Genomic DNA, 72,089 nt, shown 5'->3' with positions numbered 1-72,089 from the left:
ACTATGCTTAGATCAGATAATACCAATCATATATCTCAGGGGCCCAACTCTCCAATTAGATATTTACGGGCCTAGTCAACCCAACAGGAAATATGTTACTTGTCCTGGGCCTATCTCCCTATTAGTGGGACAAATGACTAGTGACCCATTAGGCTTTCTAGCCTATGAACAAACTTAGTAATGAATACTTCACGTGAGTTTGTTAGAAAGTCAAAGAGAGCATATCCTTGCACATGTACAGGATACTCCTCCCATACCTATGATAGAACTATTGGATACAATAAAAGCATAGTGATTAAACATACTATCTAGCAGTGATGTGATGCCTCATTAATGCGGGGATTATAGAGATATTATAAAAGGGGCCAATCTCTATTGGTGCAGGTATGCTAGTCCACGAACTCACTTCCCATTGCACTATTCTTCTTCCCTCCATGATACTGACTTGACCGTCGGAGTAAACGCGCTAAGGACCCCCTCCCCTGACCCACTTACTGATGATCTTTTTCCTCCTTTTGCTTATTCTTGCCGGCATTCTCAGCTCAAAGTCATCTTCCAATCAACTGCCAAGTCAACTCACTAGTAGTTCACCTTTTATCGCTTTTAGATGGGATCAAATTTGGCGTTGTCTATGGAAACACTACACTTGATCTGGAACGTGAAGATGGACAACGTAGAAAAATTTACCACCATCACTTTGTCACAAGAAGACCTTGACTTACTAGTGATGGTTAAGGAGCAAACACTGGCATGGAAGCAACAAGTAGCCAAACCTCCCCTCTCCAAAGCAATTGCAGTGTCGTGTGAGGTGCCACAAGCTACTAAAAGAAGGTCCAAGCCAAGGAAGCAAGCTGAGTTCCCCAAGGCTTTGGTTTGAACGCCTGCCAAGGACTCTGCCAGAGCTAAGCGGTCCCATGAATCCTCTGCTAGAGATTCACCTCCTCAAGATCCAAAGAAGAGCAAGGCCCCCACTTCTAGTGATTCATTCGAGCGGCCAAGGGTGCCCTTCTCCTAGAAGTTCCTCGAAGATAAGTTGCCCAAACATTTCCAACCCTTGTTGGTCAGAGAATATAGAGGCTCCACCAATATCTAAGATCACCTTCACATATTTGAAAATGTAGCTCTAGTGCACTAGTATATGGATGGTGTCAAATGTTGAGCATTTTTAATAACCTTTTAGGCTCGACACAAAGATGGTTTGATCATCTCTTTGCTAGTTCCATGATAGGCTTCAAATATTTCAAAAGGGTCTTCCTTCACCATTTTGCCAACAGCTGAAGATACCACAAGAGCAACTTGAGCTTATTTTCCCTCAAGCAGGGAGCAAAGGAGTTCTTAAGAACTTACATAAGGCAGTTCAATCAAATAACTATGGATGTTTCTTCTGTTACTTCTGAAATACCTGAGTGTCTTTTCATAAGAACTCGTTGATGGAGACTTCTTTCATTCCTTGGTGAGAAAGCCCCCCAAGGACTTCGACAGTCGATTGGGGTGAGCGATCAAATACATCAATGTTGAACAATCTTAAGTAGCTCAGATAAAAGAAGTAGCTACTCCAACTCCCTCCTCCCAAGCCGAGCGCAAGGCCTCTCTACATCGCATATGCCCTAAAGAGCACTAGTCAAATCCTCTCCCCTAGACTCGGGAAGGAAGGGTTGTGCAACACATGGAAGTGGTGCGGACTTCATTTGCCAAGCCTCAACATTGGATATCTAATTTTTGTACATACCACAATTCCAAAACTCACAATACCCAAGATTGTTATCAGTTCACTAGGGATAAAAGTCAAGCGGCTGAGCAAGGTCAGCTACCTCCCCAAATTACTCTGTAGCTAATCAACCTTCCATTGTTGAGCCCCAATACAACTGTAGGCCAACCAATACATGACACATACAAGGCAACCAAGCCTCCCCAATTGACGGCATGGAGCCCGCTCAAACTAGGCAGGAAGAAAATCTAAGCAATGTTGCTATGAGGAGGGTCAGTATAATCTCTAGAGGATCCACTGATGGTGACTCCAATGAAGCATGAAAAATTCATAGTCGCCTGCTTGAGATATGCACAGTCGCCTCTAGTAGAGAGCAAGTTGAAGGTCCCCAGATTAGCTTTGGGCCTCAATACCTTGAGGAGATAGAACTCCCCCATGATGATGCCTTGATCATCAAAGTCACCTCACTATTAGCCACTATCACCAATAGTAGGTGGCTAGAGTTTTTGTGGGCATGGGAAGATATGTTAATGTCATATTTAAGACCGCCTTCGACAAGATGCAAATTAAACAAGGCGAGCTTTAGCCTATAGCCACGACCTTATACATATTTATAGGAAACAAAGTACAGTTTGTTGGATTGAAAGCGCTAGAGGGGGGTGAATAGCGCTCGTGGATATTTCGTTCGTTTCGGAATCGTAAAACAATCGAGTAAATAAACGCAGCGGAAAAATAAAAGAGCACACGCATGTTAGGATGTATACTAAAAGCCTAGCTTTTAGTATAAACATTTATCTAGAAATAAGAATCACATTGATCAAATGTCTACATTTATGATAAATGTAGTTGTTCAATTAATTTATATTGTAGATAACATGGTGTGTGGAGTCACACACAGAGGATCATGTTATCAGTACCTTATAAATTATAAACAGTAGCTCACGACCAAGATGGAAAGGAACAAACCATTGGAAGGTCGTAGTGTAATTAGGTATTAGTTTATCTTAACTATATAATTACACTAGTACACTTAGAGTGTATTGAGTAGGACCATTAGAGGTCGTTTCCTTTTATACTGACTTTATAAAGGAACAAAGACCTCAGTTATTATGGAAGTGTGTGCTCTTAATCCTAATATAATAACAAGCACATATATTTGATATTCATTTCTTTAATTTATCAATGGGTGAGATTTAGTTTGATAAATCAATAAGCCCGATAAGTTGGAAAATGATGTTACTTATAGTGTGACTTGTTGATTATAGAAGGAAACTGTGTCCTAGTAATCTAGGTTGATAATGTCCCCAAGAGGAGCTCATAAAGATTGTCATGTTAAACCCTGCAGGTGGACTTAGTCCGACATGACGATAAGGTTGAGTGGTACTACTCTTGGACTAAGATATTAATTAAATGAATTGTCAGTAACTCACTTAATTAGTGGACATTCGACATCTTAAACACAGGGAGACTAACACACTCATAATAAGAATGAGCCCAAAAATGTAATTTGGGATTGGTGCGGTAGTTCAATAATAATTCTTTAATGGTATGAATTATTATTGATGAACTTAAGTTGTGTGTTCGGGGCGAATACGGGAAGCTTAATTTCATCGGGAGACCAAAACAAATTCCTCCTCTTGGTTCCTATCATAGCCTCTTGTATATAGAGATTTATACCCACCATATACCCACCTTCTTACCCACTTTTGGTGGCCGACCAAGCTAGCTTGGAACCCAAGCTAGGGCCGGCCAAGACCCAAAGGTTGAGCCAAGTTGGTGGCCGGCCAAAGCTTGGGTCCCAAGCTTAGGTGGCCGACCACTAGAAAATTAAAAGGAATTTTTATTAAAATTATTTCTTATGTGGATATCATGGTTTTAAAAGAGAGTTTAAAATTTAAATCTTTCCTTTTATAGCTTTCTAACAAAAGATTAAGAAAAGATTTGAAATCTTTCCTTATTTGTAGATTGAAAGGAGATTTTAATTTTGAAAAAACTTTCCTTTTTTAACCATGTTCATTTTTTAAAAGAGAGTTTAAAAATTAAATATTCTCTTTTATTAGTTTCTACAAAAGATTAAGAAAAGATTTGATATCTTTCCTTATTTGTAGATTGAAAAGAGTTTTTAATTTTTAGAGATAACTTTTCTTTTTGGAAATTATCCACATGTTTAAAAGAAAGATTTTAATTTATAAAATTTCCTTTTTACTAACGGATTAAAATTATTGGAGAAATTTTTATAAATTTCTGGAGACAAATTAGGAAGTTTTAATTAAATAAAACTCTCCTTATTTATAGCTTGTGGTGGCCGACCGTTATTATTAAGAGAAGAAAAATGTTTTAATTAAAATAATTTTTCTTTTTCATGGCAAAGAAATTAAGGAAGTTTTTATTTAAAATTTTCTTATTTGTCAAGACCAAGGAATATAAAAGAGGGGGTAGAGGTGTCTTCATGGCTAACGACTCTATTCTATCTTCCTCTCTTTTCCTCCTTGGTGGCCGGCCCTAGCTTTTCCCTCTTCTCTTCTTCTTATGGCCGGCGGCAACCCCTCTTGGAGCTCTTGATGGTGGCCGGTTCTAGCTAGGAGAAGAAGGAGAGAAAGGAGGTTTTGTTTCATGCATCCCTTGGAGCTTGGTGGTGGTGGCCGGACCTCTACTTCTCTTGGAGAATTGTGATGGCCGAAACCTAGAAGGAAGAAGAAGGTGCTTGGTGGTTCTCATCTTGGAAGATCGTTGCCCACACAACGTCCGAGGTTAGAAGAGGAATACGATAGAAGATCAAGAGGTTATTTTTACTTACAAAGAAAGGTATAACTAGTAATTGTTTTCCGCATCATACTAGTTTCTTTGTATAGTTATTTTTGGAAATACCAAACACAAGAGGTATATGATTCTAGAGTTTTCAAATTTATTTTTCGAGTTTGTGGTTTCTTTATTTTTCAAATTTGTGATTTGATTGTTCTTTTTGGTTAACCTAGAGTTATTTAAGGAAATAAATATTAGCTTTCCTTAAAAGGTTTTGTCCAGGCGGTGGTGGTTGCTCCCATATCCAGGAATGTCATATGCCTCGCCATGCAGTCCTGGAAGCCAATTTTGGAAATTAATATTTATGGAATTAATAACTTAGGTAGATTTGAATCAATAGTGTTAAGTTCTGCTTGCGATTCAAATCTAAACCATTAAGAACAGATAAGTTATATTTGGAATCAATGATGTTAAGTTCCGCTTGCGATTCCTAATTTAACTTCTAAAGAACACAATAGGTTATTTAAGGAAAGGTTCGACACTTGTACAAAAAAATTTTATACAGTGGAACCGGTACGTTTTCCTATGACTAACCAACAACGCAAACACAAGTTGGTTACTTGGTTCGGAGCCTGTGACGACTCCTACTCCAAGACCCGCGATCGTTAATCGCTTCCGGTGGGCAACAACTATAAGCTCGAAAGTTGTTATTACAAACTAAGTACAATGTAAAAGCAGTAAACAAACTTTATACCGACAACGAAATAGTGAAAGCTAAAGCTCCGGGTCGTCGGGATCTCGTTGCAGCACTTCGGGATCGTCTCGTAAGCAGCTTGTAGCAGAAAGATCGCTTGGAAAAAGTTGTTCTGAGCTGCTGTTCGAAGTCCCCTTATAAACAGTGCTGGAGGCGCCTCCAAGGCTGTCCGAGGAGCCTCCAACGAGCCGATTCAGCCGCGTAGATCAGCGCATACTCCTTCTGCGCTTATCCTCCTCAAGGCACCTTAAAGGCCAGTCCAAGGCGCCTTGAACCCCAGCTCCAAGGCGCCTTCAAGTCCATATAGGGTGCCTCCAGCGTTTCTGGACAGCTGGCTTCGGCTAGCACCCAAGGCGCCTCCAAGCCCCATGGAGGCGCCTCGGACAATGTTCATCCGAGGTCTGAGTTGCTCCTTTGTTCCTGCAAGTTGTGTTAGACCCAAACACAAACCCTGCAAAACAAAGTTAGCACAGAAATAATATGATAGATAAACTTGATAGTCGTCGAGCTGTCTGAGTCTGACTTCGAATTTCCTACCAGAAATCCTAGGTCGACCCGACGCCTACTGTTCCCTCTATGGGGAACACGTCCTCACCTACTCCACTCAGGAGATTTACTTCTTTGATGAGGACTCAAAGAATTACTTTTATAGTGGTGGATGCCCCATTGACCTATAATGTTATTTCGGAAAGATCCGCTTTACATGAATTCTGAGTTGCAGTCTCCACCTTCTACCAAAAGGTAAAATTCCTTATAGAAGGATAAGTGGGCAAGGTGAAGGGAGATCAATTAGTGGCACAAAAATGTTATGTGGATATAGTCAAAATGGAGGCACACAAAGCTAAGAAAACCTAGGTAGTAGGAGTGCACACCATACAAGAGGAGCTCATTTCTAAGCTGATTGAGGATCAGGAGGAGGTACAAATCCACCCTGATCGTTCATATGGAGTCACTCGAATTGCAGTTGATCCCCCTCTGGAAATGAATAAGAGCCTGGTGGTGTTCTTATCCTGAAATAGGGATGTTTTTGCTTGGTCACTGTAAGAAATCATGGGCATCACTCCAATTGTGATGGAGCACAAATTTCACATCCCTCTAGATGTATGGCCTGTCAAGCAGAAGAAAAGGGACTTTAGGACAGATTAGAACAAGATTATTCGAATGGAAGTCAATAAATTGATGGAAGATGGGCATATTCAAGAAGTTCAAATGCCAATCTAACTTGCCAATGCGGTACTAGTGGTCAAACTTGATAACAAGTGACGAGTTTGCCACCCTGATCTCAATAAGGCGAGTCTCAAAGATTGTCACCCTCTCCTCCACATAGATTAGATGGTTGATTCTACCTCTGGTAGTGAACTGATCTACATTTTAGATGGCTACCAAGGATACCACTAGATCTCTCTCACCCTGAAAGATCAAGAAAAAGTTAGCTTCATTACCTCCAACGGTATCTTCTGCTATAATATTATGTTGTTTGGACTAAAAAATGTAGGATTAATCTACCAAATGCTCATGGACAAAATCTTTCGGCAGCATATCAATAGAAATATTGAAGATTACGTGAATGATATCTTGATCAAATTTGCCTGATCAAAGCAACAAACTTAATTCCGATATTGAAGAAACTTATAGCACCCTGTGGAAATATAGGCTCAAGTTGAATCCAAGTAAGATATTGAAAGAAATATTGAAGTTTACGTGAATGATTTCCTAGTCAAATCTTCCTGAGCGACAAACTTAATTTCGGATATTAAAGAAACTTGTAACACCCTACGAAAATATATGCTCAAGTTAAATCCAAATAAGTGCTTATTCAGAGCAAATAAGGATGGTTTCTTGGATATACTATCACTGAGCGAGGAAATGAAGCCAACCTAGAAAAAGTCCAAGTACTTAGAAACATAAACACTCCACAAAATCTCAAAGAAACCCAGCAACTGGTGGGTCGAATCTGTTAGTGAGAGCCCTAGAGCTAATCATATGATAATTGTTGTATGGACTCGATGTATCATATTCCTATATATATATATATATATATATATATATATATATATATATATATATATATATATATATATATATATATATATATATATATATATAAAGACATTTTTTTATGGTTATTATACTTACTTGTATTAGTGTCAAATAACTGAGTATAATAGCGTCATTGAGTAGAAGGTTCTTATCTAGATCAATCGATTGGTTGAATTGATGATGAGATGATATAGAGAACACTACTCTTAATCATTCCTAGTCAAGTATTAACATTCAGGGACAATATTAATGTGATGAGACTAGCATGTAGGTCAACTCGATGACTTGATCTCACAAGTCATGGATATTATATGTCAAGTTGACACATGAGTATGCATTGGAGAATGTATACTGAATGACCCGTCATGAGAAAGTATCATGGATCGTTATATGAGTGTCATATACTTTCTCATGTGACTATTAGTATGACTATCAGTCCTTGGATCTGAAGTCACCATGGTTCCATACATAAATAGTTGCATACTTTGGCTTCGTCAAACGTCACCCGTAAATGGGTGGACTATAAAGGCGACTACTGGTATGTAACAAATTATGCGGAGGGATGTGAGTGATGTAGATGAGATCTATCCCTCCTATATAACGGGAGTGACATCATGATTCTTGATAGAGTGAAACCACTAAGTGTATGGACATGCCCAAATAGGTCAATATGAGATATTGAACTCATTTGATTAGAGTGAGTCCACTTGGAGTTCAAGACATAAATTGATTAGAGGATGACACGGTCTATGCCTCAATTGATCAATTTATATGTCAAGAATAGAAGGACATTGTCACATATTGTGAGAGTCACAATTAGTAGTCACAATGGTGATGTTGGATTTCAACATTCTTGTAACTTGGGTAGTAATGATGTGTTGCTAGATACCGCTCATTAGTTATGTTTCTAAATGGGTTTAGGAGCATTGCCAACGTTACAAGAACCTATAGGGTCACACACAAAGGGAAGTTAGATGGAGATTAGGTTCATATGATGGACCAAGAGGATTACGTTCATGTGATGAACCAAATTGGATTAAGAGTAATCCAAATTAGACTAATTGAGTTGGACTCAATTTGATTCATGTGTCGAATGAGTCTAGTTTAGACTATGATTCATTGAGTCAGTTTAAACCAATGAATAGAGATTCATTAAATTAAATTGGTTTGAATCAAAGGTTAGATTTGATCAACCATGGGAGATAAGAGGTCAAGTTTGACTTGACTTGAGAGGGAAGATGAGGGTTCAAGTTTGACTTGACTAAATGGCACCTCATTGTGACTTGGCATGGGCCGACCAATGATGATGTTTCACATCAACAAGGCTACATCATTATGTAACCTCATGAGGAAGACCAAGAGCCATGACTCTTGGTATTATATGGAGGTATAAGATGCTCCATTAAGTGGCCGGCCACATTAGATGTGCATTCAAGGCTTCTTCTTTTTCCTCCTCTCTTGATCTTTCTCTCCTTCTCCTCCATTGCTGAGACCTCTCAAGGGTGCTAGCACACTTTAAGTGGTTCTCTCCACCTTTTATCCAGGTGAATACGTGTAGAGGAGTGTACACTTGACACTCTACGAGATCCGGCAATCATTTGGATGAGCAGGATAAGCGAAGGGCATCGCTATAAGGGCAAAAACCTTTTTCATGTAGATCTAAGGTAGATCTAGTGTAGACAAACATGTACATGAATATTTTATTTATCTTCGCACGGATCCGTGGCTAGCTTCAAGGTTTCCGCAACACAAAAAATGGTTTTTGCGGCTCGAAAGTCTAACAGTGGTATCAGAGCCACGTGCGAAGCTTATATATATTTGTTTTTGTTATTACGAAAAGGTTTCAGATCTGTAAGTTTCTGTAATTTTTCTACTTTTATAGATTTTGTGAGTATTTTTCTTGTAGAGGTGAAGCAACAAGTGTTTGGACACTTGTTGGCTTCAAATACCAAGAAAAACCTTTCGAAACGGCAAGGTTTCACCCAAATAAAATTATTTTTTTTTTGGAACAATGGATTAAGGCGCTATTAGATTAGTTTGGGATAATTGCGATATTCATTTCGCGAGAAGGGGTACTGTCTCTAACCCCACAAGGGGCATTGTCTCGCGATCGCGCCCGAAAATCGCTAAACGGGACCGCCGAGAAGTTGTGACTCATAAAATTGATAAAACAGTAGTAAAATTATAGAAATTTATGTAAAATTACATAATTTAAAATTATGTATGATATTGTGATGTTCATGGCCCAAAAATCCCAATGTGATTGGTTAAAATTGTGTTGTAATTCATAATATGGCATGCGCACCATTTTTTTGTATTGTACGTGTTGTATACGATATGCGACCTGTGCGTCGTGCCTTCCTTATTATGTTCCTATTATAAATAGATTTTAGACTCGAATGTAACTCGAGTTTCATATTTGTAATGTACAAAATGAAGCGGTGGAAGATCCACTCAAGAAGGAGTTACGAGGAGGGTGCTGTCAACACATGGCGGTCAAAAGGAGGAGCTTGAAGAAGCCGTTGACCCTAGGTTGACCGTCCGATCTTTTCATTGGCTTGAGAAGATTGTAATAGGGTCATGACCTCATCAAAAATTGATTAATCGGTATTTATGTATATATATATATATATATATATATATATATATATATATATATATATATATATCATTGCTTATGTGCATGTGATTCATGCTAATGTAGGGTAATTAGTGCCTTAATGCGTATATGATACACATTCATGGTTAGATTAGATCTTAATCAAGTCAACTCGAAATGCCTACCAAGTTTTGATACCCATCACTCCCTTGATCATTTGTTGTTGTTGAATCTGCCAAAGCAGAGCAACGCATATTATCTTGGTAGGGTGCGGAGGGACAATCTTGGTCCCACCTATCAAAGCTTGGGTGAGAACAAGCTCAATTAGATTGAGTATAACTAGTTAACTCAATTGGATCGGGTAAAACTAAAGGTATTTTTCAACAATTGGGAAGATAGGATAAAGATCACATTTATCTTAATCCTATAAACAAGAGTTGCATAAAGATGTAATTGATAATTAGTTATCTACCGATCATACTAAGTCTTGGGTGATTTAGCCAAAGCTAACTCAAGGCGTAGTATGATGTGGATCTTGTCCCGCGAGAATTATAGCTAATTGGTATGATTCTAGTAGTGTGGTTTGACCACATCCATGACTTGATTCTACAAAAGCCCTATAATTCAGTGGGAGCATCATTTAGTTAAAGGCTTAATTAAATGATAAGTGGAATATGATATTTACTTTCTGCTTTATTTATGTTGTAGATTGCCATGTTGACGAACATGAACATTTTCTCCCTGCGTTCTGTCCTTGATAAGGACAAGCTCAATGGAGCTAATTTCCTGAACTGGTACAGGAATCTGAGAATCGTTCTCACACAAGAAAGAAAACTGTACGTCCTAGAGAAGCCCATTCCGGAGGCACCTCCTGCCACTGCCACGTGAGTCGACCGAGATGCTTATAAGAAGCATCAAGATGATGCATTAGATGTGTCATGCCTCATGCTCGCAACCATGAACTCTGAGCTTCAGAAGCAACACGAGTTGATGACTTCTTATGATATGGTTGAATATCTTCATCAACGATATCAAGGACAAGCAAGACATGAGAGATTCGAGATCTCTAAGGTACTATTTCAGTGCAAGATGCAAGATGAAACTCTCGTAGGTACATATGTACTCAAGATGATTGGGTACATAGAGAACCTACAGAAGTTGGGATTCCCACTTGGCCAAGAACTGACCACTGACTTGATCTTGCAATCCTTGCCAGAAAGTTACAGTTAATTTGTCATAAATTACAATATGAACGAAATTCATAAGTCACTGCCTGAGCTGCTAAGCATGTTGCGAACTGCTGAGCTCAACCTTAAGAAGGTAAAGCCCAACTTCATTTTGATGGTGCAAAAGCATAAAGGCAAGGGTAAGCCTAAAGGTAAGGTAAAGTCCCAAGCCAAGGGCAAAGGCAAGGTAATGAAACCTAAATGAGTGGTTGCCAAGGATGCTACCTGCTTCCACTGCCGTCAGACCGGGCATTGGAAGAGGAACTGCAAAAGATACCTAGAAGATCTTAAGAAGAAGAGAAATGAGATTTCTACTTCAGGTATATATGTTATAGAAGTCAATCTTTCTATTTCTTCATCGTGGGTATTAGATATCGGATGTGCTTCTCACATTTGTACTAATGTGCAGACGCTGAGAAATAGCAGGGCATTGACGAATGACGAGGTGGACGTACGAGTAGGCAATGGAGCACGAGTTGCTGCTATTGCTGTAGGAACTTACTTTCTATCTCTGCCCTCTGGGCTTGCAATAGAATTAGATGAATGTTGTTATGTGCCTGCTCTCACAAAGAACATCATTTTAGTTTCTTATTTAGACAAGAAAGGCTTTTCGTTTATAATAAAGAACAAATGTTGTTCCGTTTATTTAAACGATATGTTCTATTGTAGTACACCTCTGATGAACGGACTCTACATTCTAGACTTAGAGAACCCCATCTATAACATAAGTACCAAAAGGTTCAAGTCGAATGAAATGAACCGAAGCTATCTCTGGCATTTTCGCTTAGGTCATATAAATGAGAATCGCTTATCCCAGCTCCATAAAGATGGTTTGCTGGATTTATTTGATTTTGAATCGTATGAGACATGCGAATCATGCCTACTGGGCAAGATGACCAAGACTCCCTTTAATGGACACAATGAAAGAGCAACTGACTTGTTAGGACTTATACATAGTGATGTATGTGACCCTTTCAATGTCACTGCCAGAGGTGGTTATAGGTACTTCATTACATTTACTGATGACTTCAGTAGATATGGTTATATGTATCTGATGACACATAAGTCACAATCCTTTGAAAAGTTCAAAGAATTCAAAAATGAAGTACAAAACCAGTTAGGCAAGAGTATTAAAATACTTCGATCAGATCGAGGTGGTGAATACCTTAGCTATGAGTTTCGTGACTATCTAGCTGAGTGTGGGATTCTATCCCAACTCACTCCTCCTGGAACACCACAGTGGAATGGTGTATCTGAAAGGAGGAATCGTACCCTATTAGATATGGTACGATCTATGATGAGTCACACAGATCTTCCTATATCTTTTTAGGGATATGCTCTAGACACAGCACCTTCACACTTAACCGTGTTCCATCCAAAGCTGTGATAAAGACACTATATAGGATATGGACTGAGAGAGATGCACAGATATTTTTTATGAGGATTTAGGGTTGTGAGGCTTACATTTGATGTCAAGTCTCAGACAAACTGAGACCCAAATCCGATAAGTGCTATTTTATATGATATCCCAAAGAAACGAAGGGATATTATTTCTACATTCCCAGTCACCACAAAGTGTTTGTGGCTAAAACTGGGGTATTTCTAGAAAAGTACTTTATTTCTACAAAAACTAGTGGGAGTACGTTTGATCTTGAAGAAGTTCAAGATATGGACCATAGCACTGAAGCCTTGATGGAAGTTGAACTGGACAAAATGTTGTTGCACAAGGAGTTGAGGAACAACAACCAGTTCAAGTAGACCTATCTCTTCGCAGGTCTGATAGGATATGTCGTCAGCCTGAGAGATACTCATTTCTATTGTCTGACCATGATGACGTTATGCTCGTTGAGAATAAGCCTACCTCCTATCAGGAAGCTGAGATGAGACCAGATTCTGATAAATGGCTAGAGGCCATGAGATCCGAGTGTTGGTTGCTACTCGGAAAACCTAGAGGTTCCACTGTACAAAAATTTTGTACAAAGGTCTGAACCTTTTCCTAGCTACCATGTGTTCTTTTAAATTAAATTTTGGATCGCCTGCGGAACTTAACACGTTTGATCCAAAACTTAATCTATTTGTTCTTTTAGGTTTTGACTTGGATCTCCTGCGGGACTTAACACATTCGACCCAAATCGCCTTAAGTTATTAATTCCATTAAATATTAATTTCCATAATTGGTTCCCAGTACTGACGTGGCGAGGCACATGACCTTCTTGGATATGGGAGCAACCACCACCGACTAGACAAAACCTTTTATAGAAATCTAATATTTAATTTCCTAAAATAACTTTAGGTTAACCGAAAAGAACAATCAAATCACAAGGAAAAAATAAAACAAAAGAACACAACTTCGAAAAACATATTCGAAATACTAGAATCGTAAGCCTCTTGTATTTGGTATTATTTCCATAAATAACTAGCATGATGCGGAAAGAAAAATTACTAGTTTTACCTTCTAGAAAGACCTCTTGATCTTCTACCGTATTCCTCTTCTAACCTCGAACGTTGTGTGGGCAACGATCTTCCGAGATGAGAAACCACCAATCACCTTCTTCTTCTCCTAGCTAGGTTCGGCCAACACAAAGAAGCTTCACCAAGGACGAAGAACAAAACACCAACCAAGCTCTAAGGGATACAAGCTTTCTCTCCTTCTTCTTCTTCTTCTCCAAGTAGTATCCGGCCACCACAAGAACTCCAAGCAAGAGATAGGTTTCGGCCACCACAAAAGAGAAAGAAAGGAAGAGGATGGCCGGCCACAACAATTTTCTTCAAGGATGAAGAATTTCGGCCACCACCAATGCTCCAAGAGATACTAGAGATGAGACTTGCTTTCTCTCCTTCTTCTCCTTCCTTGATCCGGCCACAAACAAAAGCTCCACCAAGAAGATAGGTTTCGGCCAACAAGAGGAGAAGAGAGAAAGGGAAGGGCCGGCCACCACACCAAGGAAAAGAGGGAGAAAAATAATAGAGGTTGTCACCCATGAAGGCACCCTCACCCCTTCTTTTATATTCCTTGGCCTAGGCAAATTAGGAAATTTAATTACAATAAAATTTCCTTAATTTTCCTTGACATGAATTAATTTAAAGTATTAAATAAAACTTCCTTTTTATCCATGTATTGGCTGGCCACAATCAATAGAGAAAAATTAGGAGAATTTCAATCAACAAATTAAAACTTCCTAATTTATCTCCGGAAATTTTAAAATTAAAATTTCTCTTCAAAAATCTCTTCATGGTTGATAAAAGGAAATTTCTATAATTTTAATTTTACAACATGTGGATAATTTTTTTAGAGAGAAAATAAAATATCTCACCAATCTACAAATAAGGAAAGAGATCTAATCTCTTTCTTTAATCTTTTGTAGATCTTTTATAAGAGAGATATTTTAATTTAAATTCTCTTTAATAAATTATTTCTTCCACATAATAAAAATTAAAATTAAAATTCCTTTTTAATTTAATTTGGCCGGCCCCACTAGCTTGGGTTCAAGTTAGGGCCGGCCACCCAATTTTATACCTAGGCCGGCCCTAGCTTGGTTCCCAAGCTAGCTTGGCCGACCCCCTATTGGTGGGTATAGAAGGTGGGTATAGATGGGTATAGAACTCTATAAATAAGAGGCTATGATAGGGACCGAGAGGAGGAATTGGTTTTGGTCTCCCGATAAAATTAAGCATCCCGTGTTAGCCCCGAACACACAACTTAATTTTATCAATACTAATTCATTCCACTAGAGAACTATTATTGAACTACCGCACCAATCCCAAATTATATTTTTGGGCTCTTTCTTATTATGAGCGTGTTAGTCTCCCTGTGTTTAAGATATCGAATGTCCACTAATTAAGTGAGTTACTGACAACTCATTTAATTAATATCTAAGTCCAAGAGTAGTACCACTCAACCTTATTATCATGTCGGACTAAGTCCACCTGCAGGGTTTAACATGACAATCCTTATGAGCTCCTCTTGAGGACATTATCAACCTAGTATCTCTAGGACACAGTTTCCTTCTATAATCAACAACACACACTATAAGTGATACCATTTCCCAACTTATCGGGCTTATTGATTTATCGAACTAAATCTCACCCATTGATAAATTAAAGAAATAAATATCAAATATATGTGCTTGTTATTATATTAGGATTAAGAGCACACACTTCCATAATAACCGAGGTATTTGTTTCTTTATAAAGTCAGTATAAAAGAAATGACCTCAAATGGTCCTACTCAATACACTCTGAGTGTACTAGTGTAATTATATAGTCAAGATAAACTAATACCTAATTACACTACGACCTTCCAATGGTTTGTTCCTTTCCATCATGGTCGTGAGCTACTGTTTATAATTTATAAGGTACTGATAACATGATCTTCTGTGTGTGACACCACACACCATGTCATCTACAATATAAATTAATTGAACAACTACATTTATCATAAATGTAGACATTTGACCAATGTGATTCTTATTTCTAGATAAATGTTTATACCAAAAGCTAGACTTTTAGTATACACTCTAACAATCTCCCACTTATACTAAAAGACTAAGCTGCTATATCTGCTGCCATACATCTGATTCCTAATCCTTCAACATGCCCATCAAAAGCTCTTGCCTTAAGGACCTTAGTGGAAGGATCAATAGGTCATCACCTGATGCAATCTAGGCGGCAACAACTTCTCCTCATTTATACGATTTCTCGTATTGGGTGGTACATGCTTTCTATTGTGTTTACTTACCTTATAGACTTATGGTTTCTTCGAGTTTGCTACTGCACCAACATTATTACAATAAATTGTAATAATCTTTGGACAAACCAGAAATCATATCTAAGTCTATCTTGAGGTTATTGAGTCATACAGCTTTTAATGGCTACCTCAGAGGCTTGCCATATACTAAGCTTCTATGGTGGAGTCCAGAAAAACACCTATGCTTATCACTCTTTCATAGTTATGACTTTACCTCCTAAAATAAACACAAAACCCCGAGGTTGACTTATTATTGTCCCTATCCGATTGGAGGTCAAAATCCATACAACCCATAGGAACCAAATTAACTGCCTTGTAAGCTAGCATATAATCTTTAGTGCCTCTAAGGTACTTTAATATATGCTTTACTGCAGTCCAATGTCCTTGTCTAGGGTTACTTTGATATCTGCTAACTATGCCCTTGGCAAAACAGATTTCTGTGCATAGCATACATTAGGTTGTCTAACTGCCGAAGCATAAAGAACTGCCTACATGTCCTCAATCTCCTTTGATGTCATCGGAGACATCTCTTTAGATAAAGACACTCCATGCTTAAAAGGTAAGAAACCTTTCTAGGAATTTTGCATGCTTAAAACGAGCAAGGATTTTTCCGATGTATCAAGCTTGGGATAAATATATTTTTTCTTGCGATCCCTTATTACTTTGATCTCAAAAATATATACATTCTCCCAAGTCCTTTATATCGAATTATTTGGACAACCATACCCTTACTTCTGACAACATTTTGATATTATTTCCAACTACCAAAAATGTTATCTCCGTATAGTACAAGAAATACCACCACGTTTCCATCACATCTTTTGTATACACAAGACTTTATCCGTTTACTCAATAAATCCATAGGTTTGGATTACTTTGATAAACTGGATGTTCCAAGACCTTGAAGCTTTGTATCAGTCCATAGACTGATTGAGCTTGCACACAAGAGGCTCTTAACACTTTGCAATGAACCCTTCTGGTTGCTTTATATGGATGCTTTCTTCAAGACTTCCATTAAGGAATGCTGTCTTGATATCCACTTGCCAAATAGATAAAAGAATCCGGATAGACTTAAGCATGGCTACCAGTGAAAAAGGTTTCCTTTTTCATCAAGCCTTGCTTTGAAGGTTTCTACCTTCCTGTCTATCCCTCTTTTTCTATTATAGACCTTTTACACCCAAAGATTTTTACACCACTTGGTGGTTCTACAAGCTTCCAGATTTAATTAGAATACATATATTCTAATTCTATTATTCATTACTCTTTGCCAAGATGCTTCATATTTATCTTGGAGTGCTTCGTCATATGTCCGGAGATCAGGTTCATGTCCTTCATGGATCGAGTTCAAAAACTCTCCCAAAACATGAATCTTTTAAGGTTGCTTAACAACCCTCCCACTACGACAAGACATTTTCTGCAATTGTGTATCATTTGTGATACGTGTTGCAGTTTTCTTGTGGTATCTCATCTTGTACAGTTGTTACTAGATTAGACATGTCTTTTATTATTTCCTTAAGAACAAATTTACTTATGAGCATGTGGTTCATTATATAGTCCTTTTCTAAAAAACAGTCATTGATGCTATCAATGACCTTCTGATTTTTAAGACTATAAACCTACTTTTGTTTATCTAGGATAACTTACAAACAAGTGAACTCCTATCCAACTTATCATTATCTCTCTTTAACATATGTGCTGGATTACCCGAATCCGAATATGCTTCAAAATAGGCTTACGCCTATTCAGTAATTCTATATGAGTAGAGAGTTATGACTTGGAAGGCACTATGTTCACTTTCATTTTCAGAGTTTATCCTTAAAACAAATTTGGTAATTTTCTGAATAACTCATCATCTATCTAATTATTCCATAAGAGTTCTTTACCTTCTTTCTACTACACCATTCTGTTGGGGTGTACCAGATGTAGTTAGTTAGGATTGAAATCCAACTTCTGATAAGTGACTCCTAAAATCTCTCAAGAGGTACTTGCCACTACGATCTTCCATAGTGACTTTTTACTTTATTCCTCCACATCAACCTTGTACTCTTTGAACTAATCAAAGTACTTAGTCTTACAGTACATTAAGTAAATTTATTTGTATCTTGAATAGTTTTCTATAAATTAGACAAAATATTCAATACTACCTCTTGTCTGGATAGTCATAGGATCACACAAATCAGAATGAACCGATTTCAACATATCTTTGACTCCATACCCCTTGGACTTAAAAGCTTCTTGGTTATTTTTCTTCCAAGTAAGACTCGCAGGTTGGAAAGATTTCCACTACCAATGAACCCACAAGTTCATCAGCTACCAATGAATCCTACTCAAGTATAACCTAGCTTTAGATGCCAAAGATATAATTGGTTCATTTCCGAAGGTTGCTTCCTCTTAAAATTAGAAGATGTGTTACTAATTTCCATTTGTTGCATCGTGGGAGTTATTGGATTATAAATTGTCAACCATCATACCAGAATAGATAACTTTCCTATTTTTCTTGATAACAACTTTGTTATCAAAATAGACACTATATCTATAATAGTTTAAAAACTGAAATCAGGTTCTTTCTAAACTTGGTACGTAAAGACAATTACTTAAAATCCATATTATATTCTTATCAAAGGATAAACATCTCCCACTGTAACAACTACCACTTTTACAGTAGTGCCCATGTGGACGGTGATTTACCTTTCATTTAGTTGTCGGGTTTCCTGGAACCCTGCAATGAATTGCAGACATGATTAATGGCATCTTGTATCTACACTCTAGGTTCTGGTAGATAACACCACTAGACATGTTTCAACTAATGAATTAAATACACCTAAATTGTTCTTAGTTCTAAGAAGACAGTCTACCTTAATGTCCAAGTCCTATTTCTAATCATTACAATTGAGACTACTAAGTCTTTTTCTATAGTATGACTACTAGGGATTGACAAACATCCTAAGAATCACAAAAATATTTGGTCAAGATCAACTCCTTAAAATCTCCATGAATTTTGTGTATACAAAATCGAAGAGAAGATTTTATTCATTAATTTTATTATCTCGTCAACTTTACTTTATGACGAATAAAATTAATAGTTGATCTGTCTTTGATCAAATATTTGGTCAAAACTCTTTGAATTTAAAATAACATTGATTCCTCAAACAATATTATTTAAATTTACCAACACCTCAAACACCGTGAATTTTGCATGCCACGTTAGTGTGGACGTATACAAATTCATCATTTGCAAGAGGAGGGTTTTACCCATTGACTATCTTGTCAATATAACTTTTTGACAAATAAAATTACCTCAAACACCATGAATCTTGTATGCCACGTTAGTGTGGACGTATACAAATTCAAACATTTGTAAGAGAGGTTTATTAATTTTATTATATTGCCAATCTAGTTTTATGACAAATCAATAGTTGGTTTCCCTTTGGTCACACAAGTGATAGTAGTGACTCCGTTGGGGAGGATACTATTAAATGTGTCTAAGTGTATACCATTACTTGACACTAAGTCCATTAATAAGATTATGCCCCTTCCGTTGGGGAAGATCACACGCTCTTAATTAACTTCCTATAGTCATCCAAAAATGGAAGTCTGTTCTAGCGATCCACAAACAAGCTCATCCGTTATGGAGGAAGGCACTCAGAGCCAACGCGCAAGCTTGTTTGCATCACTTACAAACCAGTAATGGAGACCATGGGATTTACTTAAAAATCCCTCTCCCACTTAGTTATTTATAAATGAGGAATTTTAACTATGCTAGCCTACTAAATATGTAAACCAACATGCACACACAGCACAATATAAAAGCAATAAATAGAAAATCTAATTTTCAACTATTATGACTTTTATCTCTAGTTGTCCTCCGTGTGTTGTCATCCCAAGCTGCTGCCATATTTGGCCACCGCCACCGGGTCTAGCTGTCGCATCCATCTTGCTCCTAGTTCCACTGCGCCTCTGGTCCTTAGAAGGTTCCACGCTTTGCAAGATTCGATCCGCGACATAAATAGAATTTTACATTTTTGATCCTATATTCCATAAAAGGAATGTACATGTATCTAGATCAAAAATAAAATCCTAATAAAACTAAATACAGCTCCTGCTGTATTTTATAATACAATCATGCACACATATAAATGCCCTTGACATGTCCAAGGGTCCAATCACACACATAATAACTAAAAGCCATAATAGTTGGATCCTGCATCCACAAAGTTAGCACATCCTACTATTAACCTGCCTAAATTATGTATGACATGTGCATAATTAAACTAATACCAAATACACAGAGGCAAAACCCTAGCTCTGATACCAATTGTTGGTTGCTACTCGGAAAACCTAGAGGTTCCACTGTACAAAAATTTTGTACAAAGGTCTTAACCTTTTCCTAGCTACCATGTGTTCTTTTAAATTAAATTTTGGATCGCCTGCGGAACTTAACACGTTTGATCCAAAACTTAATCTATTTGTTCTTTTAGGTTTTGACTTGGATCTCCTGCGGAACTTAACACGTTCGACCCAAATCGCCTTAAGTTATTAATTCCATTAAATATTAATTTCCATAATTGGTTCCCAGTACTGACGTGGCGAGGCACATGGGCTTCTTGGATATGGGAGCAACCACCACCGATTAGACAAAACCTTTTATAGAAATCTAATATTTAATTTCCTAAAATAACTTTAGGTTAACCGAAAAGAACAATCAAATCACAAGGAAAAAATAAAACAAAAGAACACAACTTTGAAAAACATATTCGAAATACTAGAATCGTAAGCCTCTTGTATTTGGTATTATTTCCATAAATAACTAGCATGATGCGGAAAGAAAAATTACTAGTTATACCTTCTAGAAAGACCTCTTGATCTTCTACCGTATTCCTCTTCTAACCTCGGACGTTGTGTGAGCAACGATCTTCCGAGATGAGAAACCACCAATCACCTTCTTCTTCTCCTAGCTAGGTTCGGCCAACACAAAGAAGCTTCACCAAGGGCGAAGAACAAAACACCAACCAAGCTCCAAGGGATACAAGCTTTCTCTCCTCCTTCTTCTTCTTCTCCAAGTAGTATCCGGCCACCACAAGAACTCCAAGCAAGAGATAGGTTTCGGCCACCACAAAAGAGAAAGAAAGGAAGAGGATGGTCGGCCACAACAATTTTCTTCAAGGATGAAGAATTTCGGCCACCACCAATGCTCCAAGGGATGCTAGAGATGAGACTTGCTTTCTCTCCTTCTTCTCCTTCCTTGATCCGGCCACAAACAAAAGCTCCACCAAGAAGATAGGTTTCGGCCAACAAGAGGAGAAGAGAGAAAGGGAAGGGCCGGCCACCACACCAAGGAAAAGAGGGAGAAAAATAATAGAGGTTGTCACCCATGAAGGCACCCTCACCCCTTCTTTTATATTCCTTGGCCTAGGCAAATTAGGAAATTTAATTACAATAAAATTTCCTTAATTTTCCTTGACATGAATTAATTTGAAGTATTAAATAAAACTTCCTTTTAATCCATGTATTGGCCGGCCACAATCAATAGAGAAAAATTAGGAGAATTTCAATCAACAAATTAAAACTTCCTAATTTATCTCCGAAAATTTTAAAATTAAAATTTCTCTTCAAAAATCTCTTCATGGTTGATAAAAGGAAATTTCTATAATTTTAATTTTACAACATGTGAATAATTTTTAGAGAGAAAATAAAATATCTCACCAATCTACAAATAAGGAAAGAGATCTAATCTCTTTCTTTAATCTTTTGTAGATCTTTTATAAGAGAGATATTTTAATTTAAATTCTCTTTAATAAATTATTTCTTCCACATAATAAAAATTAAAATTAAAATTCTTTTTTAATTTAATTTTGCCGGCCCCCACTAGCTTGGGTTCAAGCTAGGGCCGGCCAATTTTATACCTAGGCCGGCCCTAGCTTGGTTCCCAAGCTAGCTTGGCCGGCCCCCTATTGGTGGGTATAGAAGGTGGGTATAGGTGGGTATAGAACTCTATAAATAAGAGGCTACGATAGGGACTGAGAGGAGGAATTGGTTTTGGTCTCCCGATAAAATTAAGCATCCCGTGTTCGCCCCGAACACACAACTTAATTTTATCAATACTAATTCATTCCACTAGAGAACTATTATTGAACTACCGCACCAATCCCAAATTACATTTTTGGGCTCCTTCTTATTATGAGCGTGTTAATCTCCCTGTGTTTAAGATATCGAATGTCCACTAATTAAGTGAGTTACTGACAACTCATTTAATTAATATCTAAGTCCAAGAGTAGTACCACTCAACCTTATTATCATGTCGGACTAAGTCCACCTGCAGGGTTTAACATGACAATCCTTATGAGCTCCTCTTGAGGACATTATCAACCTAGTATCTCTAGGACACAGTTTCCTTCTATAATCAACAACACACACTATAAGTGATACCATTTCCCAACTTATCGGGCTTATTGATTTATCGAACTAAATCTCACCCATTTATAAATTAAAGAAATAAATATCAAATATATGTGCTTGTTATTATATTAGGATTAAGAGCACACACTTCCATAATAACCGAGGTCTTTGTTTCTTTATAAAGTCAGTATAAAAGAAACGACCTCAAATGGTCCTACTCAATACACTCTGAGTGTACTAGTGTAATTATATAGTCAAGATAAACTAATACCTAATTACACTACGACCATGTGACAGAGAACAAAAGGAGGTTGTGTCCCGCCTCTATATAAGGGGATTTTCTCCCCTTAGGTTAGATATTTGGTTTGGGGCTCTGCCCTTTCCTTTGGAAAGGGTTTTCCATTATCTAAGGAATCCTAGAGCCTCTATCTTCATTGATCTACAACATTCATCCACTTTGGAGCGAGGGAATGCCTCCAAAGACGTCTGACTTTAAGGATAAGCACTATCTTCTTTCTATTTCCATATATTGAGTTGTAGTTTGCTGTTTTCTTCATCCTTTGGTTGTATTTTCTTGTAATAGAGTAGATTCTCTAATTCTTAGGATATAGTAAGTAGTTATGATGTGATATTGATGTATGAACTATGTATTTGCTTATTTTCTTATTCAATGAAGTGTTTATGACTTGTTCTATGTGTGTATGCGTTTGACAAAATATATATGTGATGAATGCATGTAGATGTGAGAGATTTATCTCTATGTTAAGGTTGACTAGACTAGATAACTGGGGGATCCTTAGTATAGAGGATATCCCACTTTCTGGAGGCCTTGATATAGGGACCAATCCTTTTTTAGAGAGACTAATAAGAGTTTTAGGAGTTTTTCCCAAATTAATGTTAGGAAATAACTTATGTAATCTAGCAATTATATAACCAGGAGGCATGTGATAGAGGGTATCCCTTTAACCAGACTTTCTAGGTTACCTTAGTTGGTTCGAGAAGCATCCGACGATCGAACCTAGGTTTTGATAATAGCAAAGGGTTCAAAGTTAAGGTTCTTTGTGATCTAACAAGTTTGAATAAGCTTGCAGAAAAAATCCTAGTGGATTCTAGGCAGGTGGAAAATCCTAGGAAGTGGTAACACTAGGTCATAGGGGGCGGTAACCTTAGGTGGTGGGAAGTCCTAGCTGCGGCTAGGCAGGTGGAAAATCCTAGGGGGTGGTAATCCTAGGTCATAGGGGGTGGTAACCCTAGGCTGAGGAAAACCCTAGGGGGTGGTAACCCTAGGTCATAGGGGTGGTAACCCTAGGCAGAAAGTCCAGTCAATTTAGAGGACCGATCTAGCAACAGGTAAATTCTCCTAACAGGAATAGGTGAGGGTGCGTTCCCCGACGAGGGAATAGTAGGCGTCGGTTCGACCTATGGTTTCCAGAAAATCTGAAATCCGACCGGACAGTCCGAAGGCTGTCAACTTAATTGTTTAATATTATTTGCTCTATTTGCCTAACTTTGTTTTGTAGGAAATTAACGGTTCTACAGGGTTGGACTCAGTCTTGATTGGTTGACCGAACGACCTGATTGATCGACCAAACCCTAGTACACAAAGGGTCAGAGTCCAACTCTCAGTGAAGTGTTGACCAAAGGTTCGGTCTACCGAACCTCGGGATCGGTCGACCGAACTGAAGATAGACAGAGACATGGTCAAGCGAGTTGATTAGATCAGATGAGGTAGAGACCATCGGTTGATCGGTCAACCGAACAGAGGGAACAGTCGACCAAATATAGGCGCTATCCAGAGAGGCTGCATCTAGACGGAAGGTCTGGCAAGTTCAGCATGTTCGGTCGACCGAACCACGGGATCGGTCGACCAATTTGGGTTGAGTCAAGGCTTGATCCCGAAGATCAAGAGATTTGGATCAGGCTTGAAGCTGTTATAAAAAGGGGTCTCGGCCAGCTACTTCGAACAATATTCAACAAGCAATCTTCGAAGCTATGCTCTACACCAAAATGACTCAACAACGCTCAACTGTTGTTCCGACAATTGACAACTACTTCCATCATCCTTTGTATTGTCGGTATAATCTTTTAAGTTCAATACTTGTATTTGTAAAAGATTCTCAAGCTTATAGTGATTTTCCATCGAAAGCACTCTCACGTGCAGACCTTGGAGTAGGAGTCGCCACAGGCTTCGAACCAAGTAAATCCTTGGTGTTTGTGTTCTTTACTTTTTCACTCCGTATTTACGAAACGAACGAATTAGCCACGAGCGCTATCACCCCCCCCCCCCTAACGCTTTTCGATCCTACAACCTCTTCTACTTAAGTACATTAATTTATTGTTAGGAAGTATATTGGGTAACTCTAGTGATTGTATGACTAGGGGTCCTAGGGTATCCTTTTAACCGAACTTTCTAGAGTTACTTCTTTACTTAATAACATTAGAATTGGTGTTAACTCTGTGGTGCAACCTGTGTGGGGTTATATTAGATTTTAGTTAGAATCCCTACACGAGTGTAAGATGAAGTTATGTAGATGAACAATTCATAGGGACATTAACTAACATTATAGTGAAATTGAAATCCTAAAATCATTCCCCGAATCACTCTCTCTCTCTTAGCTCACTTTCTCTCTCTATCTCTCTTGCTCTCTCAACTCTCTCTCTCTCTCTCTCAAACTCTAGTTCTTAAGTTTGCAACTAACCCCTGAACGTCTAGACAATTTTCTATGTGAAGTTAACTAGTGTTTAATTAACAGTCCCTGTAGATCAATATCTTTCATTACTTAACAACATAGTTGTGCACTTATCATCCAACAACACTGATACACTCCATTACTCGGTTGCTATGATCAGTCGAGTTTCAAAGCTTCTATACAATGCTATAGTGGCCTTCAGTAAACTGACTATCAGTTGTTATTGTAGTAAAATATTGTTCATGATTACTATAGCAGTACTATAACAATCATATTTTTTTTTTGGTTTTGTGTCTATTAGTGTTGGGAATACAATTAAACTCCCATATTGAAAATATATGAAAAAATTATGAGTTTAAAAGATGAAAGATATCTCCATTAGTATGAGACATTTTCAGTAGATCTAAAAAAATAAATCCATGAGGTCTTAGGTTCAAAATAGACAATATCATACAATTATAGAGATATGTGAATTCTTTTCATCCTAACAAGTGATATCAGAGTCATAGTTCAGATTAAGCCATGTGGATGAAATATGTGTGGAATAATGGCCTTGAAAGAAAGAGGTGGGGGCTCATAGAAGAGTGAACTCTAAGCAAAAACGTCCAAGTAGATTAAGAGTGGTCGGATGTTTGGTGGAAATCCTAGGGGAGTGAAATCTAGGTGGTGAAAAAAAGTCTTAGAGAATTGGAACAGGTTAATAGTGACCAGATGCTTGAGGGGAGGCCCGAAGTAGGTCAAGAGTGATCGGATATTTGAGGGGACCCAGACAATAAGAATAATGATGTTCCTTCATTTGAGGGGAGAATTATTAAGAATACAATCAAAGTCCCACATTGAAAATACAAAAAAAAATGAGTTTAAAAGATGGAAGATATCTCCATTTATATGAGACAATTTGAGTAGAGCATAAAAACAAATCCATGAGGGTTTAAGCCTAAAGTGGATAATATCATACTATTGTGGAGATATGTAAATTCTTTTGGTCTAATAATTAATCAATCGATACACCTATCAATTGACCAATACTCCTATTTTAATCTTATCAAAGTCGAATTCTTGTCTTGTCTGGTATCTAGTTTACCTCAACATTCCAGGGCTTCTTTACCTAACATCTAGTTAATTTTGACCCTCTAAGACTTTCTATTATCTAGTATTTAGTCAACCTTGACCTACTGAGTTTTTCTAGTTGTCAGTATCCAATCAATCTTGATTTACTAGGTCTTCATCATTGCCTGACATTCGATAAATCTTGATTTGTTGAGACTTCATGTCTCATGCCAACTCTTCATTGGACTTCTAACTGCCAAGTGTTAGGTCAACCGTGTCCCACTTGGACTTTTCTTTTACCAACTATCTGCTGGACTTCTGATCATCAAGTATCTGATCAACCATGACCCACCTAGACGTTCCGTCTCCTGCTAATTAAATGTTGGGCTTTTGACTGCCAAGTATCTGATTGACTGTAACTCACTTGGATTTTTCATATTTTGTCAAGTATCCGGTGAATCTTAACCCACTTGCCTTTTTGCTCAACCAACTTAACATATTGATTGACTGTCAAGTATTCAGTAACAACTCCTACTCCAAGATTCAGACCCTTTGAATCTTTTCAATGGGTAATCCATTAATCAATCACATTTAAATACACAAACAAAGAAGAAAGTGCAATAACATCTACACTTTCTGTTGGTGCGGGAAGCATCTGACGATCGAACTTGTGTTTTGATTATGTCAAAGGGTCCAAAGTTAAGTTATCTTGTTATTTAACAAGATTTGTTGAGTTTGCAGGAAAGTCCTAAGTTGTCTTAGGCAAAAGTCCTAGTGAATTCTAGGCAGATAGAAAACCCTAGGGGATGATAACCTTAGGTGGTGGAAAGTCCTAGCTAAGGTTAGGCAGGTGGAAAATCCTAGGGGGTGGTAACCCTAGGTCTTAGGGGGTGGTAACCCTAGGTCCTAGGGGGTGGTAACCCTAGGCAGAAAGTACAGTCGGCCTGGAGGACCGATCTGGTAACAGGTAAACACTCCTGAGAGGAGTAAGTGAGGACGCATTCCTCGAAGAGAGAACAGTATGCATCGGTTCGACCTAGAGTCTCGACGAAACTCAAAGTTAGAATCGGACAGTCAGAGGCTGCCATAATTTCATATTATATGTATATTATTTTTGCCTGGACTAACTTTGTTTTGCAGAAAATAAGGGCTGGAGAAAGTTGGTCCGAGCGCTCGGAAGGGATTCGGGCGCCCGGAGTCGGTCCAGGTGCTCGAAACCCAAAAGTTATCTGCAAGCTGATGTGGCGCACGTAAAGTGGCCGAGCCACGTGGTCCAGGCTAGGGCTACAAACGAATCAAGCCGGCTCGCGAGCTTTTCAAGCCGGCTCGAAAAATATTCAATTCGTATTCAAATTCATCGAATTCGAGCCGAACTCGAACATGTTCAAACTTTTTTTCGAGTCAAACTCGAGCCCAAATTATATTGTTCAAGCCGCTCGCGAGCCTTAATATTTATTAATATAAGTTAAATATATATATTAAATAAATAAATTTAGAGTCTTTCGAATCTATTTTACGAGCAATAATTCGAATAATTCGCGAACATGTTCGAATATTTCAAGCCGAACTCGAACCCGAGCCTTAATTCGAACTGAATTCGAACCAAACATTTTGAATTTTGGAGCTTCGAATCGAGCTCGAACTCGGATATACCTATTTCGAGCCAGATTCGAGCCTTAAATTTTTCTGCATATTCGGCTCGATTCAGTTCGTTTACACCTCTAGTCCAGGCGCCCGGAGGGGTTTCGGGCGCCCGGAATAGCCTATAAAAGTAGCCTTAACCAGAAGCTTCGGTACAACACAACGAACAACTTTCGCTTATTCGAGCTGATCAGAAAATGCCTCCTCGACACTCAAAAGCTGCTCCGAAACCATTGCGCTGAAGATCCATATTTCTGAGTTGTTGGTATTCTTTAAAGTTTTAAATTACTTGTAATCAATCATTGTACATGTACTTATTTCGATTGACTAGTGATTGTCCATCGAAAGTACTCTCACGTGCGGGCCTTGGAGTAGGAGTTGTCATAGGCTCAGAACCAAGTAAAATCTTGGTGTTTGCGTTGTGTCTTGTTATTTTCTGCTACGTGTTTTACTCTAAACGAAAGTGAAAGCCACGAGCGCTATTCACCCCACCCCTAGTGCTTTCGATCTTACAATTGGTATCAGAGCGGGGTAGTTTTGAATTGGTGAAACCACCATTCAAGTAATTTTTCCATGGTAATTTTAAATTTTTCAGAGTCAATCGGAATCGAAAAAATTGTCGCCTTCCAATTTATTTTATCGATCGAGTTTTTTTTTGTTTCTCGAAGTTGGTGCAACCACCACTCGAGTTTTATTTTCTTGTTCCCACACTACTAATCCAAGACCAAGTCTTGGAATCTTTGCTGTTTTTTTCTTGTGTGCGAGATTCTATGGCTCATCAAGAAGGCTATAGCACAGCTCGCCCGCTTCTCTTCCCCGGCGAAGACTTCGGCTACTGGAAGGGCCGAATGAAATACTACATCCAAACCCAACTCGAGATGTGGATGATCATCAAAACCGACATCTCACTCCCACTCAACGACACAGGAAAACCAGTATCATGCGAGAACTGGGAAGCAAGTCTGATGAAGAAGGTCGAGGCCAATGCCAAAGCAATGTGTACTCTTCAATGTGGTTTAACAAAGGAGGAGCTAAACCGAGTTGGTCCATTCTCAAGTGCCAAAGACTTGTGGGAGAAGCTAATTGAGCTACATGAAGGGACCTCCGATACTAAGGTAAGTAAAAGAGATTTAATTTTGAATCAATTATATAATATAAAATTACAGGATGGTGAATCAACAAGTCAATTGCACGCACACATCCAAGACCTCCTCAATGACCTCCACGCAATCGGGCAAAAGGTGGAGAATCGAGACGTAATAAGGTACGCACTAAACGCTTTTCCGAGGAATACATTGTGGGAATCAATGGTAGACGCCTACAAAGTATCTAAGGATTTGTCGTTAATTAATTATATGAACTATTTTTTGAATTTGAGTTACATGAGCAGACTAATATACTAGAGTCGAGAAAGTTATTGCCTTGATTGTATGCACGAGCAGAACTTGGGAAGCAAAAATAAAGCACAAAACTGAACCCAAGTTCAAAGAAGAACCAGACTCAGAAGACGACGACGACGAGATAGCAGCCAAACTCATCAACCTAGTACGAAAGCTCTACAAGAAGAAGAAAGGATTCACCAAGAAGGTAATTCAGTACAAGACGATACAATCAAGTCCAAGAGTAAAGTCCGAGGTAACCTGCTATGGATGCAATAAGAAGGGGCACATCAAACCCAACTGTCCAAATCAAAAGGAAGCGAAGAAGCAAAAGAAGAAGAAAGCACTACAGGAGACATGGGATGAGTTTTCCTCCGAAGATTCCGACGAAGAGCTCGAACAGATGAGCTTGCTCACGCTTACAGCTCGAGAACAAATTGACGAATCAGAAACCGAGAGCGAATCGGAAACTAAGTTCGAGCGAAGCCACGAATCCGTATCCGTTTCTGAAGGGTCTAACCCCATTGTAAGATCTTCTCAGTTAGACAAATTACATAATTTAGTTAATTATCTTATGCGTAAGTTAGCCAAATCTAACCTCCAAGTCAAGTCACTCCAAAAGGAGGTAATAATCCTTAAGGATGAGACTAAACTAAATTCTTTGAATGAGCCAGTTCAAAATGGAAGTTCAACTCAAGTCCAAAAGCTTGAGGAAGAAAATTTTAATTTAAAAACTCAAGTTAAAAAAACTTAAGGACACGTTGGAACGGTTCACCTTGGGCTCCAAGAATCTTGATCTGATTCTTGGAAAATAAAGAGTTGTTTACAACCGATCCAGACTTGGATTTAAGGCTAAACGAAAATACAAGTCTTACTTATCACTTGTAAATAAAACTAATAGAAAAATAGTCCAAGAATGGGTCCCCAAGTCGAACTTGGTCAATCAAGTTGGACTTGGTCAATATTGGATTCCCAAGGATCAGATACATTACCTTGATAGACCCTATCGAAGCTATGATCCAGGATAAGTCAATAGAAAGACCATCTTTATCGATAAATAAATTTGTTTGATACTTATTTTTACTGCTTTATTGTACATGCTTAGACTAGGCTAGATAAGGACCTAGGAATGATTTACACTTGGCTAGTTAGACCTAGGGGTTTCAAAAAAGAAATTAAATATCCAATTTCTTTGAAAGGCTTTGCCTAGAAGTGGTGAAGGATCTCATACCCAAGAAGGCCTAGTGCCTCACCACAACCTGGAAGCCAATCTTTGAAATGAATATTTAATTGGCTGATTGTGAAACCTGAGTCTAACCCAAATATAAATCAATCCTTAGATGATAATCTAAATCAAAGATAAAGTTAACCATCTCATAAAACCTATAAGGTTCCTTGATTGAAAATCTAGAAAAGGGTGAGATGGTCCTAGGTTTAAAATATAAAGTAGTTTAACTAATTTCAAAAGTTTAATTAATTTCAAAATGATAATTAATTACAAAACTATAATTAATTAATTTCAAAAGTCTAATTAATTTCAAAAGCTTAATTAATTTCAAAACTATAATTAACTTTCACAATCTAATTTTCAAATATTAATTAACTTTAAAATCTAATTGATCTTCAAATTATAAATAACCTTCATAATTTCAATTCTTTCCAAATGCTAATTAATCCTTAAATTTTAAATTTATACTTATATTTTAAAATTTGAAATTTGAACTTGATCCGGTGATAAGGATGTGGGATCCTCATCGGCGGAGGGTCAACGACACGTGGAGGTCAAAGATCAAGAGAATCAACCCGGAGACCGGCCGACCGGAAGAAACAGGCCTACCGACCGGGCACCAGCAGGTCGACCGACCGTGAATCCCCCGAACCGAATGACAGACAACCCGGCTAGGGGTCGGGTTTCCGATGCTCAAGGTAAAAAGGTTTCAAGGGTCGAGCGGGTTGTCCGTTCGGCCGGTGCACAAGGCAACGCAGGCAGGAGCAATCTCATCCGAGTATATGACCGATGCAGAAGTGATATGCCTATCGAGCGGCCGATCCGCTCGGCCCTAGAACAGACAGGGAACGCAAGAGGACAACGGAGACAGGGGATAACATCATCCTCGAGACACCTGCCACCGACAAGCAGCAGAATTGGCGGCCGAGCCGTACACAGAATCATATGGTGAAAGCTTCCACCGTCACATCCGGGATATGCTCGGACAGTTGCGGAATGACGCCAGAGGTACTTTTCTGACAGAGGCTTGCTAAGGTATGCTTGGGGAAGCGTGCACGCATAAAGAAGCGTGTCCGCGCCTCCCCGGGGTCCTATATAAGGACCCCCAGACGTCGACGAAGGTTTGCACAACTCTTTACTGTAGCCACATTACGCTGTCTCTCTCGTTGCCTGACTTGAGCGTCGGAGGGCCGTCGCCGGGAAACCCCTCCCGGCTCGGTCTCTTTGCAAGTTCGCCGGAGAAGCTACGCCACCAGTCGGAGACAGCAGAGCGTGCCACGTCCCCAGGGTCTGTCGACTCAGCACTCGGACAGGATCAGAACTTATTCAAAATCCAAACTTATATTCCCAAATTTGAAATTCAAAGTCATTCAAAACTCACACATATATTTTAAACTCTCAAATTCAATTTTTTTTTTTTAAAAAAATCCAAATTAAACTTAAATTATATTTGAAATATCATAAATATTTTTCAAAATTATAGATAAAATCATCTTCAAGATTAACGTAACTCCATCTTACACAAACTCATAAACTAAACATGCTTGATAACCTAGAAGGGATGAGATAGAAAATTAGAAAAATAAATAACCTTTATGTTTATTTTATATTCTTGGACTCAAGGATACCATAAAAAATATTCATATATTTTTGGCATTAATTAAGGGGGAGTGAAAGGAAGGTTGAGACATTAATTTTTATTAAAGCATTACTTTTCAAAGATAAACTTTTCTAAAAGAGGAAGTTCAAAAAAATAAATTATTTTTGAAAAGATAGAAACTAAGCTTTGATAAAGATAAGTACTTGATAAAGTTTCTCTTTTAAAAAAAATATTTACTTAACTAAGTATTTTTACAAGAAATTATTTTTAAAAGCTAAGTGTTTAAGTAAAATTATTTTTAAAAGCTTAGTGTTTAATCAAAATTACTTTTAAAAGTTAAGTGTTTAAGCAAAAATTACTTTTAAAAGCTAAGTATTTAAGTAAAATTATTTTTAAGCTAAGAAAAAAAAATTTTAGTTAAGTACTTAACTTAGTTTTTATCAAATTTTTTAAACTAAGCATTAATTAAAATCCTTTTTATGCTCAGTACTTTTAACTAAGCCCTTGTCAAAACCTTTATAAAGCTAAGTACTTGACAAAATAATTATTTTCAAAGTTAAAAATTAGCTAAGTTTTTTTAAAAAAAACTAAGTATTTTCAAAACATTTCTAAATTAGCTAAATATGTTTCAAAGCACTTATTTTAAAAAGCTAAGTTTAGCTAAGATTTTTTTTCTGACTCATTTACAAACGCTTAAAAATTAGCTAAGTTTTTTAAGTGCTACGCTTCAGGGGGGAGCTTAAATAGAATAAATATTTTTTTTATCTTTATGTGTAAACCAACCTTCTCTCTATTTATTATTTTCGATTTATGTTAAAGGGGGAGAGAAAAGTCAAAATTAAGAATTTAAATGAAAGGCAAAGCATAAGGACATTTTTTATTATTTTAGTTATGCTCATGCATAAATACCTTAATTATCTTATTATGTTTTACTTAACTTTGAACCGTATTGCCATAATCAAAAAGGGGGAGATTGTTGGTGTGGGAAGCATCCAACGATCGAACCTGTGTTTTGATTATGCCAAAGGGTCCAAAGTTAAATTGTCTTGTTATCTAACAAGATTTGTTGAGTTTGCAAGAAAGTCCTAAGTTGTCTTAGGCAAAAGTCCTAGTGAATTCTAGGCAGGTGGAAAACCCTAGGGGTTGGTAACCCTAGGTAGTGGAAAGTCCTAGCTGCAGTTAGGCAGGTGGAAAACCCTAGGGGGTGATAACCCTAGACAGAGAGTCCAGTCGGTCTGGAGGACAGATCTGCGCAATAGATAAACTCTCCTGAGAGGAGTAGGTGAGGACGCGTTCCTCCAAGAGGGAACAGTAGGCGTCGGTTCGACCTAGAGTTTTGAAGAAACTCAAAGTCAGAACTGGACAGTGAGATGTTGTCATAATTTCATATTATATGTATATTATTTTTACCTGGACTAACTTTGTTTTGTAGAGAATAAGGACTGGAGATAATTGGTCCGAGGCCCGGAACTAGTCCGAGCGTCCTGAGCCGGTCCAGGCGCCCGGAGTCAGTCTAGGTGCCCAGAACCCAAAAGTTATCAGTAAGTTGATGTGGCGCACGTGGAGTGGCCAAGCCACGTGGTCCAGGCGCCTGGAGGGGTTCCGGGTGCCCGGAACAACCTATAAAAGTAGCCTCGACCAGAAGCTTCGATACAACATAACAAACAACTTTCGCTTCTTTGAGCTGCTCAGAAAATGCCTCCTCGACGCTCAAAAGCTGCTCTGACAACTATCGCGTTGAAGATCCATATTTTTAAGTTGTTGGTATTCTTTAAAGTTTAAATTACTTGTAATCAATCATTGTACTTGTATTTATTTCGATTGACTAGTGATTTCCCATTGAAAGTACTCTCACGTGTGAACATTGGAGTAGGAGTAGCCACAGGCTCCGAACCAAGTAAATCCTTGATGTCTTTGTTCTATTTGTCTCTCTCTTATTTCCGTTGTGCATTTACTTTGAGTTTTCTGAAACAAACAAAAGTGAAAGTCATGAGCACTATTCACCCCCCCTAGCACTTTCGATCCTACACTTTCTTTATGCAATAATTAACTTTAAGCAAAACTATTACCCAATACTTAGACGAAATCTGAATGCACTCGTGTGTTTGTGTTGGTTCGTCCGTAGTAGTCGGGTGTAGTAGCGTTGCAGCACAGCAGTAGTATGAAGTTGGAGCAGTTGAACGGTCAAGGAATCGCATAGAAATGTTGTCTGAATTGATGATCTAAAGTTGCTGGTCGAAGTTGCTTTTATAGGCTTTTCCAGTTGACTGGACCACCCCCAGATGCCTCCACTAAAGCTTATCCGATCCACCTTCATCACTAAGATTATCCATCTCCTGGCGCTTGGGTCCCTTCCGGGTGCCTGGACTACTGACGTGGCTGCACCTCGATGAAGCCTTATCTGAGTTGCCTTTATCACTTCTCGGGTGCCTGGACCAATCCCAAGCACCTAGAAGTTAACGTAGGATAGCCATTTAGCATGTGCCAACTCATCTACATGTGAAGCTAGATTCGGGTCATTCCAAGCACCTAGATCTTCTCTAGTCACCTGGACATCTGGATCTCTTCGTGGCGCATGGAATGCCCTAACTCCAATCAAAATTTTGATTTCCTGCATCACAGAGTTAGCATAACAGATAATAGTATGAAATATAATAACATTTATGAGTTAGATTCTGTCTTACCAAAACCATGATCTAGTCTTGGCCTCAACTTAGACTTTCAAAATGGATCTAAGTTGGACTAGCGCCTATAGCTCCATTGAGGCTCATTCTTATTGGGTCTTTCCTTTAGTTGCTTACCTGACCTTACCTACCAAACATCTGATCCTCCTTACCTGTTTAAACTTTCTCTGGTCTTGCTTAGTGTTTAATCAACTAAGACTTTCATACAACACCAAGTTAACACAATAGATATAAAATATTAAAGTAAATCAGTGTTAGTAACTTTCAAGATTTGCTGATTTGGTCGACTGCACATGGTCGATCGAAAAGCATTCGATTATACATGCTTGAAGTTTATTCTTCCAAGACTTCTCATTACCTAGGGTTATCTCCCCCTAGAGGTTTTCACTACCTAGCTTCGCTCACTAGGACTTTTACCGTCTAGCTTTACTCACCATAACTTCTACCACCTAACTTCACTCACTAGAGCATAGCTTCATTCACTAGGACTTCTATTGCTTGACTTCACTCAGTAGGATTTCTAACACCTAGTTTCACTCGCTAGAGCCTAGCTTCACTCATTAGGGCTTCCATTATCTAGTTTCACTTGCTAGGACTTCTCCTTTCCTAGCCTCCAGTTAGGACTAGCCACATAGTAGACTTCTCACCTGCCTAACCTTTAAGACTTTCCTTTGCTAGTCATCTAGTATTGACTAGATTTCTTTATTCCAAACATCAAGTGTTGTTTAGATCCAGCCTTGTCAAATTGACCGGACTTAAGTACATTATCAAAGATCGAAACTCTGGAGACTAATTGCATCAATAGTTTATCATTACCTAACTAAACAAATCATCCTCGATGATGTTACCCTAAAGGACAGACTACAAAATTACATTTCACTCATGTAATCTCTAATGTTTTCATGTTTCTAGGTCTTCAATTTCATTGATGCTACTCGCTTTAAAATCCGCCTCATCATGCCTCTAGTTCATCTGATTTACCAAATTCTCCAAACTTGTTGTATGCCATCTAGTCCTCCTCTTCCTCCGGTTCATTTTGTACTAGGCCACCCTAAAGCCTACCTTGCATCAGACCTGTGATTCATTAGATGAACCAAGCTTCTCGATCTTGATTCATGTCATTTGTTCCTCCTCGCCTTTGGAATACATCTCATACAAAGCCTTGGAGCTATCAAACTCATGATATCACAATCACATCCATGATCGATCATTGCTCCTTAATTACCTTGGGATGTTTTATAAGCTTTTGCAAAGCTCCAACACTCTAATTTCCATATCTTCAATCCATTGAGCACAAATTGACTCAACTTTGTCAAAATCAACCAAACCTTTTGAAATGAATGTGCATATTGCTAAAGCCATGTATGCTCGACGTGCACATCAGAAATACAAATTAAATTTAAATGTTTTACTAAATACATCAAAACATTCCGATTGAACTCTACCACTTGAAAATATTGTTTCTCTAGTTGTTCAAAAGTGAACTAATTTTCCTCCACATTTCTCAAATGCATGCCTCACTAATGCAAATTCTGGCATGTGATGCAAGAGTCCCAACATGAATCTACACCCACTGCCGAAGAGGATTTAGCAATAAGAATATCTTCAAACATATCAAAGATCTTCCTATGGAAGACAGTTCATAGAAGATTGCTCAAAAATGTTGTGAGATGGATAGGCACTCCACCATTAATGCAAGAAAATGCAACGCCTCCATAGTGTTGAAGGAATCCATTTGCCATGTGATGCGTCGTTGTGAGATATTAACTTGGAGTCGTGCAACAATATCTATCTGTTGCACATTTGATCCATAGGACTTCCATTGAATACCTCTTTAGCGTTGCCAATTGGACGAGTAGGATGATTTGGACATATAAGACTAATACATTGTTTTTACGTACAAATTATGAAGGGAAAATACAAATTAAGAACCTAATCATGAAAATTTTGGGAGTTAATTGAGAGTCAATGTTCAGTGCCCCTCTCACATTCCAATTCAGTTCAACTGAAAATAATTAAAAAATAATAATAATTAGATGGAAGATTCACTCCTATTAGAAAAGCATAATTAGGGAAGTTCCGCAAATTACACTTCTCTAGATTTGAAGAATCCATTATTACTGCCCGTATCGCTCTGGCGTTTCAGCCCTCTTCGATACCTCCATGATTATTCGGCAAAGCAAGGGATCCCAAACGGTCGTCAAATCAATAAGCATGTAGAAGAACGGGTGTCGTTTTGACAGGTAACCAAGATTATCATATCAGCCAACTGGGTTCCGCTCCGTTCCATTCCATTTTTGGCGGTGTGTCTAAGATGTTGGCCGTTAGATCTCGAATCTGATCGGACGGTGCAGCGTAGCTCAAAGATGAGCTGGCACATCTACTCCGCCGAGTCGTCACTCCCTATAAAGGGAGGATGGGTGGTACTCTTCTCGTTCCGTGGCTGCTGCGGGGGGCCGAAAAGGAAAGAAAAAGGAAAACCCAATGCCCCAATACCGAGTCGTCGCCGCTCCGCCCCCAAATCTTGGTGAGTCTTCCCTAATCCAAGCTCGCTTTCATGTTATGCGATCGCGTTTTCTTCTTCGCCGTGGAAATCTGTCTTCGATTCGCGTTTTGATCTTGACGCAATACGTGCAGATCGTTCGTTTTAGGATAGAATCGTCGACCAATGTGGAACCCTAACCCTAGATTAGTTCCGGAGGGCCAAGATTTGAACTTTTTTGTTTGGCTGGCCGCAGATTTTACTGGGATGTTTTTTTTTTTTTTTTGGTGGTTGCAGGAGGATGGATCTGAACCTCTATTTGGGTCTGCCTCGTTCTCCGCCTTCTCGCAGTCGCGATCTAGGGTCTGATCTCTCACTCAACTCGTTGCCCTGGTCGTCTCCTACCACCACCGTCGAGGAAAGGGGTTCTTCGATTCCTATGTCTGGCGCTGTGGAACCATCGGAGTCGCATCCTCCGTACTCTCCCTCCCACGAGGAGTACAACCCTGAGCTGCCGGTTGCTCTTCCGGAGGATAGTGATGGCACTCCGGACCCCCCCTACTACCCCTCTTTTGGGCGATATTGGCAGTTTGGATTATCCCCTGAACCTGAAGGAGCTGATGCCTCGTACTCTCCTCCGATTCTCCATTCCTTACCCGCTGCACAGGACACTGAAGAACGTTCAGTTCAGGATGTCAACCCTCAAACTCTTTATGATCCTACATCACCACCGACATTCCCATATGCTGCCGTGGCTTATTTGCCGCCATATTTTACTGGCTCCACAAGCTCACAAGAACATGAAACAGCTAGCTTTAGCCTTTATCCAGCACTTTCTTCTCCAACTCGTGAATTCCTGCCTGTGGAAGGTGGAACGTCGTCGCAGCCTGAGCTTCTTCGGCCATCAGATTCTTGCTTCAGGAGGTTCCTCGACACTAGTCATCGACGGCCAAACAGAAGATTTCGGTCTACACTTCTGCAGGTCGGAGAGAGATTTAGTTTTGGATCCCCGTCATTACCTAATACTGAACTGCCAGTTCCTGATGTAGTCATCTCCCAAAGACCTTCGGAATGCAATGGGAAACATAAAGTAAAGACCGAAAACACTCCAGCAGATGCTTCAGAAGAGGAAGGTGAAGACAAAGGAAGAAATGTTGCTAACTTTGAGTGCAATATCTGTTTTGATATGGCTGGAGAACCTGTTGTTACATCATGTGGTCATTTATTTTGCTGGCCATGTTTATATCAGTGGCTGCATGTCCATTCAGAACATAAGGAATGCCCTGTATGCAAGGGAGAGGTAAATGAATCAAATATCACACCTATTTATGGTAGAGGGAGTTCACAATCAAGTGCTGAGAAGAAATGTGCGGAAGATGGAGATTCTGCTCTTAAAATACCACCAAGGCCAAGTGGAAATAGATTAGAGAGCTTTAGGCAGCAATTTTGGCCTGTTTCAAGGAGACTGGGTGAGGGAATTGCGGCAACATGGAGACGCTTTCTGGATCAGCATTTGCATACTGGCAGTAGGTATGAATCACACGCAGACCCAAATCTCCAAGAATTGTATGAAAATGTGCAACGCAGAGCTTTAATTAGGCTCAGGGCAAGAAGATTGCAAAGGGATATGAATTCCGAAGGTGGATCCATAGCTGGAGACCTTGGACAGCCTGCAAACAATGTGCCTAACCCAAACAGAAGTACGACAGATTCTATTTTTAGAGATGGTGTTGATCTTTGGCACCAATTTATGCATGAACGTGGCACTGATCGCTTAACTTCTATCGCAGCTGACTTTGAGAGAGTAGTTGGAAGGTTGAATCGCAACGATGGAAATGGTGCTTCTACATCGGTTGATCCTCCAACTACTGAAGCTCTCACTAGCAGGCCTCTAGCTGAAGTAGCATTGTCTGCTGATCAGGTCTCTGCTTCTAGCACCATGGCTGTGATTCAAGGTGATGTTGTTACTTCTGAGGCCCCAGCAGAACCTCAAAGTGTGGGATCATCTCCAAACAGGAGGAGGAGAGGTAGAAGCAGCACATCTGGTTCTTATGACGTTGATGGAGGCACACTTCACTCATTTAAGAGAAGAAGATTGAACTAAGTCATCTAGGCTTGTTGTTTAGGCTAGTTCTGCTTTTTCGCCTCTTTGTTGGGTTGTGTGCTTAGATAAATCCAGTGGACGTTTATTCTTAGTTGGTTGTATATTTTTTTAATCTTAATTTGATAATCATGGTATCAGATTGCTATTTTTCCCCATTCATTCAATGCGACACCTCATCAACATTTCTAGTAGGCTAGCACGTGTAGATGAGGTTTTGATAGAATTTAACTGTGCATTGTAATGTTTATGGCTACTTATATGTCTTTACTACCTATCTACTGTAGTCTAAGGACAGAGTCATTGGTTCCAATTATTACTGTTATCCTTGAATTGGCAATTTTGGATATGTAACCTATAACGACTTCAGTTTCTCCCAAAATGTAAGACTGTTGGATGATACAGTTCCAAATACTTTGAATAGTTGGCATAAGGTTTTGTTATTGTAGTTAAAGAACTATACAACTATTCCTTTTACAATGCCCAGTTGGTGTTAAACTAAACTGCAACTTCCTGCACAATAAGTTCTAAATACTTAGGTCCATTTACAAGTTACTCATTGCTTTATCATTCTTTGCATTGTATTGAGGTTTCTGGTCCATTATAGCCTTAGTAAATCAATGGAGACACATTATCAGGAAACCTCACTTATATGTGTTCTTCACGGTTAGTATATCTGTTATTAATTATTTCTTTCTATTTGTCAAGTCGGGGGAGATGCACTATTTTCAGATTCTGTTCTATAATCCACCGGGTGATATTCTTCTCAGGTGAAACTTTTTTTGATTTCAAAGTTCACAGTTTTCTGGAAACCATACATTTTACCATGTTTATGCAGAGTTTCATGATCTTTTATGAGAATGCCGGATTGCAGAATCTCTGTGATATGACAAGATGTTGTGAGGCCTTGCACAAACTCTTCTATGCTGCAAAAGGTTGGAACCGCCAACCCAACGGCCCCCTCAACCCGGCCCCACAAGTATGAGAGGGAGTAAATCACGGTGAATACGGGCCCAGCTATGACATAGTGGTCTCAGGTGTTTAGCACGAACAGATATTGATGTTATCGCATTTGCTGCCGCAGACCCTCGACCTCTCGACTCATGCTGCAAGAATCCATGTTGCACAAACTCTTCTATGTTTCTACAGAAGGTTGAACTTGCAGCTGACTTTAAACAATACAGCAGGGAGGAATCTCTATCCATGTTGTATTGTTCTTCAGACAGAAAAGAAGGAAATGGATTAACCAGTGTTCAACTTGTGTTGAAAAAGACTGACTTAAAGGATTCTAATTCTGCATTTCTTGTTCAAGTTTGAAAGAAATTGTCTTCATATTCGTAGGGTCGGCATTAGGAAAAACCGCTAAAGTAACAAATTTATTTATTTTTCTTTTTTTTTTTGAAAGAAATTGCCTTCTGGGGCTTTCTGTCTTCACTTTGAGGAACCTCTGCAAGATTGTAATGGTAAATTACTAGTTATTATACTATTATCATTATTAATAGTTCAGTGTTATCTGATTTATTATTATTATTATTATTTTTTTTTTTTTTTTTTTTTGCTGCATGCTAGTCATTGTAATCTCATATAGATTTAATCTGGATGGAGTCCTGTGGTATTAATTTTTGAATCACTTTAGAATTGCAATGGTTCATCCATTACTCTTCATTCGAACCAAAGTAGCATGCTACTCTTGCTCAGGTTGACTATACCTTCTAGTCTGGAGAACACAAGCATATGCATTATAAGTGATTTATTATGCAACTTGGTTTATTTGTTTACCTTACTATCTGAAAGCCTGTGATCTCAAAGAACGAGTGAGATTAGTGTTAAGAATGTAACAGTATTATTGCATTTGCTTAGGTTATTTCGAATTCTCATTAAAGATTACTTTGAAAATGGGGTTATTGATGCTGGTGATCGGCAATAGAAAACAACTATGGACGCACAATAATCACATAAGTAAAATCAATGCACCAACCAATGATCTCACTGAAAAATTTGAATAATCGATTTGGTCCCACCTAAATTTTTTATTTATCTGACAGATAGTATTCTTAGGCCTACGGCCTATTAAGGAGAAATTTACTATCCATTAAGGAGAAATTGATCGTCTGGATAAATCGAAAAGTACTCATGACAAACGTCTTAAAAGTCCAGCATCTTTTGATTGTACGTCCCGTTTAGAGGAAAATTTTCTATAAATTCATCATAACTGGGGATTGAACCGTGGTTGTCTGGATGACAACCTAGATACCTCGTGCTGCACCATAGCCCTCGGTGTGAAAATCTTTTCATTTAAAAAAATTGATAAACTCAATTACTCTCGTTAATTAATCTTGAGGTGACTGGTTCGACCCCATGAATTTTTTCATCGATTACCAGGATAAATCGAGAAGCGCTCGCGACAGGCAACCAAGAAGTTCAACATTCTTTAGTTGTATAGGTAGCTAAGATAGAAAGGAAGACATCTTCGAACGCGTCGAGTTTCGACAAGAACTCATGGATAATCCCTTCATTTAGCTCATTGACGGTTGATATTTACTTAGATAGTTACTCTAATATATTTTAGAATTAATTTTCAATGTATAAAATATTTTAGAGTATTCATACCAGTTTTTCTATCCAAAATATATAATTTAGGGTAAAAAAATTATTTTATTAAATTTGAATATCTATTTTTCAATATATCATATATCAGCTTCCGTATTTCTTCTCTCTCCTTTATAATGTTTAGGGAACGAAATCAATTCTTTAAATTTAAAGAAGTATTGTTCATAAATATATAATTTAAGGAATAGATAGAGTAGCTGTTGTAAAGATTTTTTAATTACTCTATTTAAAATTTAGGGTAAAATTTTTTAATAGGATATTTGACGTAGATGCTATTATTATAAGTTTGATCTCCTCCGTATAAAATGTATATTCAAGTAAATACTCCTCTATATTAGTCCTAGGATAAATTAACGGAGGCCCTAAGGGGTGACCGTTGACGGATCACCATTTACGCCGATAACTCTATTGGGAAAAAAAATTACAGAAAAAAAAACAAAGATGAAATCCACCGAATGAGAGAATATATGACATTTGTTAGGATTCCCTAACGGTATTCAAAAACATTAAAAAAAAAAAAGTAAAATAAAAGAATGGGGGAGAAGGATGGATTAAAACAAATATTTAAAGAGTTTTTTTATTGGAATAAGTTAAAAGGGTATTTCTTTTTCAGGGTACGTTTAGTTCAAGTTATCATATATAACCTTGGTTATGTGATTATCAGGTAATCATATAACCAAGATGGAGAATATAACATAACCAAATGTTGTTTGGTTCAATTTAGGTAATGCAACAAAAATTTATTTGTTTGAAGGCTTTAATGAATAACCTAGTTTAATATTTTACTATATTACCCTCAGTTACAAAACCAACTATACTTAACTCTACGTTTTTTTACTTTTTCTTTTTCACATTTTTCTTTATTTATATATATTTTTCATTTTTTTTATGTTTTTTATTTTTTTCATTTTTTTATTTTTTTAAGGTTTTTTTACTTTTTTTTATTTTAAAATTTTTTTATTTTTTTTTACGCTTTTTTGTTTTTTTTAATTTTAATTTTTTTGTACACTTTTTAAATTTTTTAAGCTTTTAAATTTTTTTAATTTTAAATTTTATTGTTTTTTTTATTTTTATGTTTTTTTTTACATTTTTTCTATTTTTTATTTTTATGTTTTTTAACGTTTTTTAATTATTTTTTACTTTTTAATTTTTTTACATTTTTTATTTTTATTTTAATGTTTTTTATTTTTTATTTTTTTTCTCATTTTTTAATGTTTTTCTATTTTTAAGTTTTTTTTACAATCTTTTATTTTTTTTATTATTTTTTATGGTTTTTTTTAAAATTTTATTTTTTTTATATTTTTTGATTTTTTTTTCTTTATGTTTTTCTTTTTTGTCATATTTTTTTCTTATCCGATGATATTTTAGATAAAAAAAATTCATTAATCCCGGGATCAAGAAAAACCTTAGTTTTTCGAAGTTTTCCGATTCGTGGGTGCATGCCCCTTTTGCTGACGTGTCGGGCATGAAACATTACTCAGGAATCATCAATTATCTAAACCAAACAGGATTTTTGTTGTTAACGTTGGATGAATAACCAAGATTATCCAAAATAACCCTCAATCAAACGCACCCTTAGGATTAAAACACCATTCCATCTATTATAACTCATTTTTTAAAAAAAAAATATTTGTATTCAATGTTATTATAACAACTATAAAATTATAATAATTACGATAGATAACTTCGGTAACATGCACATTTTAATTCTGATAATTAACAAAAATAGACTTTATTATATTATAATAAATCCATCTGACACTTTATTTTTCATCATTTCTATTATATTATAACAGCTATAATTCATAATTACTGTAATATAGACATTAACTTAACACTGATAAAATTATAATAACTATAAAATCATAAATATTACATAATTATAGCAGATTGTAACTTTTATAACTACGGAGTTACAATAGTAGTTATGATCCCATATTTTGTACAATAATCTCAAAAATAAAAATATGTTTAGGAACTAAAATAAAATCCTGAGAAATAAGGCGTTATGTATAATAATATCAAAAAATAAAAGTATGTTTAGAAACTAAAATAGAATGAATAAGGCGCCATTTAGGTGGAATCCTCGTCCCATCTGCCCTGATCCATTTTTGAATCAGAGATAATGATCAATGGATTCAATAGCTCCTACTTATTTAGTAAGTGAGAGTTCATTAAATTTCATATATCACTGTAGTGGATCAAGATCCTGATCCACTAAATACAAACTAGAGGATCTGCTTGACGTCATTTTGATAATTAATAAAAAAAAATACTCTTTGAATTTTTAGGCAAGAAAAAATATCAATCAAAAGAAAGTTTTTTTTTTTTTTTTTACCTGTTATATATTTCGAGCCCTCTTCTGTCTTATTTTTCTTCTCTTCTCTTCTCCCTCCCTATTCTCTGTTTAGTGCTCTCTCTTGTCGATTTCAGAAGCAGAGCAGCCAAGATGTTGTTCCATAATCCTTCTCTCTACCACAACGACGACAGCACACAATTCAAAGGAATTGAACTGTCAAAATTATTATTATTATTTTTAATCCTATCACAGATTAACAATAAAAGATAAAAAATAAATTAAAAAAAAAAACAATAATGTCTGTCACTTCTAACTGAAACTGAATTAAACAGGGACTAGTCGTCATATGTTTTTGAAGTATTTTTTACATAAGGGCATCTGATGCGGATATGTTGAGGGGCTCAAAAGGAAATAGGAGAAAGGAGAGAGGCATTCCCGTCATTGTACATGTTGAGGGTCTGATGGGGGCGGGCCTGGGTTTGTGGTTCGGAGGGCGGCCGCCAGGGAGAAGCTTTGCTTCCTCTCCCGCCCCTCGTCGGCTCCGAGGCCTACGGCCGACAGATCCCCTCCTCTTCTCCATTACCTCCTTTCTTTCGGCTTTCTTCACGTCAACACCACCAAGAAGCATTGTTGTCTACTCCGTTCCCTCTCCTCCACGCTGACACCATCTGCTCCTCACGTCGGTTGTCGCCTCCTCTGCCCCTTCGCGCTGGCTGCCGCCACAAGGGGAACGCACGGCCAAGTCACGCTGCCACCACCTCATCCCCCCGCTAACGCAGACGCCACCGGGAAAGATCGCCTCTAGCTACAGCGGTCGGCGACGTCTCCCGCCGCCACTGCTGCCTCCAGCGTATGTCGATGCCGCCGCTGACGCATCCGGCAGCCGCTGACGCCTCCGGCGACAGCCGCCGACACTTCTAGCATTGTCGACATCGTCCCTAGCGGGTGCCGCCTCCACCGATACCTCCTGGCAACCGTCGCCACCCTCCGAGCAGCCGCTGTCCGAGGGCTCAGGTATCGTACTATGCCTTTATTCCGGCTTGCGAGCCGAGAGTGTGTTCGACCTTCGTGCCGCTCTTGTATCCCGACCTACGAGCCGATGGAGTGTTCGGCCTTCGTGTCGTTGTTGTATTCAGGCTTGCGAGCCGAGGTTGTAATCGGACAGTGCATCGTCCTACGGATCCATATCGCGTCCGGCTCCGAGCCACCGGAGCCAGCTACTCACCGGGCGACATTTATCTACTATTCAGGGCCGCGACAACTCGATCAATATCCCGATCAGCTCACCCACCTATCCGAGGACGCCCCCCGGGGCCAGGGTACGTTCTCATACTCGTCACTTATTTTATTGCTCTATTTTATGCGGCTACTTATATATCCGTAGGACCCGCCTCAAGCACCGAGGTACTAGAGACCGGGGCAACCTGATGGTATAGGTACTGTTGACCAGGAGGCTTCGGATGACTTGGTCAACACCGAAAACAACTCGTCACCGGGTCATGGGGATGCGGTCAACCTTCCAGACATGACACACCAGCAGGTCCGTCTTCTCAGCTTCCCGACAGGATAAAATTGACGCCGTCTGTGGAAACGTACCGGGTCTGGAACGTGAAGATGGACGACTCGGAAAGTTCCGCCATCCTCATGGCCTTGAGAAGTTTTGACGAGTATATCGTATCCTCCTCACTCCACGGGTATTCGGGAGTCGAGAAATTGAGTCAGATTCTCTGCTGGTCGGTAGGTCAGTTTTTCAGTTATATTCTCTTTCGGTCATAAAATTTATCATAGCTGCTTGATGCCGAAGATCCCGTGCCGATCGGCCGGATGTATATTATCCGAGCCACGGGCTCGATGCCGAAGACCTAAGTCCGGGCTCGATGCCGAAGACCCCGTGCCGATCGGCCGGACATATATTATCCGAGTCACTGGCTCGATGCCGAAGATCCCGTGCCGATCGGCCGGGCGTATATTATCCGAGTCACGAGCTCGATGCCGAAGACCCCGTGTCGATCGGTCGGGCGTATATTATCCGAACCATGGGCTCGATGCCGAAGACCCCGTGCTGATTGGCCGGGTTTGAGTTATGCTTGAAGACCGTCAAACGGCGACGTTAAACTCTAAAGTCGAACCGGCGACTATAAAAACCCCGGCTTGAAGACCGTCGAGCGGCGACGTTAAACTCTAGAGTCGAACCGGCGACTATAAAAACCCCGACTTTAAGACCGTCGAGCGACGACGTTAAACTTTAGAGTTGAACCGACGACTACAAAAACCCCGGCTTGAAGACCGTCGAGCGGCGACATTAAATTCTAGAGTCGAACCGGCGACTATAAAAACCCCAGCTTGAAGACCGTCGAGCGGCGACGTTAAACTCTAGAGTCGAGCCGGCGACTATAAAAACCCCGGCTTGAAGACCGTCGAGCGGCGACGTTAAACTCTAGAGTCGAACCTGCGACTATAAAAACCCCGGCTTGAAGACCGTCGAGCGGCGACGTTAAACTCTAGAGTCGAACCAGCGACTATAAAAACCCCGGCTTGAAAACCATCGAGCGACGACGTTAAACTCTAGAGTCGAACTGGCAACTATAAAAACCCCGGCTTAAAGACCGTCGAGCGACGACGTTAAACTCTAGAGTCGAACCGGCGACTATAAAAATCCCGGCTTGAAAACCGTCGAGCGACGACGTTAAACTCTAGAGTCGAACCGACGACTATAAAAACCCCGGCTTGAAGACCGTCGAGCGGCGACGTTAAACCCCAGAGTCGGACCAGCGACTATAAAAACCCCGGCTTGAAGACCACTTCATAGACCAATTTCTCGGATGTCCTTTTTCCCCCGTTCGGGGTTGAGCTTATCAGAGCGTGTATCTCCCCCGTTCGGGGTTGAGTGACCGGCTTATATCTCCCCCGTTCGGGGTCGAATAGCCTCCACTGGGCACGAACCAGTTTATTAAGCCATCGCCAATGATCTTGGGCTAGGGTATCTTCATTGTTCACCGATCGGGGTATCTCGCGGGCTCTAGGCCTTTCGATTGCATGAGCCTCGCACCCACTCGGAACGCCAACTCCGTACTTTTCGTTCTCCCGTGATCATCTCCCAGGCAACATTATCTCACTCGGTATTATTCAATTGACGGATCAACATTTTGCGATCGTCCGTTTGGCATTCTCTGGGCTGCTCAGTCAGCACTCTCGTAGTAGTCCGACTGGTATCACTTGGCCGTCTGATCGGCCATACGCTTGAACTAGGTCGCGCGCTCGACGCTCCCTAGGTCGCCCAGTCGCATTTTACAGTCATCCAGTCGACATTTCTTGATGGCTCGATTCCTGTTCTCCTGATCCTTCGATCGGCATCCTCGCGGTCGCGCGCTCAGCACCGTTCGCTCGACGTCTATCCACACGATCGACATCCTTTCGATCGTCTGATCGGCATCTTTGTGGTCACACGCTCGGCATCGCTCGTCCACTCGGCTTGCTCGTTATCCCGCGTGTCGCTCGGTCTCTACTATCATATTACTTGTCGCATGCTTGACATTCTCGTAGTCCGCTCATCATTGTTTCCATCCCTCATGAGACACCATACAGCGATTGCTTGCGTAACATTATGCGAGGGATTCGACGATGGGATTTTGTTATCGAGAGCATTTCAGCTTGTGCGAGAGCGGTTCAGCTTTTGTGACAGACTATCTAGTCAGTCAGATTTGCACCTCCTTCGACTAGACTTGAAGGGAAGGCTTGTGATGCGGATATGTTGAGGGGCTCAAAAGGGAATAGGAGAAAGGATAGGGGCATTTCCGTCATTGCACATGTTGAGGGTTTGATGCATTAAAGGAGCCACTGTTGTCTTCGTGGGAGGGGCTGGGTTCGTGGTTCAGAGGGCGGCCGCCAGGGAGAAGCTTTGCTTCCTCTCCCGCCCCTCGTCGGCTCCGAGGCTTGCGGCCGACAAATCCCCTCCTCTTCTCCATTACCTCCTTTCTTTCGGCTTTCTTCACGTCGACACCGCTGAGAAGCATTGTCGTCTACTTTGTTCCCTCTCCTCCACGCTGACACCATCTGCTCCTCACGTCGGTTGTCGCCTCCTCTGCCCCTTCACGCTGGCTGCCGCCATAAGGGGAACGCACGGCCAAGTCGTGCTGCCGCCACCTCATCCCCCCTCTGACGTAGACGCCACCGGGAAAGATCGCCTCTAGCTACAGAGGTCGGCGGCGTCTCCCACCGCCACTGCTGCCTCCAGCGTCTGTCGATGCCGCCGCTGACGCATCCGGCAGCCGCTGACGCCTCCAGCGACAGCCGCCGACACTTCTAGCATTGCCGACATCGCCCCCAGCGGGGTGCCGCCTCCACCGATACCTCCTGGCAGCCGTCGCCACCCTCCGAGCAGCCGCCGTCCGAGAGCTCAGGTATCGTACTATGCCTTTATTCCGGCCTGCGAGCCGAGAGTGTGTTCGGCTTTCGTGCCGCTCTTGTATCTCGGCCTGCGAGCCGATGGAGTGTTCGGCCTTCGTGGCGTTGTTGTATTCTGGCTTGCGAGCCGAGGTTGTAGTCAGACAGTGCGTCGTCCTACGGATCCATATCGCGTCCGGCTCCGAGCCACCTGAGCCAGCTACTCACCGGGCGGACATTTATCTACTATTCAGAGCCGCGACGACTCGGTCAGTATCCCGATCAGCTCACCCACCTATCCGAGGGTGCCCCCCCCCCCCCCGGGGGCCAGGGTATGTTCTCATACTCGTCACTTATTTTATTGCTCTATTTTATGCGGCTACTTATATATCCGTGGGACCCGCGTCGAGCACCGGGGTACTAGAGATCGGGACAACCTGGTTGCTGGCTACCGGTACTGTTGACCAGGAGGCTTCGGATGACTTGGTCAACACCGAAGACAGCTTGTCACCGGGTCATGGGGATGCGGTCAACCTTCCAGACACGACACATCGGCATGTCCGTCTTCTCAGCTTCCCGACAGGATCAGCAGCCGTAGTCGTAAACCTCTGAGGTTTATGCTCTGCCACATCATTATCACATCAAAAATTAAAAACCTTACTTCTTTTAAAAATCACTTTCTATTATTATAAAATCTCTCTCTTTTAAAAACTTCACTTCTTTTAAAATTCTCTCTCTATCCTCTCTCCATTATTTTTTTTATAAACCTGGTCCCAAGATTTTGATACAGATTTATAAAAAGAAACTATAAACCCCATCTATGTAATGGGGGAGGAGTTTATATTGAGAGATTTATAATATATATTGTATGCTATAAACCTCTCACTGCATGTGCCTAAGATTACACCAAACCTGCCGGTTATTGAGAAGAGACTCTAACTTCAATCTGAAAACGTGGGCAAAGAAATATAGGTTAAGTGGAGTTTTGATTGAGCTTAGGATCGGCCAAATGGGGTTCCCAACTCGGTCAAAGTCTCATGGAAGGGATGAAGTGGATGTCAATTGGCAGAGTTATTTAAAGGTTTAGTCGAATTGGTTGAGTTCATCACCAGGATAATGAAAGATTGAACTTTGAAAACAATGGTGATGTTGCTGACTTGGATTAGCTGACTTGCCCAACCAACTTTAACTGACTGGCTCAGTTTTGATTGTTTGGTCCACTATGTCGATTGTCTAGCTAGGTCTGACTGACTAGCCTACACTTATTGACTTGCCCTAATCAGACCAACCTGACCAACTTGACCAAGAATCCTAGCATGATTGGTCCGATTGAATCGGTCAATTTAAAAGGAAATTTTTTTCCTAAAAGAAATTTTCTTGTAGGGTTGCAGGAGGCAATGCTAACGAAGTGATTTGCTACCGGCCAACACAATGGATTCCGATCTCCCACCTTAGGACTAGTAGAGTTCAATTCAAAAGGATCATTTGTCTCTTAAAAGGCTCATCAAAATCATCACACATCTCTAGGATAATATCAATGTCTTCTATAATAATATCATAAACTATAAAAAGTGCACACTCCCTACAATTCGTATCAATTTAAGTGGCTGTGACAAAGTGTATTAACATGTTTGCATTCTCCTCTAGAATGTAATGGCTTCTGCAATGGAGTTGATGAAATTAGATATTGCTTGAATAACTGGGTGTCGATGAAGTCTATGAAATCAAATACTGCATGCTCATGCAATTCATGGAAAAACAAGATTCGACATTTGTGTGGACTGTAAAAATATATGTTAAGCTTAAATGAAGGAATATTTTGTCAAATTGATGTTGCGAAAAGTACTGAATTCAGAAGAGCTGATGCTTACATCAATATTGTTCAGTAAACCTAGCGCATAGCAGGCACACAGAGAAGATAAATGCAAGTCGACGTTGTTTGAATTCATAGTTGTGATTGCACGCTTGATACTAGCTTTCCGGTTGTGCACCTGCAGTTTTTACTGCAAACATCAAAAGAAAACCATGCTTTGAGATAACTAATTATACATGCACACGTAACGGTCAGTAGTAATCAGCAACTAATTGTACATAAAACAAAGTCATGGAAGAATTTCCTCAGCTTCTCTTTTTCTTTATTTTCTTTGATGAAAATAATAGGAGACAAGGAAAGAATTAGAAAAATCCCTTTCCGATTTGAAACAAATCTAGTGAATAAGACACTATTCACAAGGGCTCATATCCAGCCCAAAGAATTCTAGATTATTTTTTCTTCCAAAAATTGGGTATCAACTCTAAACAAGCAAAGTAGATTAATTACCGACCAAAGCTTCGTTTCAGAATTTAGAGAGCATTGCTTGAGTTCTATAAAAAATGTTTTATGCCATCAACATTGTCATCGGCATTATTAAGTCACGTTTGTGCCAATTATTAGGAATTAGTTAAATTGAATCCTATTACCCCACCAAATTCTAGGCAAGGCTAGTAGCTAGAAATATTCAATTCAATTAGTCATTTTATTAAATTGAGTATATTGAGTAACGGTAAAGTTGTTACCATGTGACCAAAAGGTCACGGGTTCGAATCCTGGAAACAACCTCTTGCAAAAAACAGGGTAAGACTGCATACAATGGATCCTTCCTCGGGACCCCGCATAGTGGGAGTTTTATGCACCGGGCTGTCCTTTTTAGTATATTGAGTAACATTTTCAACTTTAAAAATTATAATTTTATAACTAAAAATCTATTGGATACCTTTGAAGATGTTTTGACCATCTCAATCTTTTTTCTCATTTTAACTCCACTCATCACAAACCGATCCCAAGTCCGGATAAAGGAGGAGGGTTACGTTAGGTTGTCAGCCAGTGTTAAAACTATAACAAATGTTCAATGAATGGATCTATTAAACTATTGTGCTAATACTAAGTTGTTCTCCGGAAGGGACATATTATAGGGTTGATTGTAATGTCTTGATAAGGGCCGCTATATCTCCAAAACTTAGATATAGTGCTAAATATGCAAGAATTACCGTTACAGGATCCGACTGTAATGTATCAACAAAGACCGCTACATCATAGATTGGATAAGAACAAATATGATAAGGAACTAATAGTTTAAGATTTGGAACATGAAATATAGAAACCTCACTGGTAAATCAATGTAGATCGTAGATACGATGATTAGGAGAAGAATTAATATTTTATGTGTACAAGAGACAAAATGAGTAGGCGAGAAGCCAAAGATGATAGATAACTCGGATTTTAAGTTATGGTACATAGGAAAGAGTAAAGTAAGAAATGGAATAAGTATTGTTGTAAATAGTACGTTAAAAGATGAAATTGTTAGAGTAACTAGAAAAGGATATTGAAATATAACTCTTAAGATAATAGTGGCGAAAGATACTATGAATATAATTAGCGTATATGTACCGCAAGTGAGATTAGATGAAGTTACAAAATCAAAGTTTTGGGACGACTTATGAAGTATTATAAAACATTCTACCAAATGAAATGATTTAAATAGAAGGTGATCTAAATGGACATATCGAATTGAAAAATGAGGAATATAAGAGGGTACATGGGGTTATAGGTTTGGAATGAGAAATGAAGAAGAGAAAGCTATATTAGATTTTGCGATAACATATAACCTTATATTAGATAATACATTTTTTAAGAAAAGAGAAGAACACTTAATTATGTTCAAAAGTGGGAATAATAAATCATAAATTGACTTTCTTATGGTTAAGAAGAAGGATAGAAAGATTTGTAAAGATTGCAAGGTCATCCCTGGAGAAAGCTCAACTATCCAACATAGGTTAGTAGTGTTAGATATACGTCTCAAACATAATATCAATAGAAAGAAAATATATACGACTCATAGAATTAAGTAGTGAAAGTTAAAGGATGGAAAACAAAATACATTTAAAGAGAAGGTAGGAGTACAAGTATTAGGTGAAATATATGGTGACTCTAATACAATATGGGATAAAATGATATCAAAGTTGAAAATAGTAGCTAAGAGTATGCTCGATGAGTCAAAAGGACATGCACCACTAAATAAAGAATCTTGGTGATGGAATGAGATAAAGTATAAAAGAAAGTGAGGGAAAAACGAATAGATTATAAGGAATTATGTATTTGTAAGAATGAGAAAAATTTTAAAAAATACACAACAATCAAGAAAAAGACTAAGAAAGTAGTGAATGAAGTAAAGAATGAAACTTTTAAATGATTATATTAAAAATTGGATACCAAAGAGGAAAGAGACATTTATAGAATAGCTAAAGTGAGAGAAAGGAAGACAAGAGATCTTATCCAAATAAAATGTATTAAAGATGAATGTAATAGAGTACTGGTAAACGATGGAGAAATAAAAGAGTGGTGGAAGAGGTATTTTCACCAACTTTTTAATGAAGGTTTAGATGACCAACTTAACTTAGGTAATTTAAATAGATTAAATGAATATACAAATTAAAAATTTTATCGTAGAATTCAAACTTAAGAAGTAGAACAAGCTTTAAATTGGATGCACGATGGAAAAGCCGTTGGACTAGATAATATTCCGATAGAGGTATGAAAGTGCATAGGGAAACAAGGTATTGAATGACTTACAAAATTATTTAACATGATTTTGAAAGCGAAAAAAATGTTTGATCAATAGAGGGTAAGTACTCTAGTTCCCTTATATAAGAATAAGGGAGATGTACAAAATTGTGCAAACTATAGGGATATTAAACTAATGAGTCATACCATAAAACTTTGGGAAAAATAATAGAAAAAAGATTAAAGAAGGAGACCATGGTGACCGAAAATTAATTTGGGTTAATACTTGGAAAGTCAACAATATAGAAGCTATATATCTTCTTAGACAACTAATTAAAAAATATCAGGAGTGAAAACAAGATCTACACCTGATATTCATTGACTTAGAAAAAGCTTATGATAGAGTCTCAAGAGAAATTACATGAAAAATTCTAGAAAAGAGAGATATTAATGTAACATATATTGAACTAATTAATGATATGTACAAGGATGTAACAACCAGAGTAAAGACTTCAGACGAAGTAACTAAAACATTCCCAATAAAGATAGGGTTACATCAAGGTTCAAGTCTAAATCCCTATCTTTTTACATTAATTATGGACGAATTCACTACACACATTCAAGACACAGTACCGTGGTGCATGTTGTTTGCAAATGATGTTGTTTTGATAGATGAAGCACGTGAAGGAGTAAATGCTAAACTAGAATCTTAGTGGGGAACACTAGAGTAGAATAAAGATAATATATGAAATTTACGTTTAGCAATATTATATGTAATGAGACAATTGTTAAGATAGGAGATTATGAGTTGCCTGGAATCGAGAGCTTTAGGATCATTTTTGCAAAACGAAGGAGGGATTGAGAGAGATGTCTTACATAGAATACAAGCAGGAGGGTTGAAATGGAGGAGAGTGTCGGGTGCTTTACGTGACCATAGAGTATCTCTAAAATTTAAAGAAAAGTTCTTCAAAACCGCAGTTAGACTTACTATGTTATATGGAGCTGAATGTTGGGCTATGACTCGAGCACATGAGTAGAAGATGAGAGTTAGATGAGGATGCTAAGGTGGATGTGTGGACATACGAAGATAAACAGAATAAAAAGTGAGAGCATTAGAGAGAAAGTTGGAGTTGCATTTATTGAGGGAAAACTCTAAGACATGTTTAAGATGGTACGACATGTGCTTAGATGACCAATAAATACTCCAGTTAGGCGATGTGAAATTATGACAAATACACATATCAAACGAGTAAGAGAAAAATCAAAAATGACTTGGTTAGCAACAATATAACAAGATAAAATTTATTTAAGTATAGATGATGATATAATAAGAGATAGAGCTCAATGGCATAAAAGGATCCATACAGCCGACACCACCTAGTGGGATAAGGCTTGGTTGTTGTTATTGTTGAAACTATACCTAATTGTTTATGAATATTAGTACTCAATGACTTTATCCTTTCTAATAACTTTACACCTCCATTTTCATATTTTCATCTCTAATACATTTACTTTTTCTATGTATTGCTTTCTAACCATCTAATAGTGTGATCAAGTCTGTATCAATCTTATAGAAGTAACCGTTTAGCATAAGACAAATGCACAATAAAGGTTGTAAGCTTTGAAAATGGAAGTACCTGCCTAAATTTTCAAGCTAAATAATAATCGTTGAGATTTTGGCAATACCAGATAAGATCATTAAAGTGGCTTGAATTTTGATCCTCTCTACACTGTATAAGTTGTTTAATATTATAACAGTGTCAGGATTCTGTCATGGGTTGCCTCATTGGAAATGGAGAAATTAGTAGGTGAAGTTCCTTTTTTGTCATGAATGATCCATGGAAAATTTTGGGAACAAAGGTCAACACCTAGGTAGCTAGTTATTGGATGATATGCAGTATACACAAGCACATTACAAAACAATGCTTACAAGAGGAAAATTCCTAAACAGAATAAAATCTGCTAATGGTTTGAGAATTATTCCCTAGCCATTTTATAAATCTGACAACGAGCTAGGTCCTGACTTTGATAAGATAAGCAAAATAATACGAAACCATCATTTTTTGGGTTGGGTAATAATTTATATAAACAGATCAAGGAGTCCGTTTTAGTTGGGCACAATACAATCAGGCAATTGTTAATTTGTTAGTCACAGTATTGTATTTCTACTGGATCACCTACATCAACATTCAGTTTGATATAAGGAACTTAATCTGTGTATGTTTCCTATTTTCTTGATCAAGTTCAGTTATTGAAAAGAGGGGTCTTATATTGTCTTAGATGAGTCATGTGCATCCAAGTAAAATTTACATCCATAAAATCCTTGTTCCACCAAGCAACTGATACTAATATGGCAACTCTCATGCAACTATGCAAACTTAGTATTTCTACCAACAAAATCCTTTCTGAACATTACATTTATGGAAAAACAAGGCCCAGATATAAATTAAGCTTATTTAAAATTTAAGGTACTAAAAAAGGCAGCCCGAATGGATATGGTATACCAAGCAAACTTCTATCAGTTTTTCAACTAGTAACTAACTTTCTTGTCTGATATTTTGGTCGTTTGAAAGATACATCAGCCTAGAAGTGCAAGCACACAGGAAAAATAATTTCAACATAAGATAGGACTCCAATGACGTTAATTTGGTTCTTTTCTAGCAACATTTGCAAATGATTGGAAGAACCAGTAATGCAATGGAAAAAGAAATTGTCTCAGCTGGTACCTTGAAGGGGAAACCATGCCTGAGGGGAAACCATGAGGAACAGAAACACTATACATACTCCACAAATTATTCAAAACGATGCCTGAGGGGAAACCACGAGGAACTTCAACACTGTCTCAGAATGCATTCAATACTCACCTAAAATTATAATAGCAAAACTCATTTGGCAAGAGTAAAAACAAGTAGGGCCAACATTGAAGGTGGTGATATTTTGCTACATCAATAATGAGTTTTTAGATTTACGTCAGGATCCACAGGCTCATTTCAATTTAGCACATGTAATTTAGTAGACAGTATCTCTTCCTTAACTCTGTAACCTAAATCCTCAGCTGCTTTTTCTATATATGCACTCACCATACCACTCCCAACAACTTCAAACTTATTATGATTGTGATCACTAAACTGAAACCTTTTTTTTTCTTTGAGCTGAACCTTCAATTATAGTTTTACCTATAATAAAAGCAAATATGCATACGATAAAAAACGCACTTAATAACAACGATCCTATTCAAATAAACGGAATTACATACCATATCCTGTCAACACACCCATAAAATTGGCTTGGTAAACGCAATAGTTCACGATGTCAAAAGAACATCTAAAAAATCTAATAAATACTATTTCAAAAGCACGAAATTGTAGCTGTTTGTTGCAGAGGAACCAAGCGAGCTAGGAGGTTGTAATCAATGGTTACCTCAACATTTAGGGCTGCTTCACTCGTCACCGTAAGCAAGGAATCTGTAACGCTCCTCATAAGGGCCGTTGAAGAAGAGGTCAGCCTCAAACCACTTTGGATACCGTACAAGATCTCCTGCAACGAAGCGCATGTAGCGCTCGCCGGATTTGGCGCCCTCGGGAACCACCCGGACCTCGCCGCTGACCACGTACACCTGCTGGTCCACGTGCCAGTCCCAGGGGAGGTGGCAAGGCCCGCCGGTCTTCCAGATCGACCATTTGCCGACGCCTAGCTCCGATTTACGCTCCGGCGATAACCCTCGCTCCACCCGGACGTTATACACCTCCTCCAGAGGCCGTTCGGCCCCCGCGTAGATCCTGGTCTTCCGACTCGAATAAGCTGATGGAGACAAGGGAGAGGGGTGACAGAAGCGGCGGGAATTTGGAGGATAGACAGAGGAAGGAGGAAGGAGTGCGGCTGCGGGGAGGCAGATGGATGCCGTCATCGTTCTCGTTCCCTTCGGTCTTCCTTATCCCCTTCGGCCAATATTCCGGGGGTTTTCCAGTTTTGAGAAAAGTGAAAATTTCAGTTTGCCCCTAAAATTTCATAAATATTTTTTTAAAAAAAAAATTAAGAATGGGTTTCGTTCGAAACTGAAAATTTTCTATTTTTTATTTTCTATTTTCTAGTTTTAATTTTATTTTACTGTCATAAATTTTGTACCATGAAAGTTTGTTATTTTTATTGTACAAAACATTTTATAAAGAGGATTTATGTACTATCAACGTAACATACGAAACGCAATAAAATCACTCTACAGAAAATGTGTTATAACTTTAAGAATATGTTTGGTTCAAATTTTTATATATGATCTTGGTTATATGATCATCAAGTAATTTGATAATCAAGATTATGGGGAATAAAAATTAATCCTAATCTTGTTTGGTTCAACCTAGGTAATGTTATAATCTAATTTAATATTTATCATATTACCCTTATCAATTACCTGATTAATTTTTTAGAATAAATTTAATTAAATTAATAATAATTATTAATATTATATTAATTAATAACTTGATAATATATATAATAAATAAGTATAATTGATTTATAATTTTTAAAATTTAAAATAAATCTATATATATTTTAAAATATAATTAAAATAATTTACATATGTGATTAAATTTTTAATTCTTTTTTATGTTACTGTATTTCTCCCTCCTGCCCCTTTTTTCATATCGACATCTTCTTCCACGCAAGCCATCGGCGCACCGACTCCTTCACGGACCTCCGGCACAATCTGCGCATCGTCTCTATCCAAGCGATGGTTGGCCTCAGCCGTCGTTGCTTCACGGACCTCGCCATCGTCGCCGCCACCTGCTCGCTGTCGCCATTGCTCCGCTATCGCCATCGTTGCTCACTGTCGCCTCCTTCTTGCCGCCGAGGGGCCGCCTCCTCCGTGAACCTCCGACGTTGCCACCTGCTCGCCGTCGCTGTCCAGGTGATGGCTGGTCTTAGCCGTTCTTCACAGTCACCACCTGCTCACCATCGCCGCTGCCACCTGCTCGCCGTCGCCGTTGCTCACTGTCGCCTCCTTCTTGCCGCCGACGGGCCGCCTCCTCCGCGAACCTCCGACGTTGCCACCTGCTCGCCGTCGCTGTCCAGGTGATGGCTGGTCTTAGCCGTTCTTCACAGTCACCACCTGCTCACCATCGCCGCTGCCACCTGCTCGCCGTCGCCGTTGCTCCGCTATCGCCATCGTTGCTCACTGTCGCCTCCTTCTTGCCGCCGACGGGCCGCCTCCTCCGCGAACCTCCGACGTTGCCACCTGCTCGCCGTCGCTATCCAGGTGATGGCTGGTCTTAGCTGTTCTTCACAGTCACCACCTGATCACCATCGCCGTTGCCACCTGCTCGCCGTCGTCGTTGCTTCGTAGTTGCCGTCGTTGCTCGCAGTCGCCGTCGTTGCTCACTGTCGCCTCCTTCTTGCCGTCACCACCATTGCTAGTCGTCGTCGTTGGCCCCAGTCGTCGTCGTTGTCCCCACAGAGACCGCTGCTCCTGCTCACCATCTGCTAGTGTTGTTAAAAGAAGAATTTATCTCTTTTAAATGTCGCAGGGTAATTTTGGGGAAAAAATATTGATAACCCCGGAATCGTAGAAAACCTAAGGTTTTTAAGGTTTTCTGATTCCAGGTTATATTCCCTTATTGCTGACGTGGAAGGAATATTACATTACCCGGAATCATTCATTACTTAAACTAAACAAGGGTATCCTTGATAACCTATCAAGGTTACCATTGATAACCCCCAACCAAACACGCCCTAAGGGTATAATGGCATGCAACCATAGTTATTCATCCAAGGTTATCAATAAAAATCCTGTTTAGTTTAGGTAATCGATAATTTCCGAGTAATGTTCCATTCTGGACACGTCAGCAAAAGGGACATGCAACCAGGAATCGGAAAATCTCGAAAAACTAAGATTTTTCTTGATTCCGGGGTTAACGAATTTTATTTTACCCAAAATATCCTCAGATAAAAGAAAAATGTGACAAAAGAGAAAAACGTAAAGAAAAAAAATGAAAAATATAAAAAAGAAAATAAAAAAAACATAAAAAATTTTAAAATAATAAAAAAATAAAAACTTAAAAAAACATTAAAAAATAGGAAAAACATTAAAAGAAATTAAAAAAATGAGAAAAAAAAAACGTAAAAAAAATTTAAAAAATTAAAAAAAGAAAAAAAGAATAAAAAAGTTAAAAAACATTAAAAAAAAATAGAAAAACATAAAAATTTAAAAAATAAAAAAATAAAAAAATTACAAAAAAATAAAAAACTTAAAAAATAAAAATTTAAAAAATAAAAATTTAAAAAGTAAAAAAATAAAAAAACATAAAAAACAAACAAAAAAAAATATATAAATAAAGAAAAACGTAAAAAAGAAAAAGTAAAAAAAATATAGTTTAAATAATAATAATATATAATAATAATAATAATAATAATAATATTATTATTATTATTATTATTATTATTGATAGTTGGTTTTATAACTATGGATAATATAGTAAAATATTAAAGTAGGTTATTCGTTAAAATCATCAAACAAATAAGTTTTTGTTGCATTACTTAAATTGAACCAAACAATATTTGGTTATGTTTTATTCCTCATAACCTTGGTTATGTGATTACCTGGTAATCACATAACCAAAATTATACATGATAACTTGAATCAAACGCACCTTAAGTATCTAACGAATGGACTAAGTTTGGAATAACTATAAATTTAATTTCTAGATAACTCTGCGCATGATGAATTAATCTGTCCTAGTCCGTTTTAAATCCGGATAAAGGAGACGATCATTTTAAATTCTGGTAAAGGAGGAGAATTATATTATGTTATTAACTAGTATTAAGATAAATATTTAATAAATAAATCTATTAAATTATTGTACTAATTTTAGATGGTTCCTCAAAAGATATGTATTGTAAGATTTGACTATAGCATCAATCACTATATCTCTAGAACTTAGATGTAGTATTAAAAATAGAAGAGTTTACGTTGTAGAGTCTGATGATAAAGTATATATGACCGCTACATTTACATGTAAACTTAAGTACACTATTAAATAGGTAAGAATTTTCAAACTATAAGTTAGATAAAAATAAATATTATAAGAAAATTAATGGTTTAATATTTGATACATGGAACTTATAAAATCATCATTGATAAAATAATAAAAATAGTAAATACGATGATTAAAAAAAATTAATATTCATGTGTATAGAAGACAAAATAAGTAGATTGGAAGATAAAAATGATATAAAACAATAAATGAATTAGGTACTGTGTGATAGATAATTCATTAAAAAAATAAATGGTAAAAGTAATTTGAAAAAGAAGAATATAAGTTAGGATCTTGATAAAATAAAAAATAAAAAATATAAAATTTTATCATCATAAAACATCATAAAATAATTATCTTACAATTATTTTTTTTTCGAATGTTCATATTTTGAAATCTTTGTATAATAAATTTATTATCAAAGTTAGAAATATATTTTTCTATGTAGATAATAAGATTATCATTTATTAAACTATCACCCAATTGATTGTGTAAGTATATATATGTCATATGCCACAAAGTATATATATGTCATACATATAGTTTATATAAATTTGTAGCCACTGAATGTTCATTGAAAGATCATACCAAATAGCACCATCATTACCGGACACAAATGTTAGTATATACAGTGACAGTTTAGCCAATATACTCATGTTGTATTTTATTTTAGACAAGTAAATATGCAACTTCAAAATGAACCCAAAACAGCGAGGTGTGCATTGCTTCAAAGAATAAAAATAAAATCCACAAGATATACAATTGAAAAGATCCACAAATTGAGGAAAAATTTGCAACTAACTGATTCAAGATTAAATTGGCAAAGGCATAGTTACTCCCGTATGCATCAAAATATCAGTAATCAGGCCTGTAACAGAAACACTTTGCGCAATAATTTATAGAGGTTCCAACATTATACCAATATAATTTTTCTCAGAACAATGATTTAGAAAATCCTCAATATCCTGAAAATTCCCAAATAAAATCTTCTGCAGTAACAAAATAAATGGAGAGTCGTTATTTTTAACAATGTAGATATCAGAAGTTATTGCAATTTCAGTGATCTAGGCAAAAATTCCTATATGGAATTTCATTACTGACGCATAATCAAAATTCCAGTCTGCACCCAACCAAAAATCCATCCTGGACCAATATCCGCAACCTGAATAACTCATGCGATGACACAGAAATTTACTTGTCTAGACCAAGAACCCAACCAAATCATTCATTGGATAGGGCAGCTCAGAGCAAGAAAAATTAAAAAGAGATTAACTTTGGAAACAACCTCTATAACCCGACGGCTACTTCTGGCGTTCCCTAGTCGTCCCCGTGAATTTCAAAATGATTCAGCCTAACCAAGGTGTTCTCTTTGGCGGGCGTGGTCGACACAGGTTCGATCCGAGTGGAGGGTCAGCCTGAGCCGATACTACTGTGGGGGAGACCGATTGACCATTGGAGAAGGCTGATGTGTCGAAGGAGACTCTGGCGGTGCTCTTGCTCCTGTCCTTCATCTCCAAGAGCGCATAAGCAGATCGACGAAAGTAGATAATCGAGAAAGATCGTAGTGAAAGAGAGAATGACAGGGCACAGTTGATTGCTTGGTCCGGCCCAGCGTGGGCAATTCTCACATTGGGCTATGTAAGCTTTTCAAATAATAATGATATAATATAAGATGATTTTAATAGGAATCGATTTAAATGGATATATCAAATAAAAAAATAAGAAATATGAGAATGATCTATGAGGTTATGAGTTTGAAATAAAAAATGAAAAAAATTATATTAAATTTTACATAGCATATAATTTTATATTAATTAATACATTAAAAAAATACTCCATCATATTAAAAAAATATGAATAATAAATCATAAATTGACTTTATTGTAGTTAAGAATAATAATTAAAAAAATTATAAAAATTGTAAGGTCTAAATGATCGAAAGAAGCAATAGAGGGGGTATCGTTTTTTAAAAACTTTTCTTTTGAAGCGTTTAAAGTACGAGTAGTGCAGCGGAAAATAAAAGATTCATTTTGGTTATTTGATTCGGAGCCTAGGTCGACTCCTACTCCAAAACCCGCGATCTTTAATCGCACCGTTGAACAATTCACTAAAACCCTTCTTTCCGAAATCTTCGAAAAGAAGCAATTTGTACAATGAAATGTGTAAGATATTAACAACCTACTATCTTACTTGAAGTTAAGTATAAGACAAACTAAATAAAAATATACCGAACAATTAAGAAGCGTTGTGGATCATCGGCACTTGATCGGAGTAGTAGCTTGCTTGAAGAAGTGTTGCAGAGTAGTTGCACGAACAAGGATTTGGCACATAGGTGAACTGGAAAACTGATGCTCAACCTTAGATCTCGAGCTCTTCTTTTATAAGCATCGTTACCATTTGGTCAACCGATCCTCAGGTTTGGTCGATTGAACACATTCTCTTCCTTCTTCGCTGAGATTCGATCTTCGAGCATTTATGATCTTTAATGGTTCGATCGACCAATAACCTTGTTCGATCAACCGAACGATGCACTTTCCCCGTTTGTCGAGATCCTTCATTAATGCACCTTTAATGTGATGATCATTCGGTCGACCTATCCCTTGGTTCGGTCTACCGATCTACCAGGTTTCCTTCTCTGCTTTGGCTCGGTTTGATATGTATCACATCATCAAAGTTCGGTGGACCGATCCTCTGATTCAGTCGATCGATCAGGCTTTGATCGGACTCTACTCTGCTTTGGTCTGCACTAGTCTCTGGTCTGAGTTAGCCTTGTTCGGTCGATCGATCCTTGTGTTCGGTCGACTTATCAGGTCGTTCACTGCAAAATAGTGTTAGACAATATTTCTATGCAAAACAAAGGTTAGCACAGTAATATAGTAAGATGCATGAGTAGTAACAGATAGTAACACTGTCTTGATCTCAACTTGGAAACCTTCCAAGTTTATTCAATTGGATCAATGACCTAGGGTTTGTTCCTTTCTGGAACATGACCTCACTGTTGCTCTCTCCAGTTGCTTACCTCAACCTACCTGTCAAACATTGGTCCTCCAGACCTGTTTGGACTTTACAGCTTAGCATCGGATCGACTCACTAGGACTTTCCCTCGATCTACGGTCCTCCAGACCTATCGAGCTTCCCTGCCAAGTGTTGGGTCATCTTGACCCATTTGGACTTTCTTCCTAGCTTCCACGATCTGTTAAGACTTTCTCCAGGTTGAGTAAACAGCCTGTACACTCAGTCAACTTGTTAAACTACATCAAAACTTAGGTTCGATTCTGGTGCACCTTGTGTTAGGGTCGATTTATAGCTAGAGGGGGGGGGGGTGAATAGCTCATCACGCTCGTCGTTGCTTGCTTCTTGGTGATGATATGCAGCGGAAAGAACAAGAACCAAAAATACAACGCTAGCACAAGGATTTACTCGGTATCCACCTCAAGAAGAGTGACTAATCCAAGAATCTACACACACGAGCACTCTCCACTAATAAAAACACTCCTTTACGGTAACTATCGAAGGTGGAGAAGCCTTGTACAAACCCACACAACAAATACAACTCACGCAAGAGGAAAATACAAGAGATACAAATAAAAACTTTTTCTTCTTGCTTACTTATTGCTTGTTGTTGCCTCTTGAACCTTGGAAGTGTGGCTACACTTGTCCCCAAGAGCTTTCAAGATCTGGCTATGACAATAGAGAAAAACTCTGAAATCGTTGTTGTGCTCGCGTGGAGAAGAAAGCAGAAGTGCGCAGAAAATCGCTCGCCAACGGCTATAACCTACACAATGGTAGAATCCTAATCGACTGAATGACTCTCAATCGATTGGGGAGGCTTTGGATCGATCGATTGATCGATCCAGAGCGCCTCTGTGCTATCTGGAAAGCGCCTGAATCGATTGTCCAATCGATTCAGCCTTTATTGTATGATTTCCAGCTTCCCAATCGATCGACTAATCGATTGAAGGTTTCAATCGATCAACTAATCGATTCAGAAGCTCACTGTTTGCTCAGAAACTCTCCCAATCAATTGGAAAAGTTTTGATCGATTACCCAATCGACCAGACCGTTTCTGCATGAAATCGCGTCAACCAATCGATTGACCAATCAATTGAACCCCCCAATTAATTGACCAATTGATTGGCAAGCAGAACAATGTATAGAGCTTGAAATGAGTTTCGTTTCGCATCCGAGATCACCTTATTCCGATATCCGAGTCAAAAGTTATGGCCTTCGGAAGTTTACTATGTCCAAACTTCCTAGTTCTATGTCAACTCCCTATTGGACTTACGACCGTTAAGTGTTCGATCAACTTTTGACCCATCTGGACTTTTTCTCCTCACGCCAAGTGTCCGGTCAACCTTGATCCACTTGAACTTACCATCTCGTGCCAAGTGTTCGGTCTTCCATGACCCACTTGGATTTTCTTCCACTAGATGTCCGGTCACCCTTGACCCATCTGGATTTCCTCTTGTCAAGTATCCGGTCAATCCTTTGACCTACTTGGACTTCCAAACACCAGGTGTCTTGTCAACCTTGACCCACTTGGATTTCCACATGCCTGGTTTCACTCATCAGGTCTTTCCCCTGCCCGACTTCACTCACCGGGACTTTCACTCTGCCTAGCTTCACTCACTAGGACTTCCTATCTGCCTGACTTTACTCACCAAGACTTTCACCTAACTTCACTCACTAGGGCTTTCACTTAGTTTCACTCACCAGGATTTTCCCACTGCCCGATCGACTTCACTCACCGGGACTGTCATCTGCCTGGCTTCACTCATCAGGACTTTCAACTGCCTGGCTTCACTGACCAGGACTTTCCAACTGCCTAGCTTCACTCACTAGGTCTTTCACCTGACTTCACTCACTAGACTTTTTCCTTGCCTAACCTCCAGTTAGGACTTTCCTAGTTAAGTATCCGGTCAACCTTGACCTACTTGATTCTCCATCACATCAACTTGGTCAACCTTGACTAGAGTCTGCAATCTCCATGTATTGTCTGTATTGTCAAACATCGAAACTCAAACATCAAGACTCAAGCTTGAGCCAACTCAAGCCTAGTCAATAAGGTCAACCTTGACCTAGGGATATTGCACCAACACCCTGCACTAACAAGGCCATCATTGGAAAAAACTTAACTATCCAACATACGTTAGTAGTATTAGATATATGCCTAAATTATAGTATCAATAAATAGAAAATATACACAACTTTTAGAATTAAGTGGTGGAAGTTAAAGGATGGGAAGCATGCATATTTAAGGAAAAGGTATGAATATAAACATTAGGTGAAATATACGATGACTCTAATACAACATGGAATAAGATGATATCAAAGTTAAAAATAGTAGTCAAAAGTATAATTTGTGAGTCAAAGAGACATGCACCATAAAGTAAAAAATCTTGACAGTGGAATGAGAAATATAAGAGAAAATGAACAACCTATAAGTAATTTATTTGAAGAACGAGAAAAACTTAAAAAACATATACAATGACCACAAAGAGGCTAAGAAAACAGTGAATGAAGTAAAAAAAAATAAATTTTTTGAACGATTATATCAAAAATTAGATATAAAAGAATGAGAAGGAGACATTTATAAAATAACTAATGTGAGAAAGAGAGGAAAATAAGAAATGTTATCCAAATAAGATGTATTAAAGATGAATACAATATGATACTAATAAATGATGGAGAAATAAAAGAGCGGTAGAAGATATATTTTCATTAACTTTTAAATAAAGGTTTATGTGGCAATTTAACTTAGATAGTTTAAATAGGTCAAATGAGCAGAGAAATAATGTATTGAATGATTTACAAAATTATTTTATATGACCCTTATAAAAGAACAATGGAGACATACAAAATTATATAAATTATAAGGATATTAAACTAATGAGTCATACCATGAAACTTTGGGAAAATAATAATAACTAAAAGATTAAGAAAGGAGACTACTATGATCGAAAATTAATTTGGGTTCATAATTAAAAGGTCGATAATAGAAGTTATACATCTTCTCAAATAACTAATTGAAAAGTATCAGGAGCAAAAGCAAGATCAACATTTGGTATTCATTGGTTTAGAAAAAGCTTATGATAGATCCCTAAGAGAAATTATATGAAAAATAATAGAAAAGAGATATGTTAGTGTAACATATATTGAACTAATTAAGGATATGTATCAGAATGTAAAGACCAAAGTGAAAAACTTCAGACAGATTAACTGAAACATTTCCAATAAAGTTATGAACTCATTGATACATTCAAGATACAATATTGTGGAACATGTTGTTTGTAGGTGATATTATTTTGATAGATGAGACACGTGAAAGATTAAATGTTAAACTGAAATTTTAGCGGGAAACACTAGAAGTGAAATGTTTTAGGCTTAGTAGAGTAAAGATGATATATATGAAATTTAAATTTAGCAATATTAGACACAATAAGATAATTGTTAAAATAGGAGATGATAAGTTATCTGGAACTAAGAGTTTTAAGTATTTAGGATAATTTTTACAAAATGATATAAATATTGAGAGAGATCTCCTATATAGAATACAAGCAGGATAGTTGAAATAAAGGAGAACATCTGATGTTTTATATGACTTTAAAGTAGCTCTAAAATTTAAAGGGCAGTTTTATAAAACGACAGTTAGACCTATTATATTATATGATGCTGAATATTGGACTATAACTCTATCACATAAGAAGAAAATGAAAATTGCAGAGATGATGATGTTAAGATGGATGTGTGGTTATACGAAGATTTACAAAATAAGAAATAAGAACATTAGAGAAAAAGTCGTATTTATAACCATTTACAAAAAATTTTGAAACACATGTTTAAGATGGTACGAACATATACTTAGACGGTAAATAAATACTCTAATTATACGATGTGAAATTATGACAAAATGCACATCAAATGAGGAAGAGGAAGGCCAAAAAAAAAAAGACTAAATTAGCAACAATACAATAAGATAAATTTATTTAAGCATAGACGATGATATAGTAAGGGATAGAACCTAATAACATAAAATAATTATATAATCGATTTCATTAAGATAAAACTTGATTATTGCTGTCATAGACATTTAATTCCATCTTATAAAGAAGAAAATCTCAACCGATACAGCCATGTAGAAATGATTCTTTAAGCACAATTCTACAAGATTGCCCTCTTAGCTGCTGCAACCGAAGCTGCTGCCCTCGCAGCAACGATTTCCTCATACAAATCTCTGATCTTCAATCCGACTATGGTTTGGAAGAGACCAGTGCCATTGTTGCTGCCGGGGAAGTCCGAGTGCTTCAACATCTGTTGCGTTACCTCGCCGTAGAATTTAGTCGACAAGTTGCTAAGATGGCTCTCCACATAGATCAGCTCGTCTAATCTATCAAACTGCCCATCCATCTCCAACATTGAGACCTGGCAAAAGATGTATCATATCCAAGCTTTAGCTGTCGGATTGAAAATCCAAAAGGTTCAGTCAGTTTAATTACTATATGTATATACCTCGTTGGAGAAGTAAGTCTCAGGGCTATAGAAGAACTTGATGCCAGGGTAGGAGCAAGTGAGTTTCCTGCCGCAAGGAATCCAAGAAATAGTGGAGCCTTCATCAAAGAGGTAGACGGGAGCAAAGTGCTTCACCCCTTCTTTCATGATCAACCTCACGCGCAACACCTTGCCTTCATTGTCATCAGGGATTAATTGCGTTGGTAGGACTTCAATCACAGCGTCAGCATATTGCTTCTGTGGATCTGCCAAGCACACAAAGTCCATTCATTGAATCAATTAAGGGATAAAATTAAAGCAGCTTTTGTTGAATCTAGTGTTCCAATTGGCTAAATCAAAGTACCGATGTAAGCATCAAAATCAGGTTTTCGGGCTTCAATGCTGGCTTTGATGCTTTCAAGGCTGTGTCCTCGTTCTGCCATATCTCTCTGTGATTGAAAAGATAAAACGAGGTTAGAGAACTTTTTTTTCTTTTGCCAAAGTTCACAACTTCTGCAGTTGGATTGGATCATCATGAACGACCTGAATTTTCCATGCAAACTTGACCTCGTTGCTGATATCCAAGTAGATGCTGAAGTCCAAGAGATCCCTCACGCGGGAATCGTACCTATCAATGATGGAGTTGCAATCAGACTCTTGGGTTCTTAATTGAGTTAAACACAACATGATCCCTAACACTGTCACATGTGTTGCTCATAAATTTGTGTTATTTTTGTTGTTGAGTACAGAGGAAAAGAAAACTGAAAAGAAATTTTTTCCATGAGAAATCCTAACTTTTCTGGAAACACTATAATCAGAGACAGTAAATATGAAACTAACAACTATCAGAAAACTACAATCTCGCAACTTTTCAGAAACTTTGCTAGACAATAGTCAACCAATTTTGTTATAAAGGAAACCTATGTTGGGAGCTCACATAGGGTGCAATCCTTCAATGACCAGGATCTTGGGTGGCTTGATGAGCTCGGGGGGATCGAGTAGTCCAGTGACATGGTTGTAGATGGGCTTCTCCACGGCCACACCATCCTTGATAGCCTTCACCTGCTCATACATGAGGTCGAAGTTGTTGGCCCTCGGGTCCAATGCAGTCACCCCCTTCTCCTTCCTTCCTGTCCTGTCCAGGGAGTGGTAGTCATCAAGGCATATCACAGTGGTGGTGTCACTGATCAAAGTATTGGAGTCTGGATTCCCTCCTTTGGGCGGTTCTGCTGCTCCCCCAAACACACTGGTCAGCCTCCTCATGAAGGTGCTCTTGCCACACCCTGAGTCTGCTGCCAACCCTATAACCACCGTCTTTTCCCCTGAAGAGCACACAACAGTCCTCCTCCTTCCACTGCTCAAGAAAACGAACTGATGGTGCCTTTGGTTGAAGCCAAAGCTGTAGGCCTTGGCACCCGGCCTTGAGATGCAGCAGGAGCGAAGGGAAGGAGTGGTATGAACTGTGCAGCTTGCCATCTCCTCTTTCCTTGCTCTGCTCTTCTTTCCTGCGTGTTGAAACCTAGGTAGCGAGCTCAAGGATAGAGGTGAACAAGGTGTGTGGTTTGCCTTCTCCCCAGTCTGATAATTTCAAGAGGCAACTCTTCATCAAATTAATTATCGTTGTAATTTAGCAATAATTCAAAAACTTCGTATGGACTGAGAATTTTCGGGTAGGTTTTGTTTTGTATGACCTTGTAACTGAGGTAGGATTTAGTATGTGTAGGATGTTTGCAGGCTTCATTTCACCGATATGCCACGTGGCAGGAGAAGCATGGTCAGATAGAGATGAGGCGTACGTGGAGACGAAAGATATGGCTGACAGATATGAGGGTGTGGTTAGCCCAGGAAAATTAAACCGAAATGCAGTGCAGTTGGCGGGTTTTTGACTTCTACTTGCCCATTTGAATGCACTACTAGTAAAATGAAGGAAAGTAAATCATGTACCGAACAATAATTCTTTAAAAGAACCGTCTTTTTATTTACAGATATTCATTTATTATTTTTTCTTTTAAATTTATCATTTAAAATTTGGGACATAGTTTATTGTCATACTTAATGCTCTATGCCTAAAGTAACTTTGTATTGGGCCTTTGATCCATCAAGTGCTCCCTGAGCTCACTCCATGCTGTATGTTCCTCTATGCCTTTGAGTCTTTCTTATTTGGGGTCATCGAGACATCAATTAGACGATCTCCGTAATCCAACTGTAATCAATCAAATACTATTTCATGCCCTAAAGCTCCATCCACCTCATGTTAACCTCTGGTCAAGAAGCGCCTTGAACTTGCTTCATATTATCTGATGATTCATGCCTACGAGTCCACATCATATTGGGTGATTGCGCCATTGAACAAAATCACAACTTGATTACAGCAAGTCAACCATCTTCTATATCTATTCTGCCAAGTTTGTGCACACTTGATGCATTTATCAGTTGTTAGGAAAAATAATAAAAGAATCAAGATAAACAAGGAGTATAAAATAAGGGGACGTTTGGTTCTTTCCTAAGAATAAAAATCGGAATGAGAATTATTGTATTGTGGAATGGGAATGAGTATGAGCATAAATATCACTCTTAAAAGCAATGTTTGGTTAGTTGCATATTTTCTATCGGAATAAATCAAAATTTCCCTTTTTACCCTTAAAGGAAAATAAGAGAAAAAATTAGATGTGAGAGAAAGATGAATGTGAGAGAAAAATATGATGAAAGAGAATGATGAGGGAGAAAGTCTGATGAGAGAGAAAGTGTGATGAGAAAGAATGAAGAGAGAGAATGTGTGATGACAGAAAATGAGAAAAGAGAGTGTGATAGGAGAGATCATTATAAGAGAAGATGAGAGAGAAAATATGATGTGAGAGAAAATATGATGGGAGAGGATGAAGAGAGAGAAAATACAATGAGAAAAATGAGGGGAGAGAGTGTGATGAGAGAGATTGAGGAGAGAGAAAGTATGATGAGAGAGAAAGTGTGATGAGGAAAAAAGAGAGCAGTGGTGTGATGGGAGAGATTGAGGAGAGAGAAATTATGATGAGAGAGAAAGTGTGTTGAGGAAAAAAAAGAGGGAGTGTGACAAGAGAGATTGAGGAGAGAGAAAGTGTGATGAGAGCGAAAGTGTGATAAGAAAAAAAGAGAAAAGATAGTGTGATGGGAGAGATTGAGGAGAGAGAAAGTATGATGAGAGAAAAAGAAGGAAGAGAGTATGATGGAAGAGATTGAGGAGAGAGAAAGTATGATGAGAGAGAAAGTATAATGAGAAAAAAAAGAGGAAAGAGAGTATGATAGGAGAGATTAAGGAAAGAGAAAGTGTGTGATAAAATGATGAGAGAAAAAAATATGATGAAAGAGAACAAGGAGAGAGAAGTGATATGAAAGAAAAAATAAATAAATATATTTTGATATTTGGTATTAAGGGAGAAAATTTTAATTTTAGATCAAGGGTATTTTTGGAATAAGGGAATATTTTGATTGATGAAAATAGGGTAATGACTCATTGAAGGAGAGGTACATGAGAATGAGTTATTACCCAATTTCAAGGATTCATTCCCTTATTTGCATTCCTATTCCTATAATCCAAACATTAACAATGACAATCAATGATTCCCATTCTCATTCCCCACTACTATTCCCCTAAACCAAACGCCCCCTAAAATTTTCTCACTACATTTAGTTGATAAACAAATAGCCGATTTATAGGTTAATACATAACTTACTAACTCCATTAACTCCTCAATATTAACCACTAACTCTTTAACATTAGTCACTAACTCCACAATACAAGCATTATTCTATAATCTCTCATCCACTAACTCAACTACATACTCACTCTTCCAAATATGAACATAGACAATTTCTATAACCATTAACTTTCACTACTAATTAAAATATGTCAACTCATTAATCCACTAACCCACGAATATTTACATTAAATTTAATCAACAATTCCTCCCTTAAATTGATATTCCAAATACAACAATTAGTTTAATAAGAATTCAAACTTTAAAACTTTATATGAAAACACCAGTAGTGAGCTTTTGAAATGTAGGAAATTTGAGATGTTTTATTAGTATATCAACAATTTGGTCCTTGCTTTTGTCGTAAACAAGATTGATAACTTCATCATTTGTGAGATTCCTCAAAAAATAATACCTCACATCTATGTGTTTACTTCAATCATGTAAACTAGATTTTTAGAAAGCTTTATTGTTGAACTATTGTCACAATAAATATTTCAATATAATTTAGTAATGATTTTTTTAGCCAAATAACTTGACAAGCACAAGATGTTGCAAAACAAACTCATCTTTAGTGGATGATAATGTAACAATAGATTGTTTCTTAGATGACAATGAAATAGCTTATGTCCCTAATATAAAAAACAAACTCAAATGTAATTTTTTGACAATCTAAATATCCTGCATAATCACTATATGTAAAACCAAACAGATCCACCTTTTCTTCCTTTTTGTAGAACAACCTAAACTCTTAAGTACCTTATAAGTATCGAAAAATTCTCTTTGCAACCAAAAGATGCATTTCAGTAGCATAATCCATGAACCTGCCTGCTAATCATACTTACAACATGTATTATATTAGGTATTGTTACTATCAAGTACATTAAACTCCCCACAATCTATTTATAAAGTGTAACATTAACCTTCTTTCCTCCAATATCTTTGT

At 38.1% G+C, this 72,089-nt stretch overlaps 3 protein-coding genes across 9 annotated transcripts; 1 reads left to right on the top strand and 2 right to left on the bottom strand.

Moving 5' to 3' along the window:
* The first annotated feature begins 36,835 nt into the window (after positions 1–36,835).
* Positions 36,836–39,225, top strand: LOC121989362. Of its 2 annotated transcripts, XM_042543356.1 has the most exons (3): positions 36,836–37,011; positions 37,264–38,666; positions 38,757–39,225. In XM_042543356.1, the coding sequence occupies exons 1-3, from the start codon at positions 36,851–36,853 to the stop codon at positions 39,068–39,070; spliced, it is 1,878 nt and encodes a 625-aa protein (XP_042399290.1). In that variant the 5' UTR covers positions 36,836–36,850; the 3' UTR covers positions 39,071–39,225. The 2 variants fall into 2 exon arrangements, with proteins under 2 accessions (XP_042399290.1, XP_042399289.1); XM_042543355.1 differs by having other exon boundaries at positions 37,264–39,225.
* Positions 39,226–43,993: 4,768 nt separating this feature from the next.
* On the bottom strand, positions 43,994–56,855 carry LOC121989361. Of its 6 annotated transcripts, none has more exons than XR_006114237.1 (3): positions 56,320–56,855; positions 50,231–50,350; positions 43,994–44,149 (listed from the first exon to the last, which is right to left on the bottom strand). XR_006114237.1 is itself a non-coding variant. In XM_042543354.1 (2 exons), exon 1 carries the CDS (start codon positions 56,804–56,806, stop codon positions 56,339–56,341), a length of 468 nt encoding a protein of 155 aa, XP_042399288.1. In that variant the 5' UTR covers positions 56,807–56,855; the 3' UTR covers positions 50,079–50,362; positions 56,320–56,338. The 6 variants fall into 6 exon arrangements, 1 of the variants encoding a protein (XP_042399288.1); XR_006114234.1 differs by having other exon boundaries at positions 43,996–44,149; positions 50,231–50,362; XR_006114238.1 differs by having other exon boundaries at positions 44,036–44,189.
* A 10,099-nt stretch (positions 56,856–66,954) lies between these two features.
* Positions 66,955–69,013, bottom strand: LOC121989359 (phosphoribulokinase, chloroplastic-like). The gene is made up of 5 exons (XM_042543353.1): positions 68,350–69,013; positions 67,956–68,040; positions 67,777–67,861; positions 67,434–67,678; positions 66,955–67,346 (listed from the first exon to the last, which is right to left on the bottom strand). Exons 1-5 carry the CDS (start codon positions 68,886–68,888, stop codon positions 67,086–67,088), a joined length of 1,215 nt encoding a protein of 404 aa, XP_042399287.1. The 5' UTR covers positions 68,889–69,013; the 3' UTR covers positions 66,955–67,085.
* Between the last annotated feature and the right edge of the window lie 3,076 nt (positions 69,014–72,089).

Source organism: Zingiber officinale, chromosome 6B, assembly GCF_018446385.1.
Source record: "Zingiber officinale cultivar Zhangliang chromosome 6B, Zo_v1.1, whole genome shotgun sequence".
In the NCBI taxonomy this organism is placed as follows: Eukaryota; Viridiplantae; Streptophyta; class Magnoliopsida; order Zingiberales; family Zingiberaceae; genus Zingiber; species Zingiber officinale.
The sequence above is the reverse complement of the archived record's forward strand: the minus strand, read 5'-3'. Positions and strand labels throughout refer to the sequence as shown.

Excerpts from the sequence above, each read along its gene's own strand:
- LOC121989362 (XM_042543355.1), top strand. The coding sequence starts at position 36,851 with ATGAGCTGGCACATCTACTCCGCCGAGTCGTCACTCCCTATAAAGGGA. Across the intron at positions 37,012-37,263 it reads CGCTCCGCCCCCAAATCTTG|GAGGATGGATCTGAACCTCT; the intron begins GTGAGTCTTCCC and ends TGGTGGTTGCAG.
- LOC121989361 (XM_042543354.1), bottom strand. The coding sequence starts at position 56,806 with ATGACGGCATCCATCTGCCTCCCCGCAGCCGCACTCCTTCCTCCTTCC.
- LOC121989359 (XM_042543353.1), bottom strand. The coding sequence starts at position 68,888 with ATGGCAAGCTGCACAGTTCATACCACTCCTTCCCTTCGCTCCTGCTGC. Across the intron at positions 68,041-68,349 it reads ATTGAAGGATTGCACCCTAT|GTACGATTCCCGCGTGAGGG; the intron begins GTGAGCTCCCAA and ends CATCATTGATAG. Across the intron at positions 67,347-67,433 it reads AGACTTACTTCTCCAACGAG|GTCTCAATGTTGGAGATGGA; the intron begins GTATATACATAT and ends ATCTTTTGCCAG.